The sequence below is a fragment of the Mixophyes fleayi genome, chromosome 4 (genome assembly GCF_038048845.1).
Source record: "Mixophyes fleayi isolate aMixFle1 chromosome 4, aMixFle1.hap1, whole genome shotgun sequence".
NCBI classification, from domain to species: Eukaryota; Metazoa; Chordata; class Amphibia; order Anura; family Limnodynastidae; genus Mixophyes; species Mixophyes fleayi.
The window spans coordinates 28,430,781-28,502,869 of NC_134405.1; the positions used below are offsets into that span (position 1 = coordinate 28,430,781).

The 72,089-nt window shown below is 42.4% G+C and overlaps 2 protein-coding genes and 1 long non-coding RNA gene across 3 annotated transcripts; 1 reads left to right on the forward strand and 2 right to left on the reverse strand.

The window, feature by feature from the left end:
* Positions 1 to 6,945: 6,945 nt before the first annotated feature.
* Positions 6,946 to 19,718, reverse strand: AP1S1 (adaptor related protein complex 1 subunit sigma 1). Its single transcript, XM_075206514.1, has 5 exons — positions 19,559 to 19,718; positions 13,572 to 13,750; positions 10,320 to 10,428; positions 8,927 to 9,064; positions 6,946 to 7,702 (listed from the first exon to the last, which is right to left on the reverse strand). Exons 1-5 carry the CDS (start codon positions 19,559 to 19,561, stop codon positions 7,655 to 7,657), a joined length of 477 nt encoding a protein of 158 aa, XP_075062615.1. The 5' UTR covers positions 19,562 to 19,718; the 3' UTR covers positions 6,946 to 7,654.
* A 7,336-nt stretch (positions 19,719 to 27,054) lies between these two features.
* Positions 27,055 to 33,734, forward strand: LOC142151159 (uncharacterized). The gene is made up of 2 exons (XR_012691156.1): positions 27,055 to 29,178; positions 32,223 to 33,734. It is a non-coding gene; the product is annotated as an uncharacterized LOC142151159 (long non-coding RNA).
* Positions 33,735 to 44,784: 11,050 nt separating this feature from the next.
* On the reverse strand, positions 44,785 to 49,200 carry SERPINE1 (serpin family E member 1). The gene is made up of 9 exons (XM_075206515.1): positions 49,046 to 49,200; positions 48,637 to 48,881; positions 47,572 to 47,799; positions 47,270 to 47,464; positions 46,970 to 47,168; positions 46,758 to 46,858; positions 46,219 to 46,305; positions 45,688 to 45,771; positions 44,785 to 45,140 (listed from the first exon to the last, which is right to left on the reverse strand). Exons 1-9 carry the CDS (start codon positions 49,060 to 49,062, stop codon positions 45,103 to 45,105), a joined length of 1,194 nt encoding a protein of 397 aa, XP_075062616.1. The 5' UTR covers positions 49,063 to 49,200; the 3' UTR covers positions 44,785 to 45,102.
* Between the last annotated feature and the right edge of the window lie 22,889 nt (positions 49,201 to 72,089).

Below are 72,089 nucleotides of genomic sequence, written 5' to 3' on the forward strand. Positions count from 1 at the left end.
CTTCCTAAGATTGTCAGCTCTTAATCTATAACTTACTGGTATCAGGACTGTGGGTTTTAAAGTGAGTGTGCAATATATTTTTGGGGTATTTTAGTCATTTTTTGACCAATCAAGTGGTTCTGTTTTAATACCCATGTCATTAAGACCGATGTCCAGGTCGGTATTGTTGTGACAATTATCTTCACACAAACATAAATCAGTTAAAAATTTGTGAAGGCAGTGGGAAATTACAAGGTGGTACCAAGGAGTGTCATTACCCCAAGGATAGGGTTGTTTTGAAGATCTACTGGAGTACCATCTTCATTCAGCTGCTGGACCCAGAGAGTTGAACTATTATTGCTATTGCCATCTCTGTTGCTCCTTTGGTGGTCTCTGAAGCCTCTTTGATGGAACACGAGGAACAAATGTCATGGCTGTGTGTCCAGCAGCAGACAGGATGCCAAAGAACAATCAGACACACATCTACTGCGAGCTGGCAGATGACCACAGCAGTGTCCATACAGCACAACTGCGAAAGCCTTTTGTCAGAACTAGAAGAGTAAGGAGGCTCCATTGGAGTAAATGTTGATTGACAGTTCTTGTTGACAGCAGCTGATAATCAGGAGTCTTCTATGTCGGGGTAGTCAGTACTGTTAATAGGTACTACACCCATCTTGCCTGTCTCCACCTTCCACCTTCTATCCTCATTCCAATTGTAACATATCATCGGTAGCTGCACAAAAATGCCAGTCACCAATGGCTGGTTTATATTTGGGGCTGATAATGGTTCTGATTTTACAATAGCCACATACACTTTCCCCACCACAGGTTACAATTATTATTTCATTACCTTATATATCCATTGTTCCCCATAGCTCTTAAATTTTAATATAATTTGAGCATACATAGCCATATTTAGCTTGTTTCATGTCATTGTATGTTCTTTACTATCAATATGCCCTAAATGTACAGAGCTGCGTAATATGTTGACACTTTAAAAAAAAGGATAAAAATAATAAAAGGTTTATAATGATAGGCATTGCACTATTTCCTAACTCAAGGCAGATGTTGACTACAGTCACTGAGCTAGTTTCTGCCTCCAGGCAGTTGGTGATTACAGGCACTGTGCTATTTATCTGATTCTGGACAGTTGGTGATTACTGGCAATGTGCTATTTTCTGATTCTGGACAGTTGGTGATTACTGGCAATGTGCTATTTTCTGATTCTGGACAGTTGGTGATTACTGGCAATGTGCTATTTCCTGGCTCTGGCCAGTTGGTGATTACTGGCAATGTGCTGTTTCCTGGCTCTGGACAGTTGGTGATTACTGGCAATGTGCTGTTTCCTGGCTCTGGACAGTTGGTGATTACTGGCAATGTGCTATTTCCTGGCTCTAGGCAGTTAGTGAATACTGGCAATGTGCTATTTTTTGGCTCTGGCCAGTTGGTGATTACTGGCAATGTGCTGTTTCCTGGCTCTCAGCAGTTGGTGATTACTGGCAATGTGCTATTTTTTGGCTCTGGCCAGTTGGTGATTACTGGCAATGTGCTGTTTCCTGGCTCTGGGCAATTGGTGATTACTGGCAATGTGCTAAATCCTGGCTCGGGGCAGTTGGTGATTACTGGCAATGTGCTATTTTCTGGCTGAGCAGTTGGTGATTACTGGCAATGTGCTGTTTCCTGGCTCTGGGCAGTTGGTGATTACTGACAATGTGCTAAATCCTGGCTCGGGGCAGTTGGTGATTACTGGCAATGTGCTAAATCCTGGCTCGGGGCAGTTGGTGATTACTGGCAATGTGCTATTTTCTGGCTGAGCAGTTGGTGAATACCGGCAATGTGCTGTTTCCTGGCTCTGGGCAGTTGGTGAATACCGGCAATGTGCTATTTTCTGGCTGAGCAGTTGGTGAATACTGACAATGTGCTGTTTCCTGGCTCTGGGCAGTTGGTTATTAATGACACTATACTGGCTACTTTGGAATTACATGTACAGCACTAGTTCCTGGTTCCAGGCAGTTGATTACAGGTACTGCAATAGTCTATGCCTCAAGGCAGTTGGTGATTACAGGTACAGTGCAGTTTCCTGCCTCCAGTCAGTACAGCATTAGTTTCTAAGCCTGGGCAGTTGGTGACAATTTGAATAGTTAGAATGCTGGCACCCAATTCTAATGCCTACTTCATATCCACGTCTGCCGGGGGTACTTGCTTTCACCAAGAAACCAGCATACAGTCCCACCATGATCTCTGCAGTTTAGAACACTTGGTGATTACTTGCACTATGCTAGTTCCTGAGCAGTTGGTGATTAATGGCACTGTGCTTGTTCTTGCCTCGGGGCAGCTGGCAATTACAGACACTGTGTTAATTTCTGTCACGGGGCAGTTGGTGACTACAGGCACTGTGCAAGTTCCTGGGTCTGGGGAGTTGATGATTATAGGCACTGTGCTAGTTCCTGGCAGTTGTTGATTACAGGTACTGTGCTAGTTCCTGGCAGTTGTTGATTACAGGTACTGTGCTAGTTCCTGGCAGTTGTTGATTACAGGCACTGTGCTAGTTCCTGGCAGTTGTTGATTACAGGTACTGTGCTAGTTCCTGGCAGTTGTTGATTACAGGTACTGTGCTAGTACCAGTCAGTTGATGACTACAGATACTGTGCTAGCCCCTAAAAACTGGAGATTACAGGCACCGTGCTACATTCTTGCTTCAGGCGGTTGATTAGAATCTTACATGACTTATCTTTTATTTTAATCTGAACAATCTTCCCATAATTTACTAATATTTTGCAACTATTACTTTTCTAAACTCTGGACACGATTCCATGACAAGGACATATTAGGGTACTTTTCTGAATATGTGACCAGCCACTGTTAACAATTTTTGTCAGGATCCCCACACTCCTCACCAAATCAGCTATACACTCAATTTATTTTTTTCCCAACATTGCATTCATATGATTACACTTATTTAAAAGTTTGCAGCTGCAATCTAATCTTCTTAAATGGACTCTAACCATATATATTATATGCCATTTGTATTTGTCCAATATAAATATCAAAGGATGAATGCAGAGATTACCGTGCCATAGAGCTTTACCTTGTTTCTGCTATGATGCTGGGATGTCTACTTGTAGCACTGACCGTTCAGTACAGTTGCCATTGTTTCGTCTTTTAACATTACTCCTTTATCATCTCCTGTTGTTCTTAATGAGGCGTGATAACCCTGGGCCTGATTCATTAAGGATCTTAAGAAACTTCTTATTTCAGTCTCCTGGACAAAACCATGTTACAATGCAAGGGGTGCAAATTAGTTTTCTGTTTTGCACATAAGTTAAATACTGACTGTTTTTTCATGTAGCACACAAGTATCAACTTTAAATTTCAGTGTACAAATAAGCTATCAAGTATTTGTGTGCTACATGACAAAAGTCAGTATTTAACTTATGTGCAAAACAGAAAACTAATTTGCACCCCTTGCATTGTAACATGGTTTTGTCCAGGAGACTGAAATAAGACGTTTCTTAAGTTAAGATCCTTAATGAATCAGGCCCCTTGTCACTATATAATTGTAGTTTAGGGCACATTTAAGTGCACAACCTATAAATGTATACAGTTTGGCTCCACAGAGGTTCAGTTACAGTTTATTTAGACCCATTGGTCGAGAAGTTCCTGCTTATTCCTCATAACTTTAAAAGGGACACCCCTAATAAAAATGACTACTTACATTTTCTTTCTGCTTTTACATATAGGGCAGTGTTTTCTAGTAATGTAACATCAACATTTCAAGACTCTTTTCTCTGGTTTATTGATTTGAAATCGGCCTGTACACATCCACTGGGTGAGATTTTTCTTTTCGTTACAGGCTATTTAAAGCGAGTACTTAACAAAAGAGGACCTGCTCAGAGGCAATGGGTTCTCTTGAAATAGCTATTAATCTCTTAGAGCTGTTGTAATGTGACAAGAGCATCTGGTCCCATGTTTAATTTAACTTCCTAGTTAGAAGATTCAATTAAAATGGCAATGCAGTTCAGCACTTCTCTATGGGGGTTGACTTGGATGGTAGTCCTAATAGAAGTCTCCTGTGAATCGACCCAGACCTGCCTTGCAGCAAGGAGACCAGATGACATCACATGACTGACCTTTAAAAAATGTGGAAATAGCTGAAGACCTCTGCATTCAGCTTTCATTAGTGTGCTCACGGGGTGGGGTGGGGGGGTCAGGAACAAACGTCAGGATCACTGACAGCACAGGACCACTGTCTACAGCATGACATTTATCATGCCGCAGTGTGTCTACCTACAACACCCACATTTATATATTCGAACTAAGAAAAGAAGAAGACAAAAAGTAAATTAAAGTGCACCTAGCTACCCAATTCCAACACTCTGGTGTACAGGTACAGGTAGGAGAAACATCATCATCATTTATTTATATAGCGCCACTAATTCCGCAGCGCTGTACAGAAAACTCATTCACATCAGTGCCTGCCCCATTGAAGCGAGCAATCGAGAGCGAGATACTAGGGTCAATTTTTGATAGCAGCCAATTAACCTATTATTGGATGCATGAGCTCTGTATACATTTCCTGCAATAGTTCCATACTGCCCTACTTCGTCCAGTGGATCCCAAACTTTTTCAGTTCAAGGCACCCTTAGGGTCTCCATAATTTTTTTCACGGCACCTCTAAGCCAAAATAATTACTAAGTGGGCCCCCTGCTTTGCTTACCACTGACCCTGGCCAAGACACCCCTGTGAGATTGCCACACAGCCTAGGCAAGGCGCAGTTTGGGAACCACCGTTTTAGTCTATTGCTTTCAGTAACCTGCTTACATCACCAGGCTGCCCTGTCCTCGCTAACATACCCACACACAAGTGGACAGGTCACAGCCTTCTACACCATCAGCAATGCCATCTCCTGCAATAGCCTCTCCTGTCGATTATCTGTCCTTATAGGCAGGAGTTGAAGATTAAATATAACAACGTGCTCTGGCAATAAATCCTCTCCCTCATTTCGCAAAACCTTGTGCTCTATATCATAATACAAAATGACCCTCTCTATAAAGATCAATAAACCTTTGGCCTTTTCCGACCTGCTTATCTCCCCCCTAATTACTATCCCTTCCTACAAGATACCATCTAAATTAGGATAAACTGGGTCTATTCCCTTTCTGTACTCCCCCCTCGACCCCCCCCCCCACCCTGAATATCTCCTTCTGCAGCCGCCCCATCTCCTGAAGCCCACCCTCCCTCTAATGGGACTTTAATGCTGCACAGCTAGGCAGTGACATAACATTCTCACTATTTGCACCCACAATCATCTCGTTATAACTCATTTGTTTATTAGCTTGTCTCTATTATTATTTTTATAACCCTGAATAAATTTATTTATTTTTTTTAAAACAAGGATTGATATTTTTTGGCTGTAGGTTTCAGACATTCCCATTTCAGGAAAAACTTAGGTACGTTAATCACTGGGTGGTCACTTCTGTGCCAAGTATTTCATTACTGCTACATGCTATTTGCCAGTGGCCAGTTTATCTGTTGGTCATATTGCTTTCTGTTTGGGAAAACCATGCAAGTAGTTCAAGAAAAGGCAAAACGTCTAGAGATGCACTTAATTAACACAGAAGATTTATGTCAAAAGTTTAGTTTTTTCTTTTTTTTTCTCCTATTTTATTTTTATAATGCTGTGATGTGGGTGATGCTCCTTAATTTCAATAAGGGGGAAAAAAATACAACCTTTGCCTTTCCAGATAAGCGCTCCACGAAGACTCTCCTTTAGCAGCTTAGATGTAAGGAAGCACGGCCTGTGTAATCTTAAGCGTCTATGAGCAAATGGCTTGTTATCATCATACAGCATATTTTATTCAGCCGGCTCCTCTCTACCCCTGCTATTATCCAAATGAGTCACCAAATAAATAAATAAACCACATTTTCTGCTCAATGTCATGATTTGTATTCCAAAGACCACGGCTACAGCTGCCTTCCCTTTCTTAAAGAGACACCGCCAATAAATAAGAAGTGTGTCAATGTGTTTTATACCCCCATGTGAGCATCCTGCTTTGTATTACAATAAAATCTTGGCTGTTTATCTGATTCGGTGCTCTATGTGCAGTTCCACTGTGTCTCTCTATTAACCTTGCACAGCAGTTAGCTCGCACTTGGGGATCGCTTTTGATCTACTCAGATAAGGGAGTCCTCGCACATACTCTGCACTGTGCACAACACAAAGTGACGAAGGGGAGGGTCAGAAGGGTAAAGACTTTACACTTTCATCATGAAATTAAATTTATTCTGTAAAAAGTTGGATCACTATACACTCCTTCAGTTTTCTATATAAGTATACATTGTTTTCATGGAGGATTAAAATAACCGTGGAGGCAACCATTCATAGGCTGGACAAGAAAGTAGCCCAGTGATTCAGTAGAAACTAGAGATAGCGCACAAGGAATGACGAACTTGGATAACTACAGTCCAGAGGTAGACAGATTTGCTCGTATAAACAGGTAACAAGCAGCTTATCCTGCATAGGGTAATATGAACAGTAGGGAACGATCATCCAGGTGCCTACTCTGTAGGGCGGGAAGGATTGCAGAGCATTCCTGTTCTCATAGGGTATCTACCATCTACAAACACCAAAGGAGGTCATTCTATGGCTGAACCAACAGTCACGAGAATGCAACCAATCAAAAAACACTACACAATGGCTGCTTCCACCAGTACCTCAGTAAGGTCAAAGATTTTAGTAAACGGATTGGCTGCTTTCCCACGAACACTGGTTTTGTCCAACTGTAATCATACTAGAGGTCCACTTTTATGTACGATCAGGTTTTATCTATGCAGATGTCATTTCCGTAGGATCTGCGGAGATCCTAATGATCAATATTGAAGGTGCACTTTAAACAATGCCAGACAGATCATAGTACTGAAATCACAGATCTGCTCACACACATACAGGTCAGTCTGGGGCAGGGCCAGCTTTACACAAACATGTCAACCTTTATTAACGCCAAGCTCTGTAGACACAAACACGCTATTACACAACACACGTGTAGTGGTCACATGTACTAACAGAAACCAGCGCTGAAGGTAGTATAGCAGCACTCATGTTTATTCCAGAAGTTTGTGCGGGGTAGAGGCCCTGGTAATGGACGCTGACGGGAAACTTGATCCGCGGTGGAAGAGGCGACTCTCGGACCACCATAACTCTGCAGGGAGAGGGAAGGGGGAGACACAGAGTCTGGGGACAGGGGGGGGGGGGAAGAGTTGGTTTCAGGTAGACTAGAGAGTGCAGAAACATACAGATAGGTGCCCATCACCAAGTGTGCAAATCAGGCAGAGGGGGTAGTGTGCAATAGCCCATGGCCTATGCAATCGAATGTGTACAAAACATGATTATGTAAAAAGTATCTCCACGGAATCGTATCTAAAACACACGTACGGGTGTGCATGTCAGAAGGTGCAATTGGTCCCTTTTTACGCTTTCGTTTTTCGGTCATGTAGAGAGCTTACCACAAGCGGCTACACAGTGTCACACGTGTACACATACCTATGCAGTGGTCAGTGTGTGTGTGCTGGTTAGGTAGACGAGCAGTGATTACAGGTGGGGGGGGGGGGGGGGCATGTAAAAGTGATTGGAGGGGGTAGAGAAAAATGGGGGGGGGGGGGGGGATGTCTCCGTAGATCAGGCCAGTCCCATCTCTTCTAGAACGCTACGCGGTGACTCATCCTCCTGCAGAGAGAGAGAGCGCATGGGTCAGACAGGAGAGATATACACGCTGCGGCATGGCTCCTTCTGCCCCCCACCCAAATTCTTCTACACTCATCATCAGTCTTTAAACCAGAGACTCTTCACGTCTGTTTCAGGACCACCGCCTTCCGTATATATTTCATTCTGCACATATATACACAATAGAATAGTCTTCTACTTTAAACTAAGGCTAATAACCCCCATGGGGCACACGTATTATATACTTTATCCCGTAACTCACCCCCAGTGTCCAAAATGCCTTCCACCCCCCGAGCTGAAATATCAGCTCTCCAAAGCCTTATAGCTTCCTTTATCTCCAAATCACTCCCCTCTCTGTACCCTGTCTAGATATTGTTAAAAAACAAAACAAAAAAACCTAATTGCCTCACATTTTTACTTGATAAATAAAAAAAAAAAATGCTGCTTGTGCCCCCCTATTAACCTAATCACCCCCCCCCCCCCCCCCCCCCGATCAACCAACATTCCCTGCTTAATCATCAATACACCTGTCTTACTTCAATCACCCAGGAACATTTTGTACCGCTACACCTAATAATCAGCATTTAACTCTGAATTCCTTTCCTCTCCCTTGTGCCCCCTAATCATTAATAACATCTCCCTTCTCTATCCATCATTTACAGCCACTTATCACAGCCCATACATCTCCATTATTGCCCTAATTTGCCACCATGCTGCTGAAACAATACCCCTCCCCCCTCCCCTCAGTTTTGTTGGATCATTAACATTCCAAGCTGCTCTTTCCATTTAACACCCATTCATCATCTCATTCAAACACTTCCTTCATTTCTCCGAACAGCACACGTCCGATCTGCTGCCCGCACCCATGGCTTATGCATTGCCCCCCCACACCCTCCAATTACACCCCCTTTGCTTACACGGACGTAATCTCCCCACCACACACTCCCCCCTCCCCTCTTCCCACTACCTTCAGTGTAGAAATTTGTTGCTATGAAAGTGAGTGGGTGGGAGTCACTGAGCTGTGACAGGACAAGAGATGTGTGATTCATCCACTGCAGAGAAAGGGGGGGGGGGGGGGGGGGGGTTAGGGAGAGCAAGAAAGACACAAAGGGAAAAAAAAAGAAAAACTAAAAACAGCTGAGAGCGAGTCAAACGGAGACAGAGAGGGCGTAAAGAGAGAGGGCTGCGAGGGAAGACAAGAGAAAGTTGCGAGAGGAGACGACTCACCTCCTGTAACATGTCGGATTGCTCGATCGCTTTCAGGACGCTCTTCTTAGACGTGTCCTGAATTTCACCCCCCATCAGGAACTCGTCAAGGATGAAATACGCCTTCTCAAAGTTAAATATTATATCCAGCTCACACACCTGTTGGAAGAGAGGGACAGATTATAAGTATTTATAACACACTGAGATTTTACACTGCTCTCAAAACGGTTGAAGCACAACGCTTGCTATCGGAGCCACAAATATGCAGAAATAATCAGCGCTCTTTACGCTATAACAAAGCACTAGAGATAAAAGCTGAAAGATGTCCTTACTGATTATATCTAATTCATCTAAAAAACCGGGTAACGATCCTGTTCTAATGACCAAATAATCACAAGTTATCGGTGCGCACATGCATAAAGCAAAGCCAGCAATAATACAGGGAGATGTTTGGTTGCACTGACCGAATGAGACAGACAAACAAGAACAAAAACAAACCGATGGTGCAATGTAACAACACACAGTGAACAAAAGTACACAAATCACAGACAGATAGTACACATGTAGCAAAATATTTGCACGGACAAGGATGAGTGACCAAAGCTACCGTGTGCTTCAAATAACATATGCACAAAGTGAAACAGTGAAAGCGGGGAGGAATAAAGCTACAGCAGATAACGAATGAATGAACAAGCAATAGATATAATAAAAAAAAAAAAAGTAGGAGGCAGGCGTAAACTAAACTTCAGACAAATGACTGGGTGAGTAAGCAAAATGTAGACGAATCCAGAAAGTATAAGCAGGCTGCAAGAAAACAAGATGAAAGGGGCACAGTAACCCACAAAGCTACAGACAGGCAGCAATGGAATGACAAGCGAGAGACACACACCGAGGAAGACAGTAAAATAGACAGTCAGAGGCGAGTTACAGAAGGGAAAACAATGGACACTGGTGACAGTCGTGCGCAAGGGAGACACAAAGACGTAACGTGGAAGAAGGGTAACCAAGATGGGGCAAGGAAGACGACAGACAATGACATAGGCAGGCAGCAGAGCAACCACTAGTACATGAGACAACAGCACAGCAACAGAGAAGACAATCATGTCTGTTGCTGGGCAGCCAGCAATGGTAGAGGTCCATTTACTGCATGGAGAGTGCGTGGGGAGGGGGACAAGATAAATCAGCATTACCATGGTGGCAGATAAATGCAGGTAGAGTAAATACACAAGGAAAGGACACAGTAGCAGAGAGACTGAACCCTACACGTGATAAACTACTTAAGACTCCTAACTGGGAGGATTATACACAGCCCGTGATCTCTGTTAAACCTAATTAGCAGAACATGGACTAAGGCAACTTGGCGCAGTTATCAAGGTAAACGGGGACAGGAGGGGGGCGCAGGATTACTACTTACGCTGCCAAAATATTTGTCCAGCAGCTCCACATATCGGTGAATTAGCTCCAGGGTCAGTAGCTCATTGTCTTGATCTTCAACCGCACAACAGAAATACAGACTGGCATATCTTGGAGGGAGAAAGAACTTGGAATTACAGAACAGAAATGGGACAGAATCTCTATGGGACGGCCTGTGTGTCCCGTCCACGTTACACTGGTGCCTCATGTGGAGGACCACTAAAACCCATTGTTGGCATTTTCTGAAGGGAACATTACAGATAGGATGGGTAACGCTGAACAGTATATTCCTCTCACTTTATTACAGACAACTCATCCCACATTGGTAGAATAAAGAGCTGAGCCTAAGTGTGACATCACTGGTCATGTGTGTGAATCAACCAATCCACGCACTGCATTAATGCAAATTTAAGTCTGTCAGTCATTGTCTGTTAGTTTAGTTACAGAGGCTCCTCCCACCTAACACGGCCACCTGCTGTAGGGGAGTGGCAGAGAGAATGATGGACAAACTTACTTACGCTAACACTCCAGTTATTTCATGTATATTATGCAGTTCTACACGCCGGAGATGACAAGTATGCACCATTTTATTTTTTAACATAGCTCATCGAATTTCACCCAAACTAAATTTTTATTGGAATTCTCTTATTTCTTCCATAGGTTAGACCAGTGTTGGCTAACCTGTGTCACTCCAGGTGTTGTGAAACTACAAGTCCCAGCATGCTTTGCCAATATATAGCAGCTTATTGCTGGAAGGGTATGCTGGGAATTGTAGTTTCACAACACCTGGAGTGTCACAGGTTAGCCAACACTGGGTTAGACCCTACAAAGTCATTTTATACTAGCTCTCATACAGTCAGACATCGCTGCAGACGGCCGGTATGAGTGCTCCTGTGACATGGGTTCAGAGAATCCATTCAATACTAGGTGCTGGGATAAAAGCAACTAAGTGCTGCATTTAAAGGGACAATGAGAACACTCCTCTCAGCAAGAAACCAACAAAACCTCTCCATTTATTTATTTATTTATCGAACTGGGCAGGCGAAGTGTGTATGGGTGCGAGTCACAGTTAAAAAGAATTCCACATATGGTAAATTAGTTGCACTTAATTATTACATTAGCAAAATGAGGTAATGGCGTATTATGTCGCAGCATTGCTCTGGGTACGTACAAGGCTGACCCTGGTGGAGATCACTAAATGCGTAGTAGTGCAAGGTGTGCATAAGTGATACGGATGGAACTTCCACAGAACGTAAAGGGCCACTCTGCCTTTAGTGAACTAAGAGAAGAATTCCGACTTTAAAGGTAGTTTTGTTTCAGTGTGTGGTTGTTACAGCAGTAATATATAAAAACCGCATACAATATCAAACCATTCCTGCGATGGCAAAGACATTAAGTCAGTTAAACAAATGTAAATTAGTCAGATTTTAGTATCGCTATGCAGACAATGTCCTGAGAGCGAGGGGACATCAGGTCCCGTCGTTATTACACGTGTCCTGAGAGCGAGGGGACATCAGGTCCTGTCATTATTACATGTGCCCTGAGAGCGAGGGGACATCAGGTCCTGTCGTTATTACACGTGTCCCGAGAGCGAGGGGACATCAGGTCCCGTCGTTATTACACGTGTCCCGAGAGCGAGGGGACATCAGGTCCCGTCGTTATTACACGTGTCCCGAGAGCGAGGGGACATCAGGTCCCGTCGTTATTACACGTGTCCTGAGAGCGAGGGGACATCAGGTCCTGTCATTATTACATGTGTCCTGAGAGCGAGGGGACATCAGGTCCTGTCATTATTACATGTGCCCTGAGAGCGAGGGGACATCAGGTCCTGTCATTATTACATGTGTCCCGAGAGCGAGGGGACATCAGGTCCTGTCGTTATTACACGTGTCCCGAGAGCGAGGGGACATCAGGTCCCGTCGTTATTACACGTGTCCCGAGAGCGAGGGGACATCAGGTCCCGTCGTTATTACACGTGTCCGGAGAGGGAGGGGACATCAGGTTCCGTCGTTATTACACGTGTCCTGAGAGCGAGGGGACATCAGGTTCCGTCGTTATTACATGTGTCCTGAGAGCGAGGGGACATCAGGTCTGTCGTTATTACACGTGTCCCGAGAGCGAGGGGACATCAGGTCCCGTCGTTATTACACGTGTCCGGAGAGCGAGGGGACATCAGGTCCTGTCATTATTACATGTGCCCTGAGAGCGAGGGGACATCAGGTCCTGTCATTATTACATGTGCCCTGAGGGCGAGGGGACATCAGGTCCTGTCATTATTACATGTGCCCTGAGGGCGAGGGGACATCAGGTCCTGTCATTATTACTCCTCCCATAGGAAAGTTCTGCACACTCGCAGGCACTCATACCCTTGCAGATTTCCTCAAAATTGGGCAACATGGAGGCACAGTTGTTAGCATTGCTGCCTCACAGCAATGGGGTCATTGGTTTGATTCCAACCAGGGCCCTATCTGAATGCACTTAGTGTGTTCTCCCAGTGTGGGTTTCCTCCCACAGTCCAACAACATACTAACAAAATAGACCCTAGTGTGTGCCTGTGTTAGGGACTTTAGCTTGTATGAATAAATGACTACCTATCCTTTGTACAGCACTATATAAAGAATAATAATAATATAAAGCATTTGCACTGCAGAATTGTCATAAATGAATCTTCAAGTCTTTCTGCAAAATAGATTCTACAACTAATAGGTGCAAAGGAGAATCATGAAAAGAAAGGAGCTATTTACAAAGCTGCACAACTGGTTGCCCTTCTGGCTCGAGGAATCACAGCACTCCTCACCAACTGGGGTCCAGCTACAGGAAAGTGCCCACATACAAATAACGACGTCTCCATTTTTGTGGAAGCCACAACCCCCCCAGTTTTACATTCTTAGATCACAAAACCGCAAACGGTCACCCCAAGCTTTAGAAAGGAGGGTACATACCCAACCAAAAATTACAGTTATCTGTTATGTGCTCCCTCGGCAAACAGTGGCATCTGCACAGGACTAAATGTCCTGTGCTATGTAAAGTACCCTGTGGTACTGAGTCCCTTTGCAACACGTATTTAGTACCAGAAGACACGGTGAGTTATCATGATTTGCATGTACGTATATCTGTGTTATAGGTCATGGATAAGACTTTCCACTGACTGTGGACCTTGGGCTCTTTGGACACAGAGCGAGGGTGTGATAAGGAGAAGTATCGGATCATTTCATTTTGCAGACGTGTTGTTGAGGGTGGAGAAGGGTCTCACCTTTTGTAGACCACTTTGAGGTCCTTCCACTCCAGGAAGCTGCACATCTTGGGTTTACGGCAGAGCACGGTCTGCATTAGGTCTCGCACCAGCTTCTTCTTTTCCCGCTCCGACGTGGCGACGTACCACTTCTGCAAGCGGAGCTTCCCCTGCCGACTGAACAGCAGCATAAAGCGCATCTGTGGGGAGAGGGCACAAAAAGATTCCATTAATGCAAGAGGAGCTACCCCTAGCGGCTAACCAAAAGTACTGCAGCCCCCTCTACTCTAAACAAAATTAAAGACAACAAATCTACTACATATATCCCACTAATAAATGAAGATGCAAGAATGTGGGGAACACAATATAAATGGCACATGTGTGAAAACTTAACCAAGGACAATTCTAATCTAATATCCAATGCAATAATTAAATGGAGAAAGCCTAGGATCGCTCAGCGGAAGCCCCTGGGAAAGAAGAACACACTGATCTGCTGATTTCAGGCACAATCACCTGATAGCTGCATGATAAATACAGCATGAAACGTTTAATAACACGACCTAATCCATGTGCATTTAAACAAGATACTTGTACAATACAATGCACCACTAAAACACCCCCCCCTCCACCAGTGGAATGATCTCCCACACCCCATCAGGTTAGCCTCTACTCTCCAAGTGTGCCATTTAATCAAGTCTATCAGCCCCCCTCCTAAAGCTGGGTAGACACTACAGAATTTTCCACCAACTTTTTATGGCGATCGATTTTACATGCGATCGATGGTCCGATCTCTCGGTCCATGGACTGCATACACACTAGCCTTGTTTTAGATGATAAAGGGAAGAGCGGCCATCCCGTTAGCGACTTTTTACAGCCATGTTGTCGTGAGCAATGATTGTAATTTCGTACTCACTGTCGTGGATCGGTCGGAAACTTTGTCTCGGCTATCACCTACACTCCCCTTGATGGTGCCACCCTTTTTGAGTCCTCCCCTTCCCTGTAGAATGTAAGCTCTCAGGATCAAAGCCTTCTTTCCTCGTGTTCATGATCTCAAGCCTACTTCACATTGGACATTATCTTCACTCTCCCTCACAGTCCTGTAAATAACTTAATCTTCAAGGTATTATTCATTAATTAGTAGATGTCTGGTATTTGCATTATTTTGTTTCTTCTATATATTATGTAAAGTGTTATGGACCATTGCTGTCTGTTTATTGTATACTGCTGTAAACATCACGTAGGGCGCTGCTGATCTTTTTCGGCGCCTTAGTAATAAAAGATAATAAAATACATATAGATGGAGCATTGGCTTTCCCAACACATATGTGAATAAGCCCTCTCAATCTTAGAGAGAGGACTACCATTAAGTGCAATTTTCACATAGAGACATTCTGCTAAAACCAGTATATTCAAGGACAGGATAACGAATGCATGGATTAGCCCATTACATGCCAGCCATTCCATAACTTCTGACAAGAGGCACAGCCTCTATTGCAGGCATGGCCAACCAGTGGCTCTCCATGTGCTGTGAAACTACAAATCCCAGCTTGCCTTGCCAGCTATCAGCTGTCTATCTACGGACAAAGCATGCTGGGGCTTGTAGTTTCTCAACACCTGGAGAGTCGCAGGTTGGCCAAGCCTGCTCTTTTGTATTTTAGTATTTTATAATATCCAGTCTGAAAGCATCTGCACAAAACATATCACACCCCAGAGACCACATGGAAGCTCTATGTGTAACAGTGATGAAATTAGGCATCCACAAAGGAGGACCCAATGAGCACAGCATTAAGCAGCTGAGTGTAAAGTCACTTCCACCAGCCAGACAATATAATATCATTCGAATATCCCAGCGCTGTAACTCCTGACACCGTTATTACCTTGGCTGACACAATGCCTATCTATGGGGGAATTCAACTGGCCGCGTTACTGTAAAAAGTAACGCGGCTTGCGCACTATTCCAGTTATTACGGCAATAGTGCACTTAAATACCGTTATTACAGTAGTTTCAACATCGTGGAGCTGTGAGCAGAAAGTCGGGTAAAATTTACCATAATAACGGTGATAGTTTTCACGGCGCTACTTCGGGGGGAATTGAATTCCCCCCTATATGTTTTAAACAGCACTCAGAAATTCCATATATGGAAAATCCACCTATGGAGTGCAAATTAGCACCTGGAAAAACCATGCTGCAATAGGGGGTGCAAATACAATGTTGTTTGCATGCAAAACTCCAGCCTGCTTTACATATAGAACACAAATACTGGGCAACATTATTATACGTGTTAACTGCAACTCGTAACATATCATTGTCAAAGATATCTACCGATACAACTGAAAAAATAAATAACCAAGTAGTGGACCAACTAAATAACAGAGAGCTGGAAACAAACACATGTGTAAATGAGAGAGACCAAGCATATGGCAAGCAAAACTTTCCAAAAAGATGTGGCAACATTGGGTGGATGCGTATACGCCAGGTTAGCGATATCAGTGTATTAATATGGCGGGCAAGGCAAAAACAGGCAAATTAATGCAGACATATGGACTACAAGGGGCAGCTTCAATTCCCTGCGTTTTTCTTTACAACGCGGGTCGCGCATTATTACCATTACTACAGTAATGGCTGCGCATGATTACCATTACTACGGTAATGTCAACACTAATTTTTGCTCCCAGCTCTCTGAGCCGCGACCATACATCTGTGTTAAAATTACCGTAGTAACGGTGATAATGCACAGCTATTACTGTACTAATGGTAATAGTGTGCGGCTGTAAATATTCTCGCAGAGAACTGAATCTGTCTCTAAATGTCAACCTTTGGCGCGAGCAGCCAGTTTCATCAAAAACTGCCTGAGGAAAACTACACAGAGCAGGTTATAGTCAGGTTGCAGTGCGGAAACCCGTACATCACACTGGGCAATGCACATCTGCAAGTTCAGCATTGTAAAGAACACAGACAATGGACTACCGAGCAGAGGGCATGCAAAGATGAATCATCCTTTACCATGTTTTCAACAAACAGGGGAGTGTGTAGTGCCAACCTAAAGAACTAGATAATAAGTGAGGCATAGTTTGGGTGCAGTCATTCCCTTAGAAGGCAAAGTCAAAGCTAATCGCCACTAAGTGTTTATCTTCACTCCATGCTGTAGCATTTATCTACTGGTGGAAGATGCATCCTCCAGGATCACTATCTAATCACTCTTTCCGTGTTAATTTCTCTAGAACAACCTCCACTCCGCTTCCTTTATCAGTTGAAGTATCACAAGACTCAGTCCTAGGTCCTCTGCTAAGCAGGATGGATTTTGTCATTATATAAGCATGCAGTGATTACACCTATTCTAAAAAAAACAAAACAAAATTGTGACCCAAACTCTGTCCCATCTCTCAGCTCCCATGCCCCCCCAAGCTTCTAGAAAGACTTGCCTACACTTGCCTCACATGCTTCTTTCCTCAAACAACCTGTTGGATCCCTTCAGGCAGGCTTTTGCTCTAAACACTCCACAAAGACTGCGTTGACTAAGGTTGTCAATGATTTGATCACAGCAAAAACTGAAGGCCATTACTCTTCTAATTATCCTGGATCTCTCTGCTGCATTTGACACTGTTGACCACTCTCTCCTCATACAAACACTACAATCCCTAGGTCTTGAAGGCACTGAACTATCCTGGTTCTCATCCTACCTATCTAATCGTTCTTTCAGTGTTAATTTCTCTGGATCCACCTCTGCTTCGCTTCCTTTATCAGTTGGAGTACCACAAGGCTCAGTCCTAGGTCCTCTGCTATTCTCTATCTACACCACTTCTCTTGGAAAACTAATAAGCTCCCTTGGATTTCAGTATCATCTCTATACGGATGATACACAAATCTTTCTATCTTCTCCAGATCTCTCACCAAATTTTTTGTCTCGAGTTACTGACTGTCTTTCTGCCATTTCATTCTCGGATGTCTTCTCGCCAACTAAAAACTCAATCTTTCAAAAACAGAATTAATAATATTCCTACCCACGAATAGAAGCTTCCTGCCTGACATTTCTATTTCTGTTTACAACATGACCATAAATCCCACCCCGCAAGCTCACTGCCTAGGTGTAATCCTTGACTCGCAACTATCTTTTGTCCCCCACATCAACTCTATATTTACATCATGTTGCATACATCTAAAAAACATTTCCAGAATATGTACATATCTCACACAAGACACTGCAAAAACTTTAATTCATGCACTCATCTCCTGCATTGAATACTGTAATTCCCTCCTTACTGATCTCCCCAAAATCAGACTCGAGCCCCTACAATCTATTTAGCATGCAGCGGCTAGATTGATTCTCCTTGCAAATCGTTTCTCTGGTTGCCCGTTTTTCAACAAATCCAATATAAAATTCTTCTAACATACAAGGTCATCAACTAAATTGCACCGACATACATTTCCTCACTGGTCTCAAAATATCTCCCAACTCGACATCTCCGTTCTGCGTCTCTTGTACTCTCATCACTTCCTCCCATTCTCGGTTAGAGGACTTTTTCGGGTTGCACCCACTTTGTGGAATTCCCTCCCACCACAAGACTGTCCTCTAGTCTTTAAACCTTCAAGTGTTCTCTGAAAACCCATCTCTTCAGACAAGTTTATAATATTCCTCTACCACCCTCTCAATCTCCCTAGGTTACCCTATTATCACCCTCTACACAGCTAACACAAATCAGCCCTCTCACCAACATAGTTGTGTGACGGAGCATAAAGCCCACTCAATACTTTGTAACCTTTGCATTCTAGCTGGACAAATATTCAATATAATGTAGCACTTACCCTTGTGTAACAAACCATTGTCCCACAGATTGTAAGCTTGCGAGCCGTGCCCTCTTACCTCTCTGTCTGTATTACCCAGTATTGTTTTATTACTGTTCCCAATTGTAAAGCGCTATATAAATAAATGTTGATGATAATGACAATGTCTCCATCCACAGCATGTAGTCGCCCAATCATTCAAAACATTCTACAAGTTACCCAAAGACTAAGACTTTACAAAAGCTGTAAAAATAAATTGCAAATACAGGAAGTAAATGAAGTAAAGACAGATTACCCAATGTGAAAGTAATATTCATTGAAACACCTGACAGGCTACTTATGAAATAGTTGGACTATCGGGGACACATGAATAAGAGTGACAACTCTTTCTAAAAATCCAACACAACACATATAGACTATAGACTATAGAATATAGAACGTGCATTCAAATATTATAAATAAAAAAAAACATCTCAACTAGGAGAAAATTTTTCTTACTGAAGTAAATGAATCACAGACAATAAATGTATTTATGTTCCACCAAGGCAGTCCATCTAGAACACCTTGTGAACAAGTTAATGTAAAACTCAGGAGCCAGTCAATGAGATCTAGAAACCTTTAAAGCAGGCCTGGCCAACCTGTGACTCAACAGATGTTGTGAGACTACAAGACCCATCATGCTTTGCCAGTAGATAGCCTGTCGACAACTTGACAGGGCATGCTGGGACTTGTAGTTCCACCCACACCTGGCGAGCCACAGGTTGGCCAGGCCCTGCTTTAAAAGATATGTGCAGTCATAAAATTAAATTTCATACCAGTCCTACCCCCAGGTCCTATAGTATGCTGCACATGAACATCTATTTATATCAACAGGGGGGGGGGAAACTGTGCATAGACTACTTTCCAACACTGCCAAGAACTGGGTATATTACCCAAGTCTGCATTACTTCATCTGACTCAGGTGGATGCATAATGTAAATGTAGAAAAACTGGTAGTGTGTATATAATAATAATAATAATAATAATAATAATTATTATATATATATATATATATATATATATATATATATATATATATATATATCTCAGAGTCCGTGCTGATGACGTGTAATGAGGGTATAGAGTCACTCCCCCACCTGTCTGGACATATGCCATCTGGGCACACTATGCACCCATACACTGACCATACAGACAGGTCCCTGCAGCTTTATCCGCTGTCTCTTACCATCCTGCTGCCTGCTCTGTGGACCGCCTCGACCCCTTGTTACGACCCGCGCTCAGGCCTCGGTCCCCGGCCTCTCGTGGCTCAGTGTCCGGACCTGGTGCCTCCTCCCCCGGCCTCACCCCGTAGGGAGGGAGAGGGATAGGGGGAGGGAGGTCCAACGGCGCATGCGCGGGATCAGCCCCCTTTCCTTTTTTTTTTTTTTTCTTTCCCTCCAGCCGTACCAACAAGGTGAGCTACGGAAACACGCGCGGTCCAATCGTTTCCTGTCGATCCTTGTCCACAGCCGGGGTGGGGCTATGATACTGTAGTTTCTATGGTAGCACCTCACCCCCTGTCTCGGAATGGGCGGGGTCTCGTTGCTCGGTTTGTGTCGCCGGAGTGCGGACGCGTTCTAGATAAATTCCCCATAAGAAGTTGACCAGGAAAGAAAGATGCCATTTTGTTGGTGGGAAGAAATTCTTTTTTTTTTTTTTTTTTTTCTTTTTTACTCGCCTAATCGTTTTGATTCTCTTATTACCGACACTGAGGTACATTTACACACTTGCTGAGTGTTCCTAAGGGTTGGTCCCAAGTTTCTAAAAATTGTCCCTGTAAATTGTTGTCCCTATTTTTCAGTATTAACCAACTGGAAACAATAATCCCTCGTTTTCTTCACGTAACAGGCAGTTCTCACCATATTTAATGAATGTAATTATTTAAAATGCAAAACTTTACTCCAATCCAGTAGAGATGACATGATGGGGATTGTAGCAATGTGTTTTACATACTTGCCAACTCTCTCGGAATGTCTGGGAGACTCCAGAATTCCAGGTAGGTCTCCCGGGAGAGCTGGCAATTCTCCCGCATCTGCCCATTTCCTAGTGTAATGAACAGATTTTGAGCCTCCATGAGGCTCAAAATCTCGGAGAATCGCATAATTTTGACCCGCCCACTGTGGTAAAATTACGTCATGGGGACGGGACAAAATGACGCGTTTCTCCAAGTTCCACTCCCTCCCCCCCGAGACTCCCGGAGACCAACCTGGAAAGGATGGCAACTATGATGTATCAACATCAAAGTGTCTCTGAAAAGTATTCTCAAATGTTGGTGTTAAATATGATTTTTTGTTAAGGCCTCATAAGGCCTTTGTTCAGCCATTTTATTGTAACTTGTATAGAAATATTATTTGCTAGAAGAGATTATTCATTTTTCTGTTAACTTGCAGTTTTGCAATATGTGAGCCTATGGCCTTGAAGTTGAACTAATAGGGAACACCTGAAGAATGTAACCAGTTATGAAAACAATAATGAGCTTCATATCCAGCTGGTAGTATGGGAGCTGTATCCATGGTGTTACACATAGCATATCTCCAACTCCCCTTGAGATAAGAAATAATAGGCTCATCTGTCCTTAGAAGGGGGAGAAAAGTAAACACCTCAAGAATACGTGAGAAAGTTAATCAGTAGCGCTTCTCATAAACTAGTGGTATAAACTATTGTATGCATATGACGTAGGATTCATTTATTCAGTAGCCTATAAAAACCTGTATCTTTGTATCAATAAACTAGAGAATATTCCTTGCATACAGAACTTGGTCTGTGTCAATTCTCTCCAGCTGATTGAAGCGCTTCCAGATATACTTGACACCACAGGCTGACTTGGGTCAGAATTATAGATCTAACAACTTGGAGGTCCCACCGAGATTCGCTGTCCAGCAGGCTACAAGACAGACAACGGAGGTTTCCCAGCACATTGAACCCCAACATCCGCGGTCAGTAGATTTCTACTCGTTGGTCTTCCTAGTCTGGGTCACCTCATGTCTGTCTGAGGCACCTGACACGCGAATTTGTGAGTCTCAAGTAGAGATGGTCACTGACCCCCGTGTTTTGGTTTTGGATTCGGTTTTGGATCTGGATTACCGTCGTGTTTTGGTTTTGGTTTTGGTTTTGCAAAACCGCCATTGCGTGTTTTGGTTTTGGTTTTGGTTTTGTTTGGTTTTGTTTTGCTATTTTTTGGGAAAATCCATGTTTTTGGGCCTAAATTAACCCAATTTAGTGCTCCAACTGTTTTAGAGACAAGTAATCTAATTGTTGAGGTAATAAATCATCCAAAAAAACAGTTTAATTCTTCGTTGGTAGGCCTATTCTACACACAAAACAGATTGTCTTCCTCTCCATCTATGCATATTGGCAATGCAGCCATCGTCTTTGAATGTATATTACACCCTACACTTATAGTTAAATATGTAAAGAAATGGAAAAAGCCAGTTTGCTTTCTGTCTCTCAAGGCCCCCCTCCACTTGTATAAAATAGCAAAAAATTCAGCCATTATAGACTGTACAATATTAATTGACATGGAGAAAGCCAGTTTGGTTTCTGTCTCTCTAGGCCCCCCTCCACTTGTATAAAATACTAAAAAATTCAGCCATTATAGACTGTACAATATTATGAAAAATGGACAAAGCCAGTTTAGGGTCACTCTGTCTATGACACCCTACCCTTAAGGATAAATTGCCCTAACAGCAGCCTTTCAAGATGGTATGTGATATGGAAATGCCACAAGTCCCTTTCCTCTTTGGGGGTAGATTGCACCCTACACTTACATAGAAAGTTTTAAAAAGATGTTATCGGCATCATCTTCAGCTTCATCCTCACCCTCATCAGTGTGTACGTCATCATCACAGACTATCAATTCATCGCCGCTTGAATCCGCCATTAGAGAACAGTCAGTGCTTGGATGTCTTGGATGGTGAAGGCCTTCCTCGTGGAAGATGTAGTTCATTTTTATAAACATCATTTTCTCCACATTTTTGGGAAGTAACCTTCTACGGCGATCACTGACTAAGTTCCCTGCTGTGCTGAACACTCGTTCAGAGTACACACTGGAGGGTGGGCAGCTTAGGTATTGCAAAGCAAGTTTGTACATGGGTTTCCAAATGGCTTGCTTTTCTTCCCAGTAAGGAAAGGGACTGTCTGACATTTCCATATCAACTACCTCTTGAAAGTAATCCTCCACCATCCTTTGCATGTTTATACTCATATTGGATGGACTTATGGGCAAAGTGACACTTTTTTTTGAAAAATCCTTCAAACCAGCCCAGATGTTAAATTGTTCTCGTCTGCCCCCTGTGTCTTCCCTGCTTCTTTTTTGGAAATTTAATTTTTTACGAGCAACAGCTTGAGAAAGTGAAGGAGGACACGTCGTCAAGCCGAGGCCCAGTTCAGCGGCCAACTTGCTGAGCAATAGCTCCTTGCAAAAGTTCACATCTCGCTCATTTACAAGTAAAGACTCAATGTAGGTTTTAAACCTTGGATCAAGCACAGTGGCCAAAACGTACTGATCCGAGTTCAAGATCTTAATAACTCGAGGATCATTGTGAAGCGAATTAAGTACTTGATCGACAAGGCCAACATACTTTGCTGAATTGCTTGCTTTCAGCTCCTCCTTCATTTTCTCAAGCTGCTTTTCCAATAGTCTAATTAAAGGAATGACTTGGCTCAAACTAGCAGAGTCTGCACTGACCTCACATGTCACAACTTCAAATGGTTTCAGCACCTTGCACAGCACTGAAAGGATTCCCCACTGTGCAAGAGTGAAATACATCCCCCCTCCTTTCCCAATGTCATGACTTGTGCAATATGCTTGGATGGCTTTGCGCTGTTCCTCCATCCTCTGAAGCATGTACAGGGTGGAATTCCACCGAGTTACCACCTCTTGCTTAAGTTGGTGGCAGGGCAAGTTAAACTGCTCTTGGAGCTGCTGTAATCTCCTACATGCTGTGGCTGAATGCCTGAAATGGCCTGAAATTTTACGGGCCACCGAAAGCATCTCCTGCACCTCACGGTTATTTCGTAGGAAGCTCTGCACCACCAAGTTGATGGTGTGAGCAAAACAGGGAATATGTTGGAAATCACCCAGCTGTAATGCTCGCACTATATTGTTGGCGTTATCTGAAATGACATACCCTGGGGAGAGTCCGAGTGGTATAAGCCATGCATCAATCACATCTCTCAGTTTGCGTAACAAATTGTCAGCCGTATGCCTGTTAGTGAAGCCGGTGATACAAAGAGTGGCCTGCCTGTGACAAATGTTACGTAGTGGTGTACATGCTGCTGCTGTTCCTGCTGGTGAAGGTGAATGACCAACCCAGTGGGCTGTCACAGTCATATAGTCTTTGGTTTGGCCACTTCCACTTGTCCACATATCTGTGGTTAAGTGAACAGTGGGCAGAATGGCATTTTTCAGCGCAATCTCTACATTTTTACACACTTTTTGGTATAGTTGTGGAATAGCTTTACGGGAGAAATGGTGTCGCGATGGAATTCTGTAACGCGGACACAAAACCTCAATTAACTGTGAAAAACCAGCTGCGTTTATTGTGGAGATTGGACGCAGATCTAACACTAACATTGCAGCCATGGCGTCTGTGATTCGCTTGGCGACTGGGTGACTGCTGTCATATTTGCTTCCCCTCGCAAATGATTGTTTCACAGTTAATTGCTGAAATGTAGGACTGCTCATTTTATTCACCTGCCTCTGGGATGACGATTCACCCCCAGCAGCAGCAACAGCAGCAGCAGGACTAACGCTTTCTTCAGAGGAATCAATAATAGTGCCGGAGTCATCCAGCCTTAAGTGGGATGCCGGGCTAACTCCGAGCGCTACTGAGGATATTGATGAGGATGGTGTGGTGGGTGTATTTTGTAGCCGTCGGTATGTCGGTGAGCGGAGGGTCTTAGCTGATGAGGGAGTGCTTGTATTCTTTTGGGAAGAACTTTCAGCTTTTCCCAACACTTTGCCATGAACTCTCGTTAAATGGCGTAACATAGACGAGGTTCCAAGATGGTTAAGGTCCCTCCCTCGACTGACTGTGGCTTCACATACACTACAAATGGCTATACAATTGTTGTCTGGATTTGGGTAGAAATAATTCCACACATAAGAAGTGGATTTTTTTGTTTTATGCCCAGGCATGACAATGGCCTTTTTCTTGTCACGTGCCAGAACTGCTGCCACTGGTGCAGGACTTACACAAACAACCTCATCCTCATCAACATCCTCATTAGCGCCCTCGTCGCCTACACAAATCTCCCCCTCATCCTCTTCTAATTCCAAAGTGGCATCCTCAATTTGGGTATCACCGGCTACACTCGGGCTATTAAGGCACACATCAGCAGAATGCTCACGATTAGACATCCCACTGTTGGATGGACTCTCCACAGGGATTGTTGTCATTTGTGAATCAGAGCAAATATTCTCCTGTAATGCCTCACTGGTATCTTGCAGCTCAGCTTTGACGCGTAACAGTAGTTGTGCACCAATTGTAGCCTGGGTAACTTTTTGGGATCTGCCACTAATAGCCAAAGGTGAAGGCCTCATTCTCTCTTTGCCACTGCGTGTGTAGAATGGCATGCTTGCAATTTTTTTTTTATCGTCACTTAACTTTTGCTCAGTTACACTTCTTTTTCGCTTCAATACAGTAAATTTTTTTTTGGTTTTTGTTTTTTGCACTAATTTGAAAACACTCTGTTGTTTGACATCGCCTTGGCCAGATGACGTACTGGGAACACTAACATCAGGACTGGTGACAGAACCTGGTTGCTCATTTAGATCATATGTGGACTGCTTTGAATCCATTCTGAGCGCAAACCACTGAGGAGTGCTAAAAATTATTGAGTAGATACTGCTGACAGATATGACTTTTGACAGCCAGAAATATTAATGCACAATTAGGGAGGACACCCCAAAAACACTGAGGAGTGCTAAAAATTATTGAGTAGATACTGCTGACAGATATGACTTTTGACAGCCAGAAATATTAATGCACAATTAGGGAGGACACCCCAAAAACACTGAGGAGTGCTACAAATTATTGAGTAGATACTGCTGACAGATATGACTTTTGACAGCCAGAAATATTAATGCACAATTAGGGAGGACACCCCAAAAACACTGAGGAGTGCTACAAATTATTGAGTAGATACTGCTGACAGATATGACTTTTGACAGCCAGAAATATTAATGCACAATTAGGGAGGACACCCCAAAAACACTGAGGAGTGCTAAAAATTATTGAGTAGATACTGCTGACAGATATGACTTTTGACAGCCAGAAATATTAATGCACAATTAGGGAGGACACCCCAAAAACACTGAGGAGTGCTACAAATTATTGAGTAGATACTGCTGACAGATATGACTTTTGACAGCCAGAAATATTAATGCACAATTAGGGAGGACACCCCAAAAACACTGAGGAGTGCTAAAAATTATTGAGTAGATACTGCTGACAGATATGACTTTTGACAGCCAGAAATATTAATGCACAATTAGGGAGGACACCCCAAAAACACTGAGGAGTGCTACAAATTATTGAGTAGATACTGCTGACAGATATGACTTTTGACAGCCAGAAATATTAATGCACAATTAGGGAGGACACCCCAAAAACACTGAGGAGTGCTAAAAATTATTGAGTAGATACTGCTGACAGATATGACTTTTGACAGCCAGAAATATTAATGCACAATTAGGGAGGACACCCCAAAAACACTGAGGAGTGCTACAAATTATTGAGTAGATACTGCTGACAGATATGACTTTTGACAGCCAGAAATATTAATGCACAATTAGGGAGGACACCCCAAAAACACTGAGGAGTGCTAAAAATTATTGAGTAGATACTGCTGACAGATATGACTTTTGACAGCCAGAAATATTAATGCACAATTAGGGAGGACACCCCAAAAACACTGAGGAGTGCTAAAAATTATTGAGTAGATACTGCTGACAGATATGACTTTTGACAGCCAGAAATATTAATGCACAATTAGGGAGGACACCCCAAAAACACTGAGGAGTGCTACAAATTATTGAGTAGATACTGCTGACAGATATGACTTTTGACAGCCAGAAATATTAATGCACAATTAGGGAGGACACCCCAAAAACACTGAGGAGTGCTAAAAATTATTGAGTAGATACTGCTGACAGATATGACTTTTGACAGCCAGAAATATTAATGCACAATTAGGGAGGACACCCCAAAAACACTGAGGTGTGCTACAAATTATTTAGTAGATACTGCTGACAGATATGACTTTTGACAGCCAGAAATATTAATGCACAATTATGGGGGACACCCCAAAAGCGCTGGGGAGTGCCAAATATGAAGAAAAAATAATAAACCTCTATCCTCCTCTCTGCACTAGCGATTTTGGTTAGAGCAATTGCAAGAACAATATGGTATTCTCTGTCCCTGCTCTAATTAGCCTATGACTACACCCTGCTCTCTCCCTCTGTCAAATGGCGATGGATTGCTGTGGAGGCGTGTATTTATAAAGTTGAAGTATCGCGAGAACCGAGTCCCGAGATCCGACGACGTCACAATGACGTTCGGCCTCGATTTGGATTCGGAATGGGCGGGAGAGTACCGAGCTGCTCAGCTCGGTACTCGGATACCCAAAGTTCGGGTGGGTTCGGTTCTCGGAGAACCGGACCCGCCCATCTCTAGTCTCAAGTATCATCTGATTAATATAATACAGTATTAACCCAATTTGTTTACTGTAATTGTATTGTTGATTAGATTTTTGAAAGATGATTGAATTTTGAGTGCATGTGTTTGTACCTATGTATGATGTATAAAGCATAAAAGTCACATAAGACATTGATCAAAGAAGCATGTAATGGAATAGAGGGATTTAGAGAGTTATTGTTTTGAACATTGAGTGAACATTTTAGACACCATCCCCAGAGGTATATCAAAGAAGGGAGATTCTGTAATCTGCCCAAATTGTGTAAGAGAGATTTCCAAAAGACCTTCGTCCCAGATACTGTCAAAGAAGCTATTTAGCACGGACATCCAGTACAAGGAGTCCACAGAACGGGACGTCCAGTGCAAGGACAACCCACAGAAACTAGATAAGAGTCCCGATTTGGACTCAACAGAATACTGTCAATACGAGTAATATAGATAGTAAACAAATGACAGCAGCTCCCTCATAGATATGATGCACAAAGACTAAAGGAAATGGGGGAGTAGAAGGTCTGCAGGGAATTTTTCAAGAAAGCGGGGATAGCCAAAGATATGTGTGGATGGAGAAACAAAGGTGTTGCAAGTGGTAATGTGACAAGAACAAAGGGGTATTGAGATCAAACCCCAAGAGATTGTTTGAGGTGGCACAGGAAAGTTAAGAGATCTGAAAAGTCGAAATATATGTGGATATGCTAAATGCATCGGAAGCTGAATAATGAATCAAGTAGGTTGTATATTATAAATGTATGTTTGATCCTGTGCAGCTGAATAAGTGAAATGTGCCCCTCCCTTATTCTGTGTAAATGATTTCAGTGTGTTGAGATAAGAAGCACACTGTTTTTTGTTTTTTGACAATGTATGTAAAATTGAAAAAATGTGTCCGGAGTGCTGATTGATGATAACATGTTGAAGCTAACTTGTATTTAGTGTAATGCTGGGACTTGTAGTTCCACAGCAGTAGGCTGGAAGATGTCAGTTAAGTTTTCTTTCTCTGTATGTGAGTTTTGTCTCCGTCTTACTGCGTGTGAGAGAGATCCGTGATAATTCACATTGTTTGTTCTCTGTCTTAGTGCTCTATAAGGGAGATGTTTGATTTACTTTAAATCACAATGTTTGTCTGTCTTGTCCGTTTTTTACAAGAGACATGTTTCAAGGTTGAAAAAGTTGTACATTCATTGCTTAATGATAAGCTTTTAAAAAGATACAAAAGAAGTTTTAAAATGTTTGGTCCGATTGCACGGACAAGATTGTAAATAATGTACATTATCACTATAAGTACTAGTGTCAGAACAAAGCTGGCTGGGATCCAACAAGCCGTTTCTGTATTTGAACAAAATAATTTTGTTTCTGAAGTTCAGAAATATAGCTTTCTCTTTAATGAAGTTGAGAATTGTGGGAGTGAGCTTACATGCTGTTTTTATCTGTGTTAAAATGGCGCTGATGAATGTTCTCAGAAATCAGGAGGGTTTGTTATGCCTTTAAAGAAATGTTACGAGATAAAATGTTGTCTGTGAGCGAGACTTAAGTGAATATATTTTTACTTTGAACACGAAAATCACAGAATCTAGAAATATGTGTGAATATTTGGTCACGGGAGAGAGATTTTGTTGAGAAAATGTTGAATGATTTACAGACACAATGTATTGTGTCTAACGAGAGTACTCTGATTTATGAGACAGTGCTGCTTTTAAAATGGTTGAATACTTGGAACCAAGATTCCAGATTGAATGTTTCTAAACCCGGAAATTTAATTAGTGTCATTTAAAAGGGCTGTACTAAGAGATGATAAGAAAGGAGTGGCTTTGAACACTCGCCCAGGTCTCGTCACTTTGACATTCTCTATTTGTGAAATTAGGGACTGCCCCTTTGAGGAAATCAAGGCATGGAACGCATAGCGTCACAGTTAAGCTTTTAGCAGCTGTTCACTGGTTACCTGATAACAGTATACACGCATGTTACAGTTACAGTAATTCCTAGTAAATAAATGTTAATCTCTATGCAAAAGTTTTTTTTATTCACAGGTCTCCAGCTGCAAAGACCCATTAGGCAATCCAGATTGCATTGATTTAACTTCCAATGCACCATCTTTGCACCACAACAAACATAAGTATAAACTAATGAAGGATTTAAATAACGTAAACTCTTCTGAGTAATGATTACCTTGTTTTGGAAGAGATATTAGAGTTTATGTGCTATTCGCATAGCAAATGCATGAACTAGGTGGTTTTTCTGTATGTGCAGAAAGCAAAAGGTTTTTATTTGTATCCTCATTACAGTTTTGAGTAAATCAGTGTTTGTAAAGACATTTACTGCCCTTATTTACTGTGCTATAATTGTCATATACTGTAAATAATTCTTTTTATTGTGGGTATGGTAATGCATTGATGGGAATTCTATATTTTTACAGAAATGAAAAAGATTTAAGACTTTAAGAGCAATTGTATGTGCTCCTGCATTAGCACTTCTGGATCATAGCAAGCCATTTATACTCTCCTCTGAGCAGAACCAAATGTTTAACCAATTTTAAGCTGAAATAACTTCAGCGCCAGCACTGGCTTTGCCAGATTATGACAAGCCTTTCACATTATTTTGTTATGAAGTCAGTGCACATGTACAAGGAGTACTGACACAAATACATGGTCGCAAGCTAAGGTCACTTGCATACTACTCTGCTTTAGTGCTTGAAAAGAGTATAGATATTGTGCTAGGACACCCAGTTACCTTAACGGTATCGTACGTTGTGACAGAAATCAAGCACAAGCAAAACATTTGTTACCGGCCAGATTTACTAAGTATGAAGATATACAGCACAAAGGACATTCCCTCCTATTGTGAAATGAGTGACATATAACACTTGCCGAGCGCACTGTGTATTTTCTTCCTCCCTTTCCTTTTTTATTAGAAAAAAAAAAAAAAAAAAAAAGGAAGCACAAGAGGCCCCAGAGCCTCTCATGTTCACAGATATATGTTAAGACCTTCAGACAAGGGGAATCTGAGTAAACTGTATTTTAAGTTTTTTAAAAGTCCAAGGGAGACCAGAGAGGGGAGTTCATTGATATTAGCAGGAGGAATATAGATTGCACGTTATTTTCCTTTGCTGTGCGCTGTAGATGTGTACTAGACTAGAAAGGAAAGCCAAGTTTGGAAGAACCAGACTCAGGCCCATAGTAATGTATAGATCATTATACATAATTAGAAAATTCTAATATGAAAGTTTAACCCAACCAAATAAAGAAAAGAGCAACCCATGACTACAGGGGTTTATACCCAATGCAGGAATGTGTTTGTGAGTATTGTGGCCCAACACATTATTATATACACTAATAGAACTGATGATGTGGCTTATTAACAGGTTATTTAAGCTAAGTGTTTCTCTTCCAGAAGAATTAAAGTTACCACATCTGTCTTAACCGTTGTACTGTACACTCCATCTAATGAGTGTAAACTTTGTGGAACTCAGAAACCAAGAACCTTTTCCTTGGATTCCACATGCTCCTTACTGAAGCCTATCCTAATGAAGTAGCACTGCTTACTCCCAGTAACGTTACACTTAAGCAGTGCACAATGTTGAATCCTGCTGCCTTATTGCAGCAAGTTTCAAAAGATGGGAGAAGTACCTGTATATATTGGGGTTACCCTAGGGATTTGGGGGAATTCCATTCCAGCTTGAACAGAAAGAAAGGAAAAAAAAAATGCAAACAAAATTTTTCTGAACATGATTGCATAGAACTAATGAAACAAGAATCTCTGGTTTTATCTCACATTAAAGATAAACCATTACCAGATGCAGACATCACTCTTTTTGTAGATGGTTCACACTATCACATAGATCCTGTCCCGTATACAGGGTGTGCTGTAACCACACACACAGAAATAGTGATTCAACAGACTCTACCGAGTCACATGTCAGCACAAGAAGCTGAACTAAAGGCCCTGACACTTGCATGCATATATGCAAAAGGACAAAGAGTAAATATTTACACTGATTCAAGTTATGCATTTGTAATTGCGCATGATTATGGCCCTGTATGGAAAAGTAGGGACCTTATGGGTTCAGCAAGCAAACCAGTCAATATGATGAACATACCAGGGCACTGTTCACTGCATTCCAGCTGTCCTCCAGACAGTGATGAAGGTGAAGACACACACAGAGATACTACCCCCGAAGCTAAGTGAAATAGACCAGGCCGCACGAGAAGCCGCCATAGCCCCAGTACCCCAAGGGGAGTCTATTTACATGGTGACCCCCTGACCCCTGTTTGACCAGAGCACACTCCAACTTATGGAAAGACAAGCAACAGAAAATAAGAAAAAGACTTGGGCAATACATGGAGCACTAGAAGTGCAAGGAGTGGTGTAAAGGTCAGCGTTTGTGTCTGCCAAAAGTAGTTTATCCCATTATGGCCAATATAGCACACGAGAAAGTGCATCTGGGAAAAGATGCTATGGTTGTACTCACTAGCAGCTTATGGATAGTACCAGGGTTCGCCCAAGCAGCACAGTCGTTAGTGGCAGAATGCCTAGTCTGTGCACAAAGTAACCCGAGTAAGTCTGTCCTATGGAAAAGCACACCCCAGACATAATATCCCTATAAGAGGATACAGATAGACTTTATAACTTCCCAAATGCTCGGGCTTTGAGAATGTGCTTGTCTGTGTCAACTTCTTTAGTCACTGGCTGGAGACATGGCTGTATAGAAAAGCAAATGCTAAAGCATTAGCCAAGAAAATTGCGAATGAGGTAATCTGATGATATGGTGTACCAGAGGTCATTGTAAGTGACAGAGGGATACACTTTACGGGGCAAGGATTCCAGAAACTATCACACCCCCTACAGATCCCAAAGTTCAGGATGTATGGAGCGCCTTAATGGTACACTGAAATTGAAAATGCAGAACATAATGGCTGAAACAGGTCTGCCATGGATCTCATGTTTACCTGCACTCAGTAAAAAATACTGCTAGGAAAGACACAGGTTTAACACCATATGAGATATTGTTTGGCACAGCAAACAGAACAGGCTGTTATTTTCCATAGCAACTACACCATGTATATAGTGATTTGTTGAATTATGTTGCCTTATTATAGAAACAACTAACTGAAATACATGGTCAAATATTCTCCTCCATTGCAAACCCTAATTTTGATACAGGTACCCATAAACTGCACCCTGGGGGGCTGGGTGGTCGTGAGAAAGCACATCAGGAGAAGTCTTGAACCCAGATACAAGGGTCCTTATCAAGTCCTGTTGACGACTCCCATGGCAGTGAAAGTACAGGAAAGAGACACCTGGATTCACGCATAACACTGCAAAGTCTTCAAATCAGGGGAGTCTTGTTCTGATAAATAGAAATGACTGTCTCATTGTATTGATATGTCTTGCCAGAATAATTGTGACTGAAGTAGGGATTAAGGCCTCCCTAACCCAGTATGAAACAGACAGTTAAGTGACATATTGCCTATGCCACTGTGAGAAACATATGGGAAGGAGTGCTCAACAATTTGCACTCATAGTAGAGCAAACTCTGAAAATGTCTTTGTGCAGATGCATAACCTCATTGGTAAAGTTGTCAGTAATGATTCATGTTGGATATTGGAAATATTGGCATTAGTAGCAAATGGTTTTGCAATCCTGTTGATCGTATATGTGAAAATGAAACTAAATATATGGCTGATTAAGAAGTTACTGACACTTGATTGTTGTCTCTCCAAAAAGGGAACCACTGAAAATCCCGAACCTCTGATGATCACAGAAATTACTTCTGAAACCTGACCAGACTATGAGTGTCATGAATTATTTGGACTAGCAAAGCCAAAGAACTGCAGAGTTTGCAACAAGAAACTACTAAAGATTGAACAAAGGACATGCAAGGCCTGCAGAACTACTATAGACTCATTAACTATCATTTAAGAAACCATCTTTTAAGAAACCATCTTCTAAGAAACCATCTTTTCTAGACATGGACATTTGCCAAAATGCATCTCCTCATAAATCAAGTTAGGACAGGGAGGATCACAGGCTTATTAGTGGGGGATGAGTTGACAGATTCCTAAGGGGACCAACTCTATGCATGTGGCCTCCTACATGTGTATAAGTACCTGCTTATTAAGAATGTGGTTCTATAGATAGGATTAGGTAGGTAGGAGGAGAAAGGGTCGAAAATTGAATAAAAGATGGGAAATGTTAAATATGATTTTTTGTTAAGGCCTCATAAGGCCTTTGTTCAGCCATTTTATTGTGACTTGTATAGAAATATTATTTGCTAGAAGAGATTATTCATTTTTCTGTTAACTTGCAGTTTTGCAATATGTGAGCCTATGGCCTTGAAGTTGAACTAATAGGGAACACCTGAAGAATGTAACCAGTTATGAAAACAATAATGAGCTTCATATCCAGCTGGTAGTATGGGAGCTGTATCCATGGTGTTACACATAGCATATCTCCAACTCCCCTTGAGATAAGAAATAATAGGCTCATCTGTCCTTAGAAGGGGGAGAAAAGTAAACACCTCAAGAATACGTGAGAAAGTTAATCAGTAGCGCTTCTCATAAACTAGTGGTATAAACTATTGTATGCATATGACGTAGGATTCATTTATTCAGTAGCCTATAAAAACCTGTATCTTTGTATCAATAAACTAGAGAATATTCCTTGCATACAGAACTTGGTCTGTGTCAATTCTCTCCAGCTGATTGAAGCGCTTCCAGATATACTTGACACCACAGGCTGACTTGGGTCAGAATTATAGATCTAACATTGGCAACTATGTATTCATACCTCCCAGCACTTACAGTTTAAGAATCGTGACAGATGCCACACACGAGAAGGAGGTGTGGCCCTGCCGCTTTGGTGGCTTGCTAAGTCCCATTTGGGCAGAGCCGGCGGAACACGGTAATCCCAGTAGGCGCATAAGGAGGGCACCATGCTTACTGATGTGCCCTGCAAACTCTTGCCAGAGAGGGAGCTGGAGATGGCAGCTCCTGCCCCGCCCAGGGTGGTGCCTGTGTGTTGTAATGTCCCTTTCCTTTCTCCCTAAAAATACCCCATTCACTGCCTTTGCACAGGTCACTGTTATGCATGCCATTGAAGGGGTATCACTTAGTGGGATATATTTCTTCACTGTCCCCAAATCGGGACAAAAGTCCATATAAGGAGAACAGTCTCCTGAAATAGTCACTGTCCCAACTAAATCAGGACAGTTTGGAGATTTGTGTATTTCTAAAAACATATGCACAGAAAACCTGCAAAATAGAAGCCAAATATTAATGGCATACTTGCCAACCTTTCCTCGTTGGCTTCAGGGACATCCCGGGGGAGGTGGGCGTGTAGTGGCGGGGCTTGATGAATCGCATCATTTTGGCACCGCCCCCTAAACGACTGTCACAATTGTAGCCAATTACAGCAGGGGCTAAGACAACGCAATATTTGCGTCATTAAGCCCTGCCACTTATATATTGCGGGGCGAGAACTGGGAGGTTGCCCTGCTCTCCCGGGAGGTCTCCCAGAGATGCGGGAGTCTTACGGACATTCCGGGAGAGTAGACAACTATGCGTTAAAGAAAAGCAGCTAATAAATCTCTAGGGACTGAAGTGTCGTTTACATTTCTGTCTCCATTACTGAAGTCATGTTGTCTTACCTGTCACTCTTTGATTAAATCTTGGTCTCCATGAAAATGGCCACCTCCATAGGCATCAATACATGGACATAGGACACAATTTCTGAACTGTGTCATCATGCCACAGATGGCAGCAATGCCCAGTAACATACTTGCCAACTCTCCCGGAATGTCAGGGAGACTCCCTGAAATAGGGGTGATCTCCCTCACTCCCTGAAGAGTCTGGCATTCTCCCTGATGCTGAGCCAGTACAAGACGTGGTTGGCTTCGCTATCTGTGGCATGATGACACAGTTCAGAAATTGTGTCCTATGTCCATTCATTGATGCCTATAGTGGTGACCATTTTCAGGGAAACGAAGATTTAATCAAAGACTGACAGGTAAGACAACATGACCTCAGTAAAGGAGACAGAAATGTAAAAGACACTTCAGTCTCTAGAGATTCATAAGCTGCTTTTCTTTAACGCATAGTTGCCTACTCTCCCGGTATTTCCGTGAGACTCCAACATTTCTGGGATACCTCCCGGGAGTGCATGGCAACCTCCCGGGTCTCGCCCCCACAATAGATAAGTGGCAGGGGAGGAGGCTTAATGACGCAAATAACGGGTCATCTTAGCCAAAATGATGCAATTCGTCAAGCCCCGCCCCGCAGGCCCACCTCCCCAGGGATCGCCCTTAAGCCAACGAGAAAAAGTTGGCAAGTATGCAGTAATAGTAATGAAAAATGTACTGACGGCTTTTATAAACGTCCCCAAATGGCTGTGTGCGCTTACCCTGGTATATGATACGCAGCTATTTTGTTGTGTTACGTTATTATAAATATTGCATCTTAGAAGAAGCGGAATTCTATTTTTACGCCGAGACATAGGATGTATATTCTAGGATCAGATCTGGCATCGGTCACAGATTTCCAGGGATAGTCCAAGGTTCTAATGAAGTGTGCCCAGAAATGTCCTTGTATTTCAGCAGTGAGCAACTGCACCATAACATTGTATTTTTTTGCATGCGAGATTCAATTCTCTACATATATTCTTATTCTCTAAACTTTATACGATACAAGCAGGTTCACCTGGCGTTGCGTGGGTCCAATTTGTAATTTGTAGCAGTTTTCATATATCGGGGAATTATTTGGTAAATAGACCAAAAATGCTATTTAGAAAATAAACAAAAGCTCTGATTAGAGAAATAAAATAAAATTTTATCTAAACAAAATTGTAATTCAGTAAAATTAAATGAATTTTATTGCGACTATGATTTAATAATTAATTACATTTATTATTTCATACTTTTCTTATTACAGTAATTCTTTTTTAACAAAGTAACAGGAAAAACAAAAATTTTAAATGCAATTGTCGTGAGATTTGTTGCTTACTCGCATTGTCGTTATGTAGTGTTTTCGCGAGGTTTTCTTCCATCAGTCAAACAATTGTTTACAATCAAAAAATGATGTTTTAAATATTTGTCGCTTTGTCGCTGTTTTCTGATATCTTACTTTTTCTATACTAAATAACTATGTAAGATTTGGGGCTAGATTTACTAAGCTGCGGGTTTGAAAAAGTGGGGATGTTGCCTATAGCAACCAATCAGATTCTAGCTTTCATTTATTTAGTGCTTTCTACAATAAGACAGCTATAATCTGATTGGTTGCTATAGGCAACATCCCCACTTTTTCAAACCCACAGTTTAGTAAATCTAGCCCTTGGAATCTTTACATTGAGAGCCAAAATCCCTATCAGGGGTGGCTCAGAAAAATGCAAAATATGGTCTCCTGGCCTCACCCCCTCCTATCCATGCACTCTACCTCTCTGCACCACATGTACCTCTCTGTGCACCATCAAAGAAAGCTCTGTTTATGAATTAAAACAGACAATATAAGAATCACATTGACACGCTTTCAAATAAAAAATTGTTTCTTAGGTTAACTGTAATTGGACAGAAACCGTGATGGCCAGTTAAGGGGCAGGGTATGAGCTAACTCATACTTGCCAACTTTGGCAAGAGGTATTTTGGGTGATCGGGGGGGAGGTGGGCAGTACCCAGTGGTATGCGTCATTTGGCCCCGCCCCCTAAACGGCCATCACAGTTTCTGTCCAATTACAGCAGGGGTTGGGGCAACGATGACGCACAATTCGCATCATAAGCCCCAAAAGTCACATACCTCCCAACATTTTACAAAAAGGAGGGGAAAAAAGGTCCCACCCATGATCTCCCAAACCACACCCAGTTCCAACCAGCCACACCCACATTCCAAAAAGGCCACACCCACTTTTGACAGGTATGACAATTGTGGCAGTCCTGCTCCAGTGTTAAAGATCCTTGGAGTGGGGCATTCTAGGATTTGTACATGTTTTGTGTCACATGAGGAGACAGAAAGTAATCATCTATTTCAGCTCGTGTTATAGAATAGTCCAGGTAGGGTCCTGCATTCTGTCTAATATTGCTGATGTGATGGGTAGGAACAAGCTGGAATTCATAGAAATCTTGTCTTATAGACAAAGAGCTGTGATACAATACTTGTAACCTATTGGTATGCTAAAGACGCCTTCTCTACTGGAATGTCTGGGAGACTGCCAAATTAGGTGGGAGACCTCTGGGCTTCCCAGAAGACCAGTCAGTTCTCCCGGAAGATGGGTGGGGTGAGGATGAATTGTGCCATCACCCCTCGCCCCCACCACCACATTAATAAACATTGATGAAATTAGCATTATCATACCACTTACCCCCACCCACTTAATGAACTGAAAGCCACTTCTGCATTAGGCTACAATCTGTGTTGCTACCACTGTTATGCCGTATAAATCCCAGTATCTGGCAGAGCATAGAGATACTTGTGCTTCCATTACAGCAGGAGAGCCGGCAGGCCATGAGGCATTTCACTAGGAACCAGTGACATCACTGAGGCATGAGGCATTTTACTAGGAACCAGCGTCATCACTGAGGCATGAGGCATTTCACTAAGAACCAGTGACATCACTGAGGCATGAGGCATTTTACTAGGAACCAGTGACATTACTGAGGCATGAGGCATTTCACTAGGAACCAGTGACATCACTGAGGCATGAGGCATTTCACTAGGAACCTGCGACATTACTGAGGCATGAGGCATTTCACTAGGAACCAGCGTCATCACGGAGGCATGAGGCATTTCACTAGGAACCAGTGACATTACTGAGGCATGAGGCATTTCACTAGGAACCAGTGACATCACTGAGGCATTTCACTAGGAACTAGCGACATCACTGAGGCATGAGGCATTTCAATAGGAACCAGTGACATCACTGAGGCATGAGGCATTTTACTTGGAACCAGTAACATTACTGAGGCATGAGGCATTTCACTAGGAACCAGTGACATCACTGAGGCATTTCACTAGGAACCAGTGACATCACTGAGGCATGAGGCATTTCACTAGGAACCAGCGACATCACTGAGGCATAATACATTTTACTAGGAACCAGTGACATCACTGAGGCATGAGGCATTTCACTAGGAACCAGCGACATTACTGAGCTATGAGGCATTTCACTAGGAACCAGCGTCATCACGGAGGCATGAGGCATTTCCCTAGGAACCAGTGACATTACTGAGGCATGAGGCATTTCACTAGGAACCAGTGACATCACTGAGGCATTTCACTAGGAACCAGCGACATCACTGAGGCATGAGGCATTTCACTAGGAACCAGCGACATTACTGAGGCATGAGGCATTTCACTAGGAACCAGTGACATCACTAAGGCATGAGGCATTTCTCTAGGAACCAGCATCATCACTGAGGCATGAGGCATTTCACTAGGAACCAGTGACATCACTGAGGCATGCGGCATTTCACTAGGAACCAGCGTCATCGCTGAGGCATGAGGCATTTTACTAGGAACCAGTGACATCACTGAGGCATGCGGCATTTCACGAGGAACCAGCGTCATCACTGAGGCATGAGGCATTTCATTAGGAACCAGTGGCATCACTGAGGCATGAGGCATTTTACTAGGAACCAGTGACATCACTGAGGCATGAGGCATTTCAATAGGAACTAGCAACATTACTGAGGCATTTCACTAGGAGCCAGTGACATCACTGAGGCATGAGGCATTTCATTAGGAGCCAGTGACATCACTGAGGCATGAGGCATTTCATTAGGAACCAGCGACATCACTGAGGCATTTCATTAGGAACAGTGACAAAACTGAGACATGAGGCATTTTATTAGGATCCAGCAAAATTACTGATGCATGAGGCATTTCACTAGGAATCACTGTTATCACTGAGGCATGAGGCATTTCACTAGGGAGCTAGGGTTAGCGTTGCTTCATGGAAAATAGAACTGTTATTGTCATTGTTGTTGTTGGTTTGTATGGTGCCACAGTGCACCGCATGAGGATAACAAGACATGCATAAAACAGACATACAAGGTAGGAAACAATGTGGATATAAGAGAGCTTACAATCTAATGGGATATAAGGAGAGAACGTGGCTCAGAGTGGAGATTGAGACGGCAGAGTGGGTGTATTGTTCATTTAATATCGGAATAGTTCTAACCAAGGAATAAAAGACTCGCTATCTGATAATGGACACAAAACGAAGACACCTAGTTATATTAAGAACGAAAATGGTAGTTTGTGACCTTTCCCCCAACTCATGTGCTGGCACTATTATTACAACGTGCCACATGTATTAAAGCCAGCCCCATGTCTCATATAAGCCATCCACAAGGATAACCTGAGAAGTGTATTAGAAGAGAAAAGGAAAAGTTTTAGTTAATGAAAGTGGTAGGAGGTTGGACGTTGACGTTTATGCACTTCAGAAATTTCTGGGGAACCTCCTGGACCCCTGAAAGAGCTGGTCGATACTTCCACCAGGTGCTTATTTGCCTGCAAAGAATACTGTCCAGTGTATTCAAAATTTTAATTCAGTCATTTGACTACTAGAAGAACAAGAGTGCCACCTGCAGACAGACCATTGTCAATGCAGGCATGTAAGGCTCCTGAATTGGAAAGGATGTCATACTTGTGTGAAAAGATGCCTACAGTCATCCAACCAATATCTAACGTCCTGGAAGATAATTAGCTTCCAAATTCAAGAATAACGAGGTTACTACAAAAAGTAAAATTGGTTTAATAATAATCTATTTTAGGGCATCTTTTTAACATGAGACTAAACCTGTTTTTCTATGTTTTAGAGTTAGACTAATTGTGGCTCTCGGATTGCTGTGGAACTACTAGTGCCAGCTTTCTTGTCTGCCCATGGTGTTCTGGGTGTGCAGGGATGTGTAGTTCTACAATACCTATTACGTAGGAGGAATTGTACTGTCATTGATAGGGTCTATGTTCCTGACAATTAAAGGGGTTTTGAGTGACCGGTGAGTCAGATCATGTGACCAGATTGGGCGGGAAGTATAAGCCAGGTCATGGTCCGCCATTGACTGACAGACGCAACACCTAACTGGACACAAGCAGAAAAGCCCCCTGGCGGCTCACTGTAATTCACAAATGCAAGAGCATAGAAAGCTTTTGCTATTTTAATCTCTAGGCCTCGCTATTTGTTTATGTCTAACATTGGTAATTGATATTTACCACCATATTGAGGACTAATTTAGAAAAAAGAATACATTTGCATTTTGGCAAACCATGTTACATTACAAGGAGGGGGCAACTTTAAAATGTGCATACAGATTTAGAGATGGAAGGGGGTGTGCCCTAGCTCAACTCTAAATTACAGTGTAAAAATAAAGCTCTCCATTATTTGTGTGTTACCTGCAAAACCAGTCAACATTTTCGCTGCATGCACCATAAATAAATGCATTTGCACCCCTTGCATTGCAACATGGATTGTCCAGGAGACAATTTGCTCTCCCTTTTTCGTGGCTTGCTCCGAACTCTAAATTAGGCCCTCAATGTTTAAGTACTAGGGACATTTTTTTCATTGGTGACCCTAGCCACTAAGGCTCATTGTCGAAGCTTCCGAATGTGGACCAGCAGAGGGACTATAAGTCATACTTGCCACCTCTCGGAAACAAGTTTCTGGGAGAGGGGGCGTGACCGGATGGCGGGAGGGGGCGGGATGAGGCCAAACATGTCATTTTGGTCCCGCCCCCCGCAAAAACTTAATTTACGTCGCGGGGGGCGGTGCCAAAATGACGCGATTGGCCTCATCCCGCCCCCTCCCGCCCTCTAAGATGGCGTCAATCACCGAGAATCGCGTCATCGTGAAATCCAGGATGCGGGAGAAATGCCAACGAGCCCGGGAGCCCGAGAGACTGAACCGAATTTCGGGAGTCTCCCGGACATTCTGGGAGAGTTGGCAAGTATGCTATAAGTTTGTGACACGATCCCCCCAGGTCTTGTTGGTGTCTATGTGGGATGATGGGAGGAGCTGTGTGGATCAATCCGTTTCTTCCTGAGTGCGAGCTAGCGATCCACATGTGAAAGTAAGGTTTCATTTATATGGGATGATTTATTTACATGAGACCCAAGGATTTGAGAGCATTCCCTATTTAGCGGGGGGTGTCACTGAGGCCTTTTCTCTCTGCACAAGAACTGGAGAGTTACACATCCTTGGAGATCAGACCTCCACCTAAACCTCCAATTTTTTCGCTTTTTGCACCTCTTCGATGCACTTATACAGAAAAGTTCCTAGCTTCATTTCCACCAATGTAGTAAAATGTTAAAATATAGTATAGTATACAGTAGTATAGCTCCCAACATTTAGAATCCCTAAAGCGGAACCAAGTAAGCCACGCCTACGTTCAAACCAAACTCCGCCCAAAAATGAGCATATATGGTCAATACTCCACCCACTTTCCTATTATCCCTTTTGTGGTCCGCTAATGGGAATGTCCCTCCAAACTCGCAAGCAATGAGAGCTATGCAATATTCCCGGTGAATCGCAGCGTTTTGCACCTAATTCTGCCCACTTCACTAGGAAGTGGCCAGAATTCTGCCACATGCGGGAGACTGCCACACTCTCCCGGGAGCCCATGAGACTCTCGCAAAATGCGGGAGTCTCCCGGACATTCCGGGAGAGTTGGCAAGTATGCTCTAAAGTGATAGTGGGCTGGTCTTTGAAGTGACGTTTTTGCACTTTCCACCAGCGGGACCGACGATCTCACAAGTGTAAGCGCAAAGTGATTCTTTTACAAAGTTACCAGAAGCTGAATTTGCATGTGCACCTATGTATGTGTGAGGAGGACAGGTAGGCACATTATAATTCGCTCTCCATATAAGCATATTGAGCACCTAATACCCAGTCCTCAGAAGTTGATCTTGTAGATCAACGGGTAGAACGTCATTAGGCCCTGTACTCAGGGTCACAGCTCTTACACCTCAAGCGTATTTGTCATTTTTTTACATTGTTTTATAACAATTCATTTGTTATAGTGAAACTGATAACTAGAGATGTTCACTGACCCCGTGAACTGGTTTTGGTTTTGGATCTGGATTAGCTTCGTGTTTTGGTTTTGGTTTTGGCAAAACCTCCCTAGTGTGTTTTGGTTTTGGTTTTGGATTTTTTAGAAAAAAATCCTAAAATATGCTAAAATCTCATCATTTTGCTCTTTTTTTGTTCCTACATTATTATTAACCTCAATAACACTAATTTCAAGTCATTTACAGTCAATTTTGACCACCTCACAGGTCACAATATTATTTTCATACACTTTCGGACAAAGACTGCAGGGACCTGGCTGGATGGTAAGCGACAGAACAATGACACAAACACACGGCAGTTCCTAGCACATCTAGGAAACATTTCCACACAGTAGTGGCAGAAAAGAAAAATGGTGCGAGATGGAATTGTCCTTGGGCCAGCCCTCCCTCTGTGAAGATGCAATGTTCTTGTTTTGGGGGATCTATGTCTGGCAAGATCCAAATTTGCTGTCTGTGCTTTATAAAAGGGTATATAGAAGAACACATTGGTAGTTATGTATTACAACCTGCTGATACCAGTGCAATGTCTCTTTCTCTGTAGACTGGATACGCTGTATTTATCACTGCATGTTATTATTCTGAGAAGCTTGGCTGCTTGTACGTATTATATGCTGGTCAGGTCCTTTTAGAATCTAGTGTTTATTGCTTGTACATGAATGAACGGATTTCTTTTGCATAGAGATTTACATTTACTGCACCAAGCTCAACGTTAAGCTGTAAAAGTGCTAAACTAGTAAAACTGCCAACATTTTAAAATAATTGCCAGGGACGTTTGGCAGTAATATCTAGGTCAGCCGGATTCAAATGTTTTTAGCTAGGACAGCAAGTGTCAGTGTACAACTGTTCTAGGACTACAAGTGTCAGTGTACAACTGTTCTAGGACAGCAAGTGTCAGTGTACAACTGTTCTAGGACAGCGAGTGTCAGTGTACAACTGTTCTAGGACTACAAGTGTCAATGTACAACTGTTCTAGGACCACAAGTGTCAGTGTGCAACTGTTCTAGAACCGCAAGTGTCAGTGTACAACTGTTCTAGGACAGCAAGTGTCAGTGTACAACTGTTCTAGGACAGCAAGTGTCAGTGTACAACTGTTCTAGAACCGCAAGTGTCAGTGTACAACTGTTCTAGGACAGCAAGTGTCAGTGTACAACTGTTCTCGGACAGCAAGTGTCAGTGTACAACTGTTCTAGGACAGCGAGTGTCAGTGTACAACTGTTCTAGGACTGCAAGTGTCAGTGTACAACTGTTCTCGGACAGCAAGTGTCAGTGTACAACTGTTCTAGGACAGCGAGTGTCAGTGTACAACTGTTCTAGGACTACAAGTGTCAATGTACAACTGTTCTAGGACCACAAGTGTCAGTGTACAACTGTTCTAGGACAGCAAGTGTCAGTGTACAACTGTTCTAGAACCGCAAGTGTCAGTGTACAACTGTTCTAGGACAGCAAGTGTCAGTGTACAACTGTTCTCGGACAGCAAGTGTCAGTGTACAACTGTTCTAGGACAGCGAGTGTCAGTGTACAACTGTTCTAGGACTACAAGTGTCAATGTACAACTGTTCTAGGACCACAAGTGTCAGTGTGCAACTGTTCTAGAACCGCAAGTGTCAGTGTACAACTGTTCTAGGACAGCAAGTGTCAGTGTACAACTGTTCTAGGACAGCAAGTGTCAGTGTACAACTGTTCTAGAACCGCAAGTGTCAGTGTACAACTGTTCTAGGACAGCAAGTGTCAGTGTACAACTGTTCTCGGACAGCAAGTGTAAAACTGACCACAAATGTTTCAATGTGTTTTTGTTTTCCAGAACCGCACAAAAAAACGCAAAGGGTGTTCCCAATAGAATATTTGATCTCTGACAATCAGATTCTGGATCCTGACTTGTACTCTTGGCTGACAAGTTTAGGTGGACATTTCTGAGCTACAATCCTACCATCATGAAATGTGCACTGAGCTTAGAGTTACCACTTGCTGCCATGCTGCAGGTGGGTATGCTCTCTGGCTCCTTGCCCAAGGTTAGGGTAGCCTGGTGTTATTTCAGAGGGTTTAGACCTGTGTGTAGCTTTTTAGTTTTACTTGCTCATTAATTTGATTTTGTTAGTTTGTATTTCATTTTTAATTATTTTATCTTGTTTTCACAGAGATGGTCTTTTACTTTCATGTATTTATATTAATCTCTAACCACTGTGATCTATTCAGTTATTTACTTATTTTATCATTGTTGCTGTACAGGGGCGGATCTAGAAAAGTATCCTACCCGGGGCAATTTAGGGGGGGGGGGGATTTAGGCCCTGCCTCCTTTTTGACTTCAAGGCTGCCGTCGGCTGCACAATATGTGCAGGTCAGCTCGGCAGTGACAATGTGCTGCCCGGCTGCTGTGATTGTGTTTTAAACACAATCAGAGCAGGCCGGGCAGCACACTGTCACTGCCGAGCGGACCTGCACATATTGTGCAGCCGCCGGCAGCAAGCCCCGATCGCCCCCCCTGGATCCGCCACTGTGGCTGTATTTGTACGTATGACAATAAACTGAATGATAATAGAACTGCAAAAATAGTCAAATGACAGATGAGGGGGAGAACTAATGAGTGAGACCACCTAACAAACCAGATAGGGGTGGGATTACAGTGTACAGAATAAATTACACCCGTTACCAATACCATATGTACGACATAAGCAGTCTAAAATATAAATAAATATATTTATTAAATACACAATTAAGATAAACAAGATATATTCAGCTCTAAAACTCTCAATAGTATAATCTCTAATTGTCCCAATAGTTTACAATATGCTCACACGCTCCACACTCTCTTGCATTGCTTGATGCATTGTCCTCATTCATACTACCCGTGAGTTTCCTTTTTCACCCCTCCCTAGTAGTCTGTCAAGCCTCTCCACCCCACAGAATGAAAGGGCTTTGGCTCAAGTGACTTTCTGTTGGCACTTCAAAGGTGGAGGAGGTGAGGTACTGGATGTTGGCACTAGATGGCGCTAGATTCAGGGCTCCATGACTTGTCCCATAAACAGCAATGAACCTAAAAGAGAAAATTAGAGGTTATGAGCGTGTGATTGCTTTGTACTGAACTTGTATCTACATAAAGTTAACTTGTTATCATTATAGTTGTGTGGAAACCATCTGTAAATACGCATTGATTTCTCGCTGGAAAGCATCACTGAATTTATCGCTTGATAACTTGATTATTCACTCGAACGTTGCATTTTAAAATGTACCTGTCAAGTAAGCACATTGGAGGCAGACACTTCGTGGGCTGAAACATTATTCGACTTGTCGAATTCACTGCGAACTGGTGACATAACTGAGGCGTGAAGCACATTGAGACATGAGGTCACATGTTCCTGGTGATTTGATAGGCTGCATTCTCATGTCAATAAGCCCAACCCACAAAATGGCTGCCCTCACTGTGTAGATGCCAAGTAAAATGTATAGGCAAGGCTCGTATTTGTTATAAATACATGTGTGTAGTAACTGTGTTTCAATTGATGATGATTAAATACAGTTATGAAACAGGAGCTGAGGTGAGTTTTGCATTTTATATGTTGTGTGGGTGTAAGAGGTCTTACCTGTCGGATTGTGTCTGATGAGGTAAAAAAATGGACGATCCATGATGACCTCGAGAGGGGACATTCGGGCCAGGAAAATTGCAGCTGCAGGAAAAATAAGATATTTAGTATAAATGTTTCAAACATAATCTGTTTGTTATGCTAACCTACACAGATTGCACAGTTACAGTAATAGTTAGGCAAAATAAATTCATCTTAATTTGAGACATCTCTATCCAAGAAATGCAACCTATAAAATGGTTCCTGAAACAGCCGCCTTGGATAATCTGAGCAATGCAGTTTAAAATTACTGTGGCTCTGCTTGTTAGAAGCCTTTGTTCTGATAACCTTATATTTTCTCAGCTCCCTTTCCTCTTTGAGTTACAGTATCAATTATTCAAGTGCCTGTCATCTCTCTTCCATTCATCTCTTGCTTCTGATGTGCCAAATATTTATATATATATATATATATATATATATATATATATATATATATATATATATTCCATTCTCCCCGGCCTAGTGTACTGTGTGGAAGGGTCTGTCTCTCACCTGTTGCAGCAGCCGCTCTTGTTCCACTTTCTGTTACCTCGACCTTGATTTTTTGGAATGCTTCAGATACATACAACGACTTTTCATCTAAGCAAATGATGACAATTTGGGAACGAGATATTACAATCATATCTGAACATCCTAGAATACCCAACCATCCTAGAATACCCAACCATCTTACAATACCCTACCATCCTAGAAGATTCAACCATCCCAGAAGATACAACCATCTCAGAAGATTCAACCATCCTAGACTATTCAACCATCCTAGAATACCCAACCATTCTAGAATACACAACCATCCTAGAACCCAACCACCTTGAATACCCTACCATCCTAGAAGATTCAACCATTCCAGAAGATTCAACCATCCTAGACTATTCAACCATCCTAGAATACCCAACCATCCTAGAATACCCAACCATTCTAGAAGATGCAACCGTCCTAGAATATTCAACTATCCTAGAAGCTCCAACCATCCTAAAAGATGCCTACTGCCCTCTAGGTTTGTGTTTTGTTTTCAAATTGTGGTAACTTACATGATAGCCGGCTGAAGTCTGCTTTTTCTTCAGAGAAAATGTCTGTGACACCAAGACGCTCAAGTGGACTCTTTAGATTCACTTCACTCACCACAGAGAACCTGCAGACATGAGAGAAATGATGTCAAAATGTGTTGATGGCACTCTGCGGGGAATGTTACAAAACTTGAATCAAATTGTGTCAATTCGTCACGGCAAGGGATTGTCCTTACTTGGGCAAAACAAGGAGGCGCGTTGATCGTTTCATGCTGGCTTTCCATTGTAGGATGAGCTCGGGAGTCAGGATGTCAGTGATGGTGGACAAGGGCACCCCTTTCTCATATGGAGCAGCTATCAGCATGCTGAATTCCTCTCCTTCATACGGCAGCTCAATGACATCATAAAACTCTCCCTCTGGGGTTTCAAATTCACCTGAGGAAAGAATGACCATTCATTATAATTATGCTGTTGGATTTTTCCCTGGCTTTGAACAACTTTTCATATGCAATGACAAATTTACAGTAGTCACTTACTGTAGTTGTACTTGGCGGTGTTAGCCATCATTTGTGCTTGCACCTGAGACCCATCTGATCGGTAAAATGGCCTCTTGTGAGTGGCTTTCTCTGGGAATGGGATGACCCATTTTCCATTAAAATGCACAGCGCTAAGTAGAACCAGTCGGGTCAGTGGTGGAATGGAATTACTTCCCAATAAGTCCTTGATCATTCCTAGAAGACATGCAGAGAAGATATGAGGCACAATGATATGATGTGAACCAATAATGAACTTGTAAACACCATGAAATTTCAGGTTTGCTCAGGATCGCCATGCTTACCATCTGTTTGGTTCTCCACCCATTGGTTAAGGATGTCCCTGGCCTGTGATGGCTCGGTGAAGTTGACTTGGGTCACATATCGCTTGAAGGTAGCATGAAATCTTTGCAGGAAGCCTGGGGTCAGACCAAGGTCCCGTTGCACAAATAGTCCATCTGCTATGTGTATTGATGATGTGTCACCAGAAATCGATTCTCTCAGTCTCCGGAGCAATGCATTAACCGTCCGCTCTGAAAGACACAAAAGTACAACCGTTAGTTGAAGACTTGCATGCATTAGATACCAAGACATGATTCAAACAGTGGTTTGCCAGATGAATTCATGATGATTCCACTTTGGTGGCATCCAAACTAATAAACCAACGAGTCCTAAGGCATGGTTGGCCAATAGTAAGTGAGATGTGATTTGCATGTCTCTGACTGCAATTTTTATTGTTATTTTAACCACTTATTCTTTAATTTTGTAAGATGATGCTGCTTTTTATAAACTAACATAGAGCATGTGAATAAAGTCTGGTATACGACAACTCGAGACAAATTATAGTACCATCCATAGTACACTATTCATGTAATCATATTACTTTACAACATGGTCAGATGGCAGAATTCCTGCTGTGACAAAACAAACATGTTTTAAACAATATGTCATTTAAATGTTAATGGCAAAATAAAGAAAAGTAACCTGTAAAAATAAACATAACCTCAAACACCAATTTGGCATCACTTTTGTAAATGTGTCCTGGTTTACACTGAGTATAAAGGAGGTTTCCACTTAACTTAAGACGCCTACTAAATCTCTTCTCAATAAAAGTACAACAGTACAACTTAGCAGGGTCCTGGCACTTATATATAGGTGTGAGCTTAGATCACCTTGGTTCTCGCTGTAGCAGGGAAGATCCAACATGACCTCTCTAAGGCTTTTAATTAGAGACACTGTGCTGGATCTACTCCACTAGCACCAGAGCAGCACCTAAAATCATCTGCCAAGGTCCCAATCAATGCCAGGACAATGCCAAATAGAGTTATGCTATAATACTCAGCGTTTGTGTCCTTGCTAATGCCTCTTACCAGAATATCCGTAATTCAGCGTTTGACGTAATTGTTCCAATGTGTTTCCCGCTGACCCGGACTGTAGTATGTTCAGAGCAGAGGAAGCCCCATAGGGTGAGAATCCCAAATTCTTTTCTTTGTGTTCCCGTAGGACCTCCTGGAACAGACGCACCCCGAAGCTGACATCTTTGTGGGCAATTTGGGGAAGGGACATTGGGCGGATGGCTGCCACTGTCCATGAGAACAGAGCCAATACTACCAGCCTAAGGGGGAAAAAAAACAGATCAGTTAGCATCTCGTGAATGAATTCCCTGTCTATAAGAGATCATATACATGTTAAATAACTATATCACATGATATATTGCAGGGAGTATGTGTCTTTATGCAGAACTGAAACCTCTATCATAGCCCTGATCCAAATACTTACCTCATGTTGCAGATCATGTTCTATAATAGAATGTGGTGTTCTATAATAGAATGTTGGTGTTCTATAATAGAATGTTGATAATTGTACTGTCCTGTCTTGGAATCCCAGGCAGTACAGATGTACAGTAAGCTATCTCTGAAGCCTGCAGCTACTGTGTGTTAGAGCCTGTCCCAGCCCTGAATTTATACACACTGCTCTGGGGGGTGTTTCCCAATAACATGAGGAAACCTCCTGTTCTGTCTAGAGTCCCAGATGTGAATAATAGCAACAGCCTCCTGTGTGTGTGTGATTGTTCATACATCCATATTTAGGAATCTGTCAGCAAGTGTGACATCACCGGAATAAATGTGTAGCTAGACAGTTATTCTATCACTGCAGACACTGGAATACCACTGTTTGGGTATTAGGAGATGCCGGGCAGGCTATAAATGAATAACCTATTGTACATTGTAGAGAATAAAACATGGTTTTAATGATAAAACTAAATAGGAAACACAATATAAAAGTAGATACAAATGAAAGCATCAGACTTTAAACTTTCTGCTTTGCATATATCACACTTTGACCTTACTGTATGTTTAGCCATCAGTAAACTTTCTAAATCAATTGCTGGTACTGCTTCAGAGGAAGCAAGGTCAGCTCTCCACTACTGCTTACACCAAGATTACCACCTTTCCTAGGAAGGTCTAAAAAATTAACGAGAAAATGTGGTCTATTTACGATTCAGGTGTATGTTTCACTATATTTTAAGTCAGTTAAGTAAATAGGCATAAGTCATTCTGTACAGATAATGCTTTTACTTATTCAATACCATCCATAGATTACCGTGCCGTATCGCCCCCTGTGACTAAATGATTATGAAACATTGTGGAATATTACAATCATGCTTGCCTACTTTTCAAATCTCTAGTCCGGGAGTTCCCGGAGGAGAGGTCATGTGACAGTGGGTAGGAAGGTGTGTAGCCCCGCCCTCTGCGAGGAAATGCCGAAAATCAAGGCATTTCATAACAGCTTAATGAAGTGAAATCCCATCATTAAGCACCGCCTCCATCATGTCCAGGAGGATGCCTACTCTTCTGAGAGTCTGGGAGTTCTCTCTGAAATTCGGGAGCCTCGCGGAAATTCCGGGAGAAGAGGCAAGTATGATAAAAGTGTGCTTATCGCCTACACCCACAGTGAAGGCAGTAATTTTGTGGACTGATCCAATAGTCATAAAAATGCAGCCTCATGATTTGCTAGAAACAAGTGGCATCACTGATACATTTTGTTATCTCAATCTCCTAAGGAATTGATGATAGTTATGAGCAATTTTTTTTTTTTTTATTATAGCTGTTTATTTTTTTTACTTATTTAAAGCATTATTTATCTGGATGGTAAGTCGTTTCTTTTTTCAGGTCGGGGTAGTAGTTCTTCGGAATCCTCATGTCGTCTTAGTCCATGTCCGGGTAGTCAGTATCGTTAAACTGCCTACCACCGCTCGGAAAGAGTGGTGACCCCTCTGATCATGGACAGCCTACCTTGGTCCTCTGGCCAGGAGTCGAGGTAGTGGAGAAAGCCTGGGATCTATGTGACCCCAGAGTGAGGGGAGCAGGGGTCATGACAGAGTAGGGCACAGTGCACATTTTCCCCGCTTTTTTGTTTTCTCTCCCTTACATCTGGGCGGGAGATTTATTTTCCCCAGTGATCTAAGGGGAGTGATGTAGCCCTGAGGCAGATATTGCCCTGGGTGAAGCTTTGGTGGATCCCACGGTAAAAGGAAACCCCTATAACTTTGCACTGAAGAGGGGTCTGAAAACCCTTCCTAATAAGTGTTCTTTTAGCTCTGGGGGTCAGGGATACAGGAGCTTCTGGTTTTGTGGGGGCCTCATAGACCCTAGTGTACTTTTTGTGTTTTACGCTATTTTTTTCTACTTTGGTGACACGAAAGCACAGATCCCAGGCTTTCAATAAAAAATCCCCTAAAACCTGTTGTTTTCCCCCTGATATAAAATATAATATGAAGCAACTGAAGAAATTATCCAGGTTGGCCAGGCCTGATCTATGGGAAGTGTGCGGGGTTTCCCTTTAGTTCAGGAATATTCCAGACATTCCAGGAGTTTAGACATCTATAGGGCCTGAGTCATTAAGTAAAGTAAGGCAAAAAAAAGGAGTAAATGTTCTCCGGGACAAACTATGTTACAATGCAAGGGTTGCAAATTAGTTTATTATTTTGCACATAAATTAAAAACTGGGTGTTTTTTCATCTAGCACACAAATACTTGATAGCTTTATGTTTACACTGATATTTTAAATTGGTCTAGGACATGCCCTACACCAACTATAAATTTACCTCCCCCTCCAATGCAACATGGTTTTGCCCAGGTGCAAAGTTACTATAATGTATAACTTACACGTGTGCGATGAGAAATACAATGTGAACTATTCCAGTAGTAGTTCTCTATTGGATGACATTTGCAGGTAAATAATAGAAGAAATTTGTAGATCACCAGTCCCTATTGCAACGTTTCACATCCTCAGTGACAATAATAGAATTTGGATTTTATTTGACAGCTGGCTCTAACCAATCGGATTTTACTTGTGCAACTGCGCCGTGTCTTTACAAATGCCACTTAGGGCAGTATTCTCACCTTGTTTAGAGCTGGTTTGTCCCGAATACACTTCTGCTCATAAATAATTCTTTACTTGTCCATTACATCGCTCAACTACCTTACATATGGCGTTTGCATTATTTACAGTCACCCATAGATTTGCCAGATGAGTCCTAACAGATGGAAAAGAGGACGAGAAAAGGGGCAGAGTAGAAATTGGAAACTGCTGTCAAATTAGGGATACCGGGTTTTGGAAGAAGTGGCGGAATGAGAGTAAATTCTTTGTGGATGATGAAACAATTCAAAAGAAATGGAAAAATGTGGGGAAGAGTGGGGGGGGGGGGTCAATACAAACAAAACGGAAACAAAGAATTAGAAGGGATGGACAGAAAGAGAGAGGTTTGAATATTTTTAACTTTTATTTATACAGCTCGAACATATTGAAATATATGTCCCTGAAATATCCCTATTTTTCAGTATTGAAGTTAACACTTTGAGGAGAAGCATTAGAATTACAGTACATTGTATTTCATATTTCAATTTAGACTATAAGCTCTAATAGGACAGGGGCTGATGTGAATTATTTCATATTCTCTGTAGAATCGACTGTATTATGATTGGTGCTATATAAATAAATGATAATAATTTTAAGCTGGAGTTGCGGAAGGAAGATATAAAAAGGAGATACGGCGTGACTTGGTTGACACCATTAGCGTCATCAAGCAGACAGGTCAATATGGATGATGATATTGTCTCATCAAGCCACACCCATTTGGTGTTCACTGAGGTGGGTATGGCTTGATGACTCAATTTGCATATTCAGGACATGCCCCCGCTTACCTTGCTGGAAGTTAAGCACCCCAGCGGGAGAATTGCCTGCTTTTCCACAAGATTATTATAACCTAATTCAGTAAACATATTCGGATAGGTTCAGAGAGCATTAATTCCATTTAAACAGTTCCATGTGATACGCTTAGAGACATTAGGGATTCAGAGAAATTATTTTTAAAATGTTGACAACTATATGCAGCATTTTAGGATGTCCAGTCATTAAATGTGTTCTAGGAGATAAAGTGTGATATTCTTTTAATAGCAACCCCAGTCTATTTATTATAAGAGATACTACAATGGTTTATGGTTTCGTGGTTTGTAGGAAACTGACTAAGAGAAACCGGGACTTCGTGGGAACTCATTAACACATTCTCAGAGATTTGGGAAGACCTAAATGAAAAGTTATGAGGGGGTTGGAGGGAGGGAGAGGTCTTAGTATTGAGTCATCGACTGTCATACAGACAGGACTGTCAACCCCCCAACAAGTGACAATTTTATAAAGGGGGAATCTCTCCGAATCACCTCATTCCCACGTTCATATTCTGAATCAGGCATATAAAAAAATTCTGCATCATGCAAAGCTTTTTTGGTTCTGAATATTTTCTCTATGTGTCTCACTTCACCCTGGTCAGTTTACTCAGCCTGTTGATAACTTTGTCAAGCCCTGAGTTCTGTAACTTTTCATTTCATAGGATCATTATATGTACCGATCTGTAAATCATTGTTGCTCATCCATTCACTGTAGCAAACAACGTTGGCAGTAATTTTGAGTGCCATGAAATTTATGCAAAATAGTGGGTGGCTTTATTTGGGAGGCAGATGTATATTGAGTCTTTTTTTAAAAAAATTTTTTTTTTCAAAGGACACATACATGTGTGGAATAGCAAAATATAGATTCATCATCATCAGTTATTTATATAGCGCCACTAATTCCGCAGCGCTGTACAGAGAACTCACTCACATCAGTCCCTGCCCCATTGGGGCTTACAGTCTAAATTCCCTAACACCCACAGAAGGACACACAGACTTAGGTCAATTTGTTATCAGCCAATTAACCTACCAGTATGTTTTTGGAGTGTGGGAGGAAACTGGAGCACCCGGAGAAAACCCACGCAAACACGGAGAGAACATACAAACTCCTCACAGATAAGGCCATGGACGGGAATTGAACACATGACCCCAGTGCTGTAAGGTAGAAGTGCTAACCACTTAGCCACCGTGCTGCCCAGATTGGACTATGTTTTCCTACACAGTAAATGAACCCCATTTTCTAATCCAACAAATAGGCCATCGTCATAAGATCCTTTCCCTAACATACACACGCACGCACACAGACACAAACTAGGGTCAATTTTGATAGCAGCCAATTAACCTACTAGTATGTTTTTGGAGTGTGGGAGGAAACCAGAGCACCCGGAGGAAATCCACGCAAACACGGGGAGAACATACAAACTCCACTTCGATAAGGCCATGGGCGGGAATTGAACTCATTACCCCAGCGCTGTGAGTCAGAAGTGCTAACCACTTAGCCACCGTGCTGCCCAATAGACTTACTAGGCTGTGGCCCCAAGATTTTTAGGGGTGCAAGATGTTTGGGGGTGCACAATTGTGACACGGAGAGATCTAAACTAAAATTAATTTTGAAATAAAAGAATAGTGGTTCTCCAAAGTAAAAAGAAAACATGAGAGAAAACTAGTAATTATTTCATCTTGAAATATTCCTATGGTAAAGACTGAAGACAATGACTCATGCTCGGACTGGCACTGCGCGAGGAATTGAATTCCCACCTTAGTGACAGATTTAAGTCAAAGAAGTTTTTCATTAATTTGTTTTTGAATATGAAGGTAATTATTGGTGGGGGTGGGTGAAGGAAGATGGATTTTAAATTAAGAGTGAGTTAGTTTTTCTCTACCACATATTACCCTGGCGTGGAAGCTCTACAACCATATGTGCCTAGGGCGGCCTGGACCCCTGATCAGGTTCTGACTTTCCACTACATTAGTACCATCCCTTTCATTAAATACATTTCCATTTTCTTCTAAAATATTGCTCAGTTTAACCCGCACTTGCCTATTCTCGGAATGTCTGGGAGACTCACGAATGTCACGTAGATCTCCTGGACCATGGAGGTGGCCTTTTGGTACTATTAGAGTTTGGTACAGGAAACCGAATATCGCCAGTGCAGTTTACCATGTGTTCCAATGAGGACAAATGCGTGATGTTCCCTTCAAACGCATCTTACTCTATAGGCCTATGTAAATTACCACCTTTATGTGTCTATTTCACCGCTAGGTTCATCTAATTCCTCTCTATCTCCTTTCCTTTCCTCTGTCTCACTCACTCACACTATGAGGGGTCATCTACAAATTAGTGGCATAACGAGAGGGGCCGCAAGTGCTGTTACGATAGCCAGAAGAGAGGACCCATGATCCGATAGCCACCTTAGACTTATTAGGATGGCCCCTGTAGCTTGAAAGATCCCCTATTTGGAAATAAGTAGCAGGGTACTGGATATCCTTGTGGTGCAGGAATAAAGATTTACACGGGGACTGATAAGCAATAAGGCCAGGCTTTCTGGGACCATTTCAGAAAAATAAACCTTCTCCATTGTCAAGACTCTTTTGACCTTCTACGTTTCATTACCCCCCCTTCCACACACACACGGTAATTGCTCCTCCTCTTGTCTTTGAGAACCGAATGCCCATTGGTTGGGAGAGAGGCCAAACTGGGAAATAACTGTGCTTGATCCCTCTTCCGATCCCCTAAGAAGGGACTTCTGATGATCTGGAGCTGTTGGTCCTTAAACAATGGAAGATCTGGATTTACACAAATGAATTTGTCCAGGAACAGGATTACCATAAGTAGACGTGACATAATAACAGGTTAACTCTTTCCAGTGTGTTAAAAAATATGGATTTTGTTTCTTGGATACGGAGGCGAGGTGGATAACTGATCTAAAGCAAAACTGTGGTACATAGCAGGAAAGCGGGATACCGAGTGGCCTCGTCCTTTAGTACATGCCCTGTCTCCTCTATTTCACCACAGAAAGTCATGGAACTTTATTTATGAACCTCACACGTTCCCCAGCATTCAAGAAGGTGGGGATAATAAAACGCGTAGATCATAAGAATGCACACAGCAGCACAGATTAATTCAGGAGATGAGGATGCAGGGGTGAGACCTAGCCACTTGTGTGACCATGTTAGCGTGGACAGTACTGGATGTGATGGGGCAGTGTCATGATGTGAGAATTGGAATGGAGGCATTGGAGGGAACTGCAGACTGATGGAATGAGCAGGGTCCTCCAACAGCACAGAGTAGGGTTGTGGGGCCTGCGAGAAGACTGAAGTCTCAAATCCATCTCTATCAAACTTACCTATAGTACTTTTCCTTCCTTACTCTTGGAAGCTGTGCAGGTAAGGTAGGAAAAAAAAGAATTTGGCAAGGTTTGTTCACGCAATTTGCTTTATGAAGTGGGTGGAGAGATAACACCAAGCAAGACTGACAGCAGCGTGATGACACACTCTCGGTTTATCACACCCCCGCCACTTGGCGCTTACTTAGGTCGGTGGAGCTTGAGGACGTGCTGTTTGTTATGTCCCCACCAGCCTTGTGGCAGTGAAGCGCTCACTTGGGAGTGTGGGAGGTCTCCCTTTAATTTGGGAGTCTCCCAGACATTTCAGTAGAATAGGTGACTTTGATCTCTATATGCAAATGAAGATCAAGTATCCAACTTGCTTTTGGCCAATCAGGTGACAGTTGTGATACTAAAGGAAAACACAGAAAAGAAATACAGAGATATGTGTGCAGAATATTATGTTACCTGTGTTCTAGTGAAAAGTGCACAGACACAACTGGTGTGATAACACATCCTTCATCAGTGGACTGTGATATTTGTTCTCAATGGTTTATTGTAAACCATCCCCGCAATAAAGTGCACAGTCAGTGAGTGTAGCCCAATGTCTCCGCTCTTCCACCCCCGCTCCCTTTCTCACATCTTGCTCACATATGGGAGAGTTCGTGTGGGTTTTTGTTTGTACCATCACCATAACACAGTCTAAAAATAGTTATGTCTATCCCTACACCATATTGATGCAGTCAGGACAAGGATCCCCTTGGAATGGAAAATAGGACAACTTGGGGAGACTATGGAAAATATATTTAGAGTTATATCCTAGGAAGTTATCTCAAAGTATTGTATTTACTTTCACTCTAGTAAAAGATGTTCTCTTAAGATTGATATAATAAAGCTTTTGAAGTATCCTCAGGTTCGGCTTGTTTAGAAAGTCCTCACCTCGGCTGCAAACACAATGCTTTCTTGTCATTGTGCAGGACAAATGTACATCTAATATTCCATAGCTCCCTTCTGTCTGTGTCACCCTGCAGGTGGAGGGACAGACTCATAGCTCCCTTCTGTCTGTGTCACTGTGTCACCCTGCAGGTGGAGGGACAGACTCATAGCTCCCTTCTGTCTGTGTCACTGTGTTACCCTGCAGGGGGAGGGACAGAGTCATAGCTCCCTTCTGTCTGTGTCACCCTCCAGGGGCTGTGCAGCCTCATAGCTCCCTTCTGTCTGTGTCACTGTGTTACCCTGCAGGAGGAGGGACAGACTAGTAGCCCCCTTCTGTCTGTGTCACTGTGTCACCCTGTAGTGGGAGTGGCAGACTCATAGCTCCCTTCTGTCTGTGTCACCCTGCAGTGGGAGGGACAGTCTCATAGCTCCTTTCTGTCTGTGTCACTGTGTCACTCTGGTTTGTCTAGAACAAGCTCATTGCTCCGTTGTAAATTCTTGGCATGAGGATATCATTAACTACCAAACTGTAACTAACACAGCTTTGTACAAGACATTACATAAAAGCTATTTATTTATATCTGCATTAGTAATATATACAAAGACAGCAGCTATTAAGACTGTTTTTGTGAGAGCAGATTTTTTCTCCACCTACTACACAGACTAACAGGTCTCGTCATTAGTTACCAGATATCATACAGCCCTTCACAAGATGTCATTAGAATGTTTCTAATTTAATATTCTATAATTACATGAAGACAATGAGTTTCACTTCCCAGAGAAATTATTTTTCATTACGTGAATGATATAATTAGTTCCTTTTACATCAAACAAAGCCCCGCAAATAGCATCAAACATGCTCATTGAATTATTAAGCATATAAATTATCTATTTTCTCCCCCCAGGGAATACACACTTCCACATTCGCCCGACATCGTTCCATCATTGATGGTGATTGTTAGGTAGTTTCCGAATCCAAATAAACAGATGCGTTGTGTTTTGGTACGAAAAAACATGGTGGTGGGATCGGTCACACTAATGCAATATCTGACCTAACGGTGGTTTATCGTGAGATGTGCACAACAATTGCATCAGTGTGTGCCCAGCTTTACTCTGCAACTCCACAAAGGAGGACTCAGTCTGAAGCGCTCGCTACCTGTCCCTAATTTACTGGAACACCTCCGGCTAATGTCCCTGGAAATGTCCCAGATTTCAGTACTGACCAACTACATAGTACAATAAACGGAAGATTTACTAAACCTTTTAAAAAGGAAAAGTGGAGGTGTTGCCCATAGCAACCAATTGGATTCTAAATTATATTATAATTATATTATAGATTATTTATCTAGTACATTCTAGAACATAATAGCTAGAATCTGATTGGTTGCCATGGGCAACACCTCCACATTTATTAGCAGGTTTAGTACGCCTACCCCTTAAGTCCTATTTAATGCAATTCTTGCCATTGATTATTATTCTGTGGGAATTAGTATTTAGCGAGTAGGAGTATTAAGAGTGATATTGTAAAGATAGGCATTATTGTATATCTAGGCTGTGTAGACAGTACAGCACATAGCTGTCCTGTATATACCAATGGGAAGTCCCCACCTCCATATTCAGGCACAGGAGGTAAGTAATTAATTTGTCTTATATTTGTCTTATTCAGTGACTTGAAGGCACCAATAGTGCCCCCACATGGTGCACTGGCTGCTGACATGTAGTAGAGGCTGCTGGCGGCTGCTGCTCCATGTTAGTTTTATACTGGGAGCTGGACGCTTGGCTGTGATGTCACAACCAAGCGCACACGTCCAGCCTGTGGAGCCCAGGATGATGCCCTCACCTCCCAAGGGTGTTGCTTCTATTCTTGTTTGAAAGTGCTGCAGCCCTGGAAGCTACTGAGCCCTCAGTTGTATTATTAGAGGCATCATGTCTAGGGCTAGGCCAAAGTATTCTGACGCTTGAGCTAAAATACTGCTATTCGTGTATACTATATGGGACTGGATCACTGATAAGTAACTCATGATATAAATTTATTTAAAGGAAATAGCGCAGGGCGCTTATTTATATTATTGCCAATGCACTTATTTTTTATATTGTATATATTGTGATTCAGGAAATCCTTATTTCTGCGACCAGGAAAGAAACTTGTTTGTTTTAACCTTGCTAGAGGGAATGCATGATTTCTTAGGTATATATCTGATATAATGAGCCTTTGTGTAGAAAGTCTTCTCTGTATTGTGATGTGGGGAAATGGCTTGTTTGGAGTTTGTGACGTACTGTGGGAATGTGTATTCTGAACTGTCTGAAGAAAGGCCCCATATGTTAATTAGATCTTTTGATGTGTGAAGGTCCAACATTGAAGGCAGGAAGGTTTAATTAAGACTGGCTCCTAGATTTTCTGTATCTGAAAACCAGATGCAGGATATCACAGCAAGGGTTAAGATATCACAGATAAGCGTAAATATTGTTAGCTTTGCAATGCATGTAAATCCATGTTTGTGTAAACACATTGCATCCTGATTCTAAAAATAGCCTATGTTCAAATAAATATAAAAAGCACTGTCTTGTACACTAAAATGTATCATTCTGATGTTCCATCACCTGGTACCTTCAACCAGTGTGAGAACAAATAAACATCACTTGCTTCAAAGACCTGCTTGAAAACATCTTCTACAGATTAGACCCTAAATCTAATCCGTCCTCCAGCTATTTCTGAGGTTGAACCCAGCTCTCCAGTACCACCGCTCTGCCGCTACCCAGCAGCTGCCCAGTGTGATAGGCCAGGGGGATCCATCCACAGCACTCAGAGGTACCAGCCCAAGTGTGCCAGCATGGGAGTACACTAGCAGTGACAGTTACCCAGAAGGAACATGGTTCTGGGCCGCATAAAGGAGCCCAGTGGTGGCAGCAGGCTCCTCCTACTGCGGCAGAAGGGGCATATTAGGAATAACGAAAGGGGACAGGGGCAAAGTAAGTCCAGCCGGCAACAATAGCCTGGGTGGCATAGGAGGTCCATCCTGTCACACTATAGTACTGTCATTTTAATATATTGTATTACATGTATTATTAGATCTTTCAGCAAGGCAGAAAACACTAATAAAGGTTTTAGCATGGAAGCAGGAATATTTTGCTCCTTACTGAGATCTTCTGCCTGCGCAATGGTATGGCGTAACCCATAGCAACCAATCAGATGTCAGCTTTTCACAATCCATTGCAGTTATACTAAAGTATGCTAACATCTGATTGGTTGCTTTTGGTTACAGTGCATGCTTTCTACTTGCACTGTCTTATTAAAGAAGGTCAAGTGAATCCCAAGCAAGGTGCTATGCTCGATATATATGTTTACTATGAGCCAAATAATCATTTTTTCAATCACATGTGGAGCGCCAGCTTTACCAAAATGATTTATTCAGTCTGTCCCACATAGTTACCCATGAAACCGTTGGCTCACCTGTAGTCAGAGCTGTAAGGCTGTCAGCACGCAATTCAGTCCTGCCGCTCAGCTCAACAGGATGACTTGTGGCCAATCTGGATGAGATCCAGGCATCCAGCGGCCAGGCCAAGCGGCTGGAGCACTTCAAGCATTTCCGCTGACTTTGAGTGCGGTCAGGATGCCATATAACGCTCCTAACCATTCATGCTGTAATCCTCCACTGTGAGACACTTTAGTGTTTGGTTTTAAAGATAACTGAAACACAAACTATGTTTTTATTAGATATTTCTTTATAGAAAGACCAATATTTTCTTGCACTTGTGGCCCTACCATTAGAATTTATAGTATGTTTGAAACAACATTTCAGGCTGATACATTAAGCAGATGTTTCCCTGTTGGCTTACACAGTAGATAAAGTAAGGGCTCTTAACCTTCAATGTCTCGGAGCCAAGATATGTCAGTGTATCTGCTCCATGACCATTATTAAGATCGTCTACTCCAATTTTTTTTCCCCGTTTGAATTCATTGATAATATAATGATGTGCAACATTAATATTCATCATCCTGCTGACTTACAAGATTTGCCATGATCATCATCACAAAGGATTAGTTATTGTAGAGTTTAGCAACATTGTTGCAACAATGTAAGACACATAGGGGCATATTCAATTGTTTGTGTTTCCCCGCGGCGTAAACACTATTACCGGTATTACGGTAATAGTAAGTTGGATTTCAACTCGCAGCTCCTTGAGCCGCGAGTTGAAATCTAGCGAGAAAAGTACCGTAATACCGGTATTAAGGCGCACTATTCCCGTAATGACATGGACCTTTCCTGTGGTTTGGAGACATCGTGAGGACAACATGTGACTAAATAGTGTAGTGCTCCCCGATAAATCACACAATTGGTGCCTGTTTTTACAGTGCATTCCTGTGAGGAAGTCTGTTTCCATCCCATGTGAAAAAAAAATACAACCTTACTGAAAAAAAATCATTGCAATAAACCACCTGAAAAGACACTGTGATTCAAACTCATATGAAAAAGAAAAAAAAAGAATATACAGCCAAAACATTAATAATAATAAATCGCAAATCATAGCATTATCAAATGTCAGGTTGATTTGCCGAGAGGGAGTATAAACAGGTACCCGGGGTAAAGGGACAAGAGCCGAGGTACCCGTGAATGGTGAGAGACCAGGTGACAGGGAGAGACAGTACAGAGTTCGAGAGTCAGAGGGACAATTCCAAGGCATCTACAGCTCCCACCAGTGTAAATCATTGACCTGTATAAGTCATGACAATAGCCATGTGTGGCTGAGTCACTTATTGTAATAATATATTTACATTATTAGCACAGTGTGCCAATTTATATCGTTGCAAATGTACTGATTCTTGAAACTGTGTATTGAAAATGTACTTATTTTATTATATTGTGTTATATTGTTGTATATAAATGCATTCATTTCTGAGGTATTGATTTGTAACTTCTGAGAGAGGATGTCGTGATTGGGTTTGTATAAATTTTCTAAAGAAAGTCCCTCATGTTAATTAGACCTTTTCATCTCAGGGGCCAACACGTCTGATCAGCCTGTATACACAGCACGGGACGGGGGGCTTTCACTGACTCTCTATGTGGCTTTTCATCCTGCATCTCAGATCTTGTCTGAATAATGCACACAGCAGGTTTTGGGATATAGCAGATTAGTGTCAATTTTGTTAACTTTGCATTGCATTTAAATCCATGTTTTGGGAAACATATTGCATCCTGATGCTAAAAATAACTTAGGGGGGAGTATCAGGGGGCAGCATTACCCCCTACCGACATGTGTGTCAGAATGAGTATAAAAAGAGCACTGGTTTGTACTGAAATGTATCATTCCATCTGTATCTTTCTGGATGTTGTTAGTACCTTCAACTAGTGGCTGTAACTGTCCTTTTTAGGACTTCCTGAGCTAATAAACATCACTGCTTAAGGAACTTGCTATGACACCTAATTCCTGTGACCTGCAGATTAGACCAAATCTAATCCATCCGCCACTACTGGAGACTACTTCATGGACCTATCACCCTTTACGTGAAACAGTTCTTCCTTAAATCACCTTCCCAGTCTTCCTCCTCCAATCTCATAGTGTGTCCCCTTGTTTTATTAATCCTATTATGTTTATATATACTGCCTTCTTTACTCTGTTAATACCTTTGCTATATTTGAATGTTTTTTATCATACACCTCTGTCTCTGAATTATTTCTAGTTTATTAATGTGTTTTTGGTGATAGAGGTGCCAAAACTGTACACAGGACTCAAGGCGAGGTCTACCTGTGACCTATCACGTGGCAATATAACCTTCGTCTTCCTATACAAGTATTCTACTGGGTTTTCCCACTGCTTGACTACACTGCTTTCTAACCTTCAAATGTTGCAGGTCCCTCTCCTCTGTTGCTGACATTACATCATCATTCATTCTGTATTCTGCTTTCAGATTCTGGTGGCCCATATGCATTATTTGACATTTTGATGTATTAACAAATATAGGGTTAAATTCCCTCTAAAAGGAAACTACGATCAAATAAAACCCTTTGTCAATAACACCTAGTTGTATGCATTGACCAGAAGTCTTCACAGTTCAGGAGTTAATGAGCCTCAACCTTAACAATCACACAAACTGCAATGAACGGTTGTCAGCGCAGATCATTTGACAGTTGTGTTGTCAAGCAGCAATGTCCAGTGCATTCTGGGTAGTTTGGAACGTTTGGCTTTTATAATTGGAGAAGCAAGAGTTTCTGGTGGCAGCATTATAAAAAGGACTTGTGAACCTCAGGAGCCCAAGAACTGGTCCTCTGCCTTTCAACTAATTGGGACAACGGGAGTTTCATATTGTTCGCCTGGTTATGCAGGGTTTCCTTGTGGTCCCTCCATACTCCAGGCTCCCCCTAATAATGTTTTAGTGCAGTAGGAACTTCCTTGTATAGACACAGAGAGTAGAGGAAGAGATAACATTAATCTGTCAAGGCAGCATTAACCAGACATTATAGGTGAAGGTTAATGAAAGTCAACCAATTATATGCGGCAAAGCTGTTGAAAATGCTTTTAGTCCTGGTAAACACATGAAACAGATGCATTTATTATGTCATGGATATATTCATTATTTAAAAATAGATTTATTTTTACTTACTTGGGTACAACAACTGTCATGATTAAAAATGTCTTTTAAAATGTTTTCTTAGGTTACATCTTACGCCGTTAATTACCCAGATAGTTCTGGGTGACACTAATGGTCGTTCTTAACATTTGTCAGATGGTAAAGTTAAACATTTCTGTGCATAATATACATAAGTATTTGTGGCTGGATCACTTATACTTAACTTATGGTATAAATTTATTTAAATGAAATAGCGCAGGGCGTTTATTTATATCATTGCAATGTACTGATTTTACTAAATTGTGTGGCGCTTTGTATAGGAAATGCATTAATTTCTGAGGTTTTGATTTCTGATGCAATAAGCATTTGTTGAGAAAGTCTGTTGTGTAACTTCGAGAGGAAGTCACCATTAAGGCTAATTAAGTCTGTTCCTGTGAGTAACTAACATATCCTTTTTAGTTTAAGTGCACCACAGGAGGTAGTTACTGGTGTTCCTGAGTGGCCTTTTGTCCAGTGTGTTAGAACCTGTCTGAACATTGTAAACAGCACGTGATGTAGGATATCACAGATAAGTGTAAATTTTGTTAAGTATAAATTGCATTTAAATCCATGTTTGGGGAAACATATTGCATTCTGATCCTAAAAATAACTCAGACTTCTTGGGGCCAGCAAAGAGTTCAGGGGGCTGGCTTAACCCCTGCTAGGCTGTGTCCAAAACAGTATAAAACAGCACTGGTTTGTATTGAAATGTATCATTATTGTTCCATCTGACTTTCCGATCACTGGTATCTTCAACCAGTGTGAACTGTCCTTGTCAAGACACATTAGCTAAATAAACATCACTTGCTGCAAGACCTACTTGACAACTTCTTCCTTGCTGTATTTCCTGTGACCTACAGATTAGACCCAACTGTAATCCGTTTCCGGCTATTCTGAGGTTTGGACCCAGCTTTCCGGTACCACTGCTCTGCCCGCTACCTAGCAGCCCTGGCCAGTGTGATAGGCCAGGGGCGATCCATCCACAACAACCCTGATCTGTAGGAAGAGGTCAGGGGTACCAGCCCAAGTGCACCAGCAAGGGGGTACACCAGCAGGAACAATTACCTAGAAGGAATGTGGTTCTGGATGCCGTTAAGGAGTCCAGTGGTGGCAGCATTGTAAGCCCCTCCTACGGTGAGGGTTCAATTGGAATAAAGAAAGGGAACGGAGGCAAAGTAAGCTCAGCCGGTTCCCAGCAACAACAGACGGGGTGGCATAGGCGGTCTATCCTGTCACAGTATTCCTCTATAATTAAATTATAACTACTGTTAGATACCTACTGGCTCATGTTTTGTGTCTCTGGGGTAAATTTATCAAACCTTTGAAAAAGGAAAATTGCCCATAGCAACCAATCAGATTCTAGCTATCATATATCTAGTATGTTCTAGATAAAAGTAAGCTAGAATCTGATTGCTATGGGCAACACCTCCAATTTTTCAAATAATATACCCCGTGCTTTAGATTATTAAAGATATGGAAATAAGTGGATATACTGACTAGAGGGCAACAGGCTGTGATTCTTGCACCCGTAGACATTTATGGCCAGAGTGACCAGGACGTTGTTATCCAGAGGAGCCTTGCAGAAGTCATTGTCCATCCGAAGAACACCTGGTAGAAATGGCAAGGGAGAGACCAATGGTGGACCATTGAGAATAATGAAGAGGCAAAATTATGGAAATCAGATTACTCAAGGTAAATAATGGAAACCTGATTGGGTGGTCTCGGTATTGATAGAGCGATGTCAGGAGGATATGGTCTTATGTGGTCTGTATATCAGCAATGGTGAGTGTTCCAGGGGAAGCATAACCACCATAAGAGCCGGAACTAGCAAGCTATGGGCCCCGATGCAGGGAGGCGGGGAGGAGGGAAACGTGACCCCCAGCCCTCTGCATTTGCCATGCAGCGGTCCCCATTATCTCCATGGGCCCTGGTGCAATGCACCTGCCGCATGAATAGTAGTTCCGCCACTGACCACCATTGTGTTTGATAAGAGAAGTGAGACATGGCTAATAAAAATCTATTACGTGAGATCATCATTTAAAGTCTCCCCAAAACTGATTAAATGGACTTATTCCTGTGCCCTAACATACTCTCTTCCTCTTTCTTTCCCAATCCGCAGCACACTTCTGCAATTGTTACATGACCAGTCTCTGTCCCCTGGAGGTCACAGTGAGGTCAGAATATCCCTTTTTTAACATGACAAAATTCTAAAATGATGCAGATGCATTTACAAGAAGTTATAAAAAATGGAAAAAAATATCTACAATATTTCCCTATTATCAAAAACACCATGTGAACTGTGGGAGGTTTGTTATATTTTAATGTCCAAAATATATTTTTTACACTCGATATTTTTGGGATAAACATGGTCGAAAGGTAATGTTTTATCATTGTGATAAGCAGAAATAAAAAAAAGATAACTAATGATAAGTAAGCCCCAGTATCTGTGCACAGTGCCCTTATCTGCAGTTTCCTCAGTGTTGTTTGGTGATTACACTGAATGATTTTAAGTGCCGTGCTTGGGCTCCAGGTGAGAGCGTGTTCTGCAGTGTTTTGTATTCTCCTGGCTAAAATCTTTTCTGTCACTTTGCCGGGATCTTCTTTATTCCAGATGGGCACTTTGAGAAGCGGTATCTTCTTTTCTATTGTGAAGGTTTTGTTTGTGATGACACTGCCAGGCATTCAAACAACACAGGCCATAAACAGCATATATCTTGTACCAAAGATATGCAAAAACAATGTTGAGTTATATATATTTATCTGGTTGTTCTCATGGTGTAGATGAGGCAAGGTGCTGGTCTAAGATAGTGCATTCTTTCTCTTCCTATCACTCACTGGGGCATATTTAACAAATCACGGTAGTGCACTATTGTGCACGTACCGTGGAATTAAAGTCCCGATGTGCCCTCCGCAAATTTATTAAAGGTGCATCGCAGCAGATATCATGGATATCTGCTGCTTTGCACTCCTGATCGTTTTTGCGAGCAGTCACCATTCAACAGAATGGTGACTGCTCTGGCCGCAATCTAACAAGTCCCGAAAATATTTTTTTTTTCGGGAACTTGTCTTGTTAATCTGGCGTACATCATCCGAATTGAAGAAGTCCACTGCTGTCAGCTCTGCTACGAAGAGCAGAGCTGGACAGCGCATGTGTGGAGGGATCACATGATCCCTCCCTGTCACTCAGCGCGCTCTCTCTGCAACGATAGTTGCAGAGACAGAGTGGGGACTTTGTGCGCATGTGCATTGCACATGCGCAATTGAAGGAAGAAGAACAAACGAAGAGGAGATCCCGAGACAGCGCGTCCGAAGAGGGGGCTAAGTGTGATTTTTTCTATCACAGAAACAGCAGTTTTTCGGAACTGCTGTTTCTGTGTTCCCTTTTTAATAAATGTGAAAAATAGTTCAATCTTTATCCTTGCGATAAGGATTGATAACTATTTCTCACTTTTGCCGATTAATGATAAATGTGCCCCACTGTCTCTTCTCACTGTCCCTTCTCTCTTTATCTGCCTCTCATTTTTTTCATTTCGTCTCTCTCCCTACCTCTCTTTCCTTTTCTCTCCCCTGTCTCTCTCTTACTACCTCTGTCTCATTTTCTTTTCCTCTCCCCATCTCTGTTTCTTCTTTTCCCTCCCTTCTTCTCACCTTTCTTCCTCATTTCTCTCTCCTCTCTCCCTCTCTCTCCTTTACTCACCCTCTACCTTAATCTCTCTCTCTCCCCCTTCCTGCCTTTCCTATTCACTCCCTCTATCTTTCTCTCTCCCTCCTTCACCCCTATATTTCTCTCCCCTTTTATCTATCCTGTCTCTCTCGCTACCTCTCCCTCCTTTTATCTCCCGTCTCTCTCTCTCGCTATCTCTCTCTCCTTGTATCTCCCCTGTCTCTCTCTTGCTACCTCTCTCTCCTTTTATCTTCCCTGTCTCTCTCTCGCTACCTCTCTCTCCTTTTATCTCCCCTGTCTCTCTCTCGCTACCTCTCCCTCCTTTTATCTCCCGTCTCTCTCTCTCGCTATCTCTCTCTCCTTTTATCTCCCCTGTGTCTCTCTCGCTACCTCTCTCTCCTTTTATCTTCCCTGTCTCTCTCTCGCTACCTCTCTCTCCTTTTATCTCCCCTGTCTCTCTCTCGCTACCTCTCTCTCCTTTTATCTCCCCTGTCTCTCTCTCGCTACCTCTCCCTCCTTTTATCTCCCGTCTCTCTCTCTCGCTATCTCTCTCTCCTTTTATCTCCCCTGTCTCTCTCTTGCTACCTCTCCTTTTATCTTCCCTGTCTCTCTCTCGCTACCTCTCTCCCCTTTTATCTCCCCTGTCTCTCTCTCGCTACCTCTCTCTCCTTTTATCTTCCCTGTCTCTCTCGCTACCTCTCTCCCCTTTTATCTCCCCTGTCTCTCTCTCGCTACCTCTCTCTCCTTTTATCTTCCCTGTCTCTCTCGCTACCTCTTTCTCCTTTTATCTTCCCTGTCTCTCTCACTACCTCTCTTCCCTTTTATCTCCCCTGTCTCTCTCTCGCTATCTCTCTCTCCTTTTATCTCCCCTGTCTCTCTCTCGCTATCTCTCTCTCCTTTTATCTTCCTTGTCTCTCTCGCTACCTCTCTCTCCTTTTATCTCCTTTGTTTCTCTCTCGCCACCTCTCTCTCCTTTTATCTTCCCTGTCTCGCTCGCTACCTATGTCTCCTTTTATCTCCCCTGTGTCTCTCTCGCTACGGCTCTCTCCTTTTATCTTCTCTGTCTCTCTCTCGCTACCTTTCTCTCCTTTTATCTTCCCTTTCTCTCTCGCTACCTCTCTCTCCTTTTATCTCCCCTGTCTCTCCCGCTACCTCTCTCTCCTTTTATCTCCCCTGTCTCTCCCGCTACCTATGTCTCCTTTTATCTCCCATCTCTCTCTCGCTACTTATTTCTCCTTTTATATCCACTGTCTCTTTCTTGTCACCTCTCTCTCCTGTTATCTCCCCTGTCTCTCTCTCGCTACCTCTAATGCCTTTTACCTCAACTGTCTCTCACTACCTCTCTCCCTCATTCTCTCTTACTACCCCAATCTCTTATTTTCTCTCTCTCTCCTTCATTCTCTCCTTTTCTTCTCTATCTTTCCCTCTCCCTCCCTACCTCTTCCTCATTTTCTATTTCTCTCCATCTTCGTCTCTCTCTCGCTATCTCTCTCTCCTTTTATCTCCCCTGTCTCTCTCTCGCTACCTCTCCTTTTATCTTCCCTGTCTCTCTCTCGCTACCTCTCTCCCCTTTTATCTCCCCTGTCTCTCTCTCGCTACCTCTCTCTCCTTTTATCTTCCCTGTCTCTCTCGCTACCTCTCTCCCCTTTTATCTCCCCTGTCTCTCTCTCGCTACCTCTCTCTCCTTTTATCTTCCCTGTCTCTCTCGCTACCTCTCTCTCCTTTTATCTTCCCTGTCTCTCTCGCTACCTCTCTTCCCTTTTATCTCCCCTGTCTCTCTCTCGCTATCTCTCTCTCCTTTTATCTCCCCTGTTTCTCTCTCGCTACCTCTCTCCCCTTTTATCTCCCCTTTCTCTCTCTCGCTACCTCTCTCTCCTTTTATCTTCCCTGTCTCTCTCGCTACCTCTCTCTCCTTTTATCTCCTTTGTTTCTCTCTCGCCACCTCTCTCTCCTTTTATCTTCCCTGTCTCGCTCGCTACCTATGTCTCCTTTTATCTCCCCTGTGTCTCTCTCGCTACGGCTCTCTCCTTTTATCTTCCCTGTCTCTCTCTCGCTACCTCTCTCTCCTTTTATCTTCCCTTTCTCTATCGCTACCTCTCTCTCCTTTTATCTCCCCTGTCTCTCCCGCTACCTCTCTCTCCTTTTATCTCCCCTGTCTCTCCCGCTACCTATGTCTCCTTTTATCTCCCATCTCTCTCTCTCGCTACTTATTTCTCCTTTTATATCCACTGTCTCTTTCTTGTCACCTCTCTCTCCTGTTATCTCCCCTGTCTCTCTCTCTCGCTACCTCTAATGCCTTTTACCTCAACTGTCTCTCACTACCTCTCTCCCTCATTTTCTCTTACTACCCCAATCTCTTATTTTCTCTCTCTCTCCTTCATTCTCTCCTTTTCTTCTCTATCTTTCCCTCTCCCTCCCTACCTCTTCCTCATTTTCTATTTCTCTCCCCCTTCGTCTCTCTCTCTCTCTACCTACCTCTATCACCTTTTCTCCCCCTCCCTCCTCATGGTCACTCCTATGATTCTCCCCCCTGCATACGGCACAGTGGTACATTTAGCATCCCCACCAGTACATCTCCAGTCTTCATCACACTTCTGCAATTATTACATGACCAGTCTCTGACCCCTGGAGGTGACAATGAGGTCAGGATATCCTGTGTGATAATGGGGTTACCTAACAGCTACAGTCAGCCTGTAGAACTTTGTGACCCCATTTTTATCAGAAATGGAAAGTGGGAAACAGGCTCAGATTACTGTAAATGAATCAGTGAATGGCTCAATGTCCATAGTGAGGAGATTCCCGTTCTGTGGAGGAATGTGATCTACACACATAAAGGATTTATACACGTGATTCCTATCCTTCTGCATTGCCATTGTTACTGTATTGACGGTTCTTTCTGTGTCATCAATTGCTTAATCTCTGTTAGGTATGTGATGAGAGACATGGCAGCCAACAGCTGATAACTAGTCAGAGGCTCAGGGTAAATCCACTGCAGCAAAATACATTTCTTGACGACCAATATTGTTTGGAAGGACCTAATAAGTGATGAGTAGTTTTTATCGTCTGTGGCCGCAAATCTGTTTAAAAAAAAATCTAAAACCCTACTGCATTCAGTCCCTTATAAATACATTATATTTAATTGCACATATCAACTAATAGCAGAACAAAAAGGAATCAGAATTTCTAGAAAAATATAATTTTTGTTTCATATTATATCAGAACCTTCAGAATTTGTGGTGAGTGTTCCACATTAACTCTTTGAGGATTGCCTAGTGCAATTGCTATGTGTTTTGGGGTATCTCACAGTCTAGATGTCAGCGCCATTATGGTGATTTGAGATATATAGAGAATGCTGCTGTGAATATTGTCAGACTTATGCATACTTGCCAACTTTTCCTCGTTGGCTTCAGGAAGATCCCGGGGAAGGTGGGCATGCAGGAGTGGGGCTTGACGAATTGACGCAATAAGATGATGTAATATTTGCATCATTAAGCCCGCCCCCCGCCACTTATCTGTTGTGAGGGCGAGAACCGGCAGGTTGCCCTGCTCTCCTGGGAGGTCTCCCAGAAATGCGGGAGTCTCCCGGTCATTCCGGGAGAGTAGGCAACTATGCATTAAAGAAAAGCAGCTAATGAATCTCTAGAGACTGAAGTGTCTTTTACATTTCTGTCTCCATTACTGAAGTCATGTTGTCTTACCTGTCAGTCTTTGATTAAATCTTGGTCTCCATGAAAATGGCCACCTCCATAGGCATCAATATATGGACATAGGACACAATTTCTGAACTGTGTCATCATGCCACAGATGGCAAAGCCAACCACGTCTTGTACTGGCTCAGCATCAGGGAGAATGCCAGACTCTTCAGGGAGTGAGGGAGATCACCCCTATTTCAGGGAGTCTCCCTGACATTCAGGGAGAGTTGGCAAGTATGGACTTATGTATGTAGAACAGGGTTAGATTTACCGAACCTGAAGATTTGAATTATTATTATTATTATTATGACTATTATTGTCTTTTAAGATTTAAGAGGGCGTTTATAGCTTGGTAGGTGGATTACGCTAACCCACTCTCTCAGTGTAGCACACTAGGATCCCCTTTGTTTGCAACTGATCAAATGAAAGCTCTCTGATGACTGGATCACACCACTTGTCCAGTAAGTATCCAGCTACGCTCTTGCAGCTGTTCAGCAGGAGTCACCAGTGAGCACTAGGACAGCCGAATCAGGTAAACTGCGCGGGTTCAGGAAACAAGGTTGAAAACTCTTTTTAACTTTATCTATCCACATATTGTCATATTAAAAGCACATTTCCCAGTTGATCAGATATGATGGGCAGAATTATTTAGAATAATGGCAACTTTTTTCATCTGTCCAGCTAATATAATCTTTATTAAAGACGTATCTTCTTTGGTTTGTCGCCGTATATATATTGTACAATGGAAATATTCCATGTTTTTACTCTAACATATAATCTTGGACGAGTTATTTTTGTCTTTTATCCCAATCTCTGACTTATTTTTTTTATTGCTTCATTTCTGACCCCTTTTTCCTCTTGAGTCAACCTGCCCCTTGTCGATTTCCACACGTTCTTTTTCCGAAGTCCATAATTTGCTAATTTATTTCTATATTCCTCTCATCCGCCTGTGCTCCGTCTCCCCCACGCTCTCTTATCTGGGTCTTGCTCATTTCCTCACTCCTTACAGTATCTCTCTGGCCTCCCAGTGTTGACAGGTCTACCAAAGGGAAACTGTTTCTCTTAACCTCTATGTCTACTACTAGGGCTGTTTAACCCAGTGCTTCCAGTATCAGTAGAGACAAATAGTGCACTGGTACTTTAACTATCAGTATGTAGCAATGTTAATTAAAGTAAGCATAACTGAAATAGGCAATTTGTTTTATTACAAACTCGTATCTTGTTGTATGCAGTGTTTTGTTCTTATGTTGCTTTTCTTTAGTACTATGTACAAGGTTCTTACTGCCATTGATGCCACCAGGGTCTGATTAATGGTTCAGGCTGCTCTAGACTAATATGCTCGTAGTGCCCTCCCCCCCACCTTCCACACC

Excerpts from the sequence above, each read along its gene's own strand:
- SERPINE1 (XM_075206515.1), bottom strand. Across the intron at positions 46,306-46,757 it reads AGACTTCAGCCGGCTATCAT|ATGAAAAGTCGTTGTATGTA; the intron begins GTAAGTTACCAC and ends TCATTTGCTTAG. Across the intron at positions 45,772-46,218 it reads AAGAGCGGCTGCTGCAACAG|CTGCAATTTTCCTGGCCCGA; the intron begins GTGAGAGACAGA and ends TTTTTCCTGCAG.
- AP1S1 (XM_075206514.1), bottom strand. Across the intron at positions 9,065-10,319 it reads TGGACAAATATTTTGGCAGC|GTGTGTGAGCTGGATATAAT; the intron begins GTAAGTAGTAAT and ends CTCTTCCAACAG. Across the intron at positions 7,703-8,926 it reads AATCCGACATGTTACAGGAG|GAGGATGAGTCACCGCGTAG; the intron begins GTGAGTCGTCTC and ends CTCTCTCTGCAG.